Source organism: Haliotis rubra, unplaced genomic scaffold (assembly GCF_003918875.1).
Source record: "Haliotis rubra isolate DU_JTF1 unplaced genomic scaffold, ASM391887v1 Scf99, whole genome shotgun sequence".
NCBI classification, from domain to species: Eukaryota; Metazoa; Mollusca; class Gastropoda; order Lepetellida; family Haliotidae; genus Haliotis; species Haliotis rubra.
Window position 1 is genome coordinate 168,831 of NW_025767734.1, and position 60,948 is coordinate 229,778.

A 60,948-nucleotide genomic window follows, 5' to 3' on the forward strand; every position below is an offset into this window, starting at 1 on the left:
CGGGATTGTACGCTAATCAGACTGCCATTTACAATGCTGAACTGTGTTCTATGAGTTGCTATGCTTCCACCGCCGCTGGTGACATGAAGACGTTCTTCTGGACGCCTGCAGCCCGCTAAACCACCATCAGAACTGTCCCGAGGAAGCCGGGACTCATCTGTGGATCTAATCCGTGCCCATCATGTTGTGCTCGCCAAGCATGCAAACATCGAGCGTATCGCTGGACGTCGGGGTCAGATGTTGTGCTTTTTTAATCTCCTCCTAAAAACTTCAGACTGTGGCACTAGAACGCTTCCGTACGATAGTCTATTGCAACATACTATTGCGATATTCTATTGCGACCAACTGTTTTACTTCTTCAATTGTCTCATTTGAAGTCTTTTCCCAAATGAATTTATAGGTTATATGAAACGAAAACAAGTTGAAGTAGTTTCAGTCTTTTGACAACTGACAATAAATTTGAAACCCCGACCAAGTAAACACTTAAAATATAAACTCAATGAAGCAGCAAATCAAATAAAAAAATACAAAAGAACATAAACATTTGTCAACAGAAGTCAATTTATTACTAAACCTCCGATAGTCAGACATACTATCGATGCATCGATAGTTTTCCGTTTCTACAATCGATTTATTTCTATCGGAGACTCAACAATTGCAATCCATCGATAGTTCGATGTATCGTTACAGCCCCAGATGCCATTGTGGCTATTTAAGACATAGACACGACTGTTTACTGAAAGGTGAGGATCGTCCGTATCCTTAGTGATGAAACTTCTCTGTCAAGCATGTCCAGCTCCGCTCTGTTGATTTTAGGGATAAATATAATTGTGTGAAAACAGCCAAGGACCTTTTCAGTTATGTTAATACTCATTAAATATTACTTTTTTTTAAAGAAATAGATATCATTAAATTTTGTGTACAAAGTTCTGCAGGTTATAAATCGGTTGTGTGATGATTGACTGAGACTGGGGTCTTGCCCCACATTTATATTTATATCATGTTATAGATCGCAGTCTAATACTAGCAATATTTGCTGTTGTACAACTACTTTTAAGTTTGTGATATATACATCTGTGCATATAATAAGCACCACCCTGTATTTTTTACCAATTAATTTTGTCTGAAATTAAATTCTAAACTCTTTCCAAAAATATAACCTTTATAATTTGATAGAGCAAGCATTTAACATTTCCAAAACGAAAACATCATTGAAATTACCATGTATTGTAATTAGGATAATTGCCTATATTTAAAACAGGTGTTTTTCTGTCCTAAAACAAGTTACCTTATTTTGTGAAAGTAATAATTTATTGTTGTGTGGCCTATAAATTCGTTATTTATTGTGGATGGATGAAAGTTTGTAAACTAAGATTTAGGAATCGTTACAGTCAAACAAACTAAAAAAAGAGTAAAATTTCAAAATGCAGTAAAATTTGCTTTACAAACAAAACATACAGATATTAGCTGTAAGTATCAGTATCCGGCAAGGAGAACTGTTTATTCATTACAATAAACTCAAAATCATTTCAGTTTTTGTCAATTAGCAATCTCAATTGTTGGAAAAAAATCTGAATCTTTGACATTCGGGTTCTTCCTGAATTATGCATAATTAAAGCTTACTTGATGTGTAAATGTCATTTGGTTATATAACAGAATTGCTATTTTTAGCCAAAACTGAATTTAATTGTGTAGTTAGAGCAGGAGAGGAATAGTTATTTTGGGTAAAAATCCAGTCCCATCACATTTTCATGTACATATTTTTTCATAAAGAATAGAAAAGGTTAAGGTATTTTTAAAACTGTCAATGGATAATGCTTCTTTAACTACAGGTTGATTAAATTGATGGCTGCACCCTTACTTTTCTGTAGCATCACATCTTATTTTCAAAATAGGGTGGTGCTTAATTAAAGCAAGGGTGTATACATTAACGAAAAATGGTAACTGTGCATAACATAAAATTTAATAAAATAGGAGTTATTTGAAAAGTTAAATAACCCTAAATAAGCATGTATCAAAGCACTTTGCATGACATTTGATGTCACGTATCGCCCGTGGAACGTATATCTGGGCACAATGAACTTATTCACTTTTTGCATGCCTTTTGACACCTGAAGTTCTTACAACTGATATTGAAAACTGAAGACCGATTGATTATTCTCTAACGTTTAAATTTTGTGGAAAACACGTCAATTTCAAACTAAACTGTGTGTACGTCATGTCACGGCTTACAGAAAATCAGCGTCCAGTGGGGATGCTGGAGACTGGAATGGTTCAAAATGAAGTGGCATGACATTTTGGTGTCCATCGAACCACGGTATAATCTCTATAGAGACGTTTTCAACATTATGGCAACACGAGAAATTTTCATCGGACCGACCGTCCACGCGTGACGTCACGTCAGCAAGACAACCACATTCGGCTGACCCATCTAAGGAATCGATTCCAGACTGCGAGTTTGACTGCTCGGACCATTTCTGGCTTACGTCCAATCAGTTCCAGGGCTGTACGGAAGAGACTGAGGGAGCACAATATCCGCAATATGTCCAATTTTGTTCCAACGTCACCGACAGGTACGTCTTGCTGGATGCAGACAGCATCTACGGCACATGAGACAGGATTAGGATGGTGTTTTGTTCACTGACGAGTCGGGTTTTCTTTTGGACAGCTCAAATGGCAGGGCAAAGGGTGTACAGACGGCGATGCTGAACGGTATGCTGAAGCGTGCGTTTTTCAACGTCGACAGTTTGGTATCGAAAGCGCTATGGTATGGGCGTATCACATCACATGGTCCGACACAACTTGTCATTGTCAGTGGTAGTCTGACTGCGATTACAGAGATGTAACTTCACGCTTCAGCAGGATAATACCCGTCCACATGTCGTTTTGTGTTGACAGATTTCCTGAGACAGAAGAAAATTCCTGTATTCCCCTTGCCAGCTATTTCTTCGGATCAGTTTCCTATTGAGCATGTTTGGGATGAACTGGAGCGACGTCAAACCCAGAATCAGCTATTGACTAAGCTGAATTGGAAGAAGCGTTGGTTCAAACATGGAACATCATTCCCCAAGATTTCTCCAATCGCTTAGTGTTGTCTATGCGTCGTTGTTGTAAAACCTGCATCAACACTAATGGTGGGACACACACGATACTGAATTTGTGAACTGACCTTTGACACCACATCTCACGTGTCACGATGCCTAGTGTCAAATCATACAGATTTCGATCTTATCCTGTCAACAGTTAAACAGTGATTAAGGAAAACATCACAAATCATGTTACCGTATACCGTGAACTTTTGAAGGTGATTTAAATTTCGAGGTTTGGGGACCTCTTTGGTATTATCTTTTTGCATTAAAATATGGCATCACATCAAATAATGAACAGTTACTTTATTCCGCTAGTTTATTATTTCTGATTGCACTGTTCTTTAAAATATACATGTACTATTGTATAGCCAGTTCAAATCACAGTACAGCTGAAAATTGCTGACTCGCTCACTTACTCAATTACGTGCAGCACATCGTTATGCATTTTTGGTTAGCACACTTACCAATACCAAACGTGCATCCTATACAAAACGCTGGCACCAGAGATGTTTCTCCTCTCGTCGAATTAAATGTATCCAGTATGTCATTGTAGAGAGCCCCGAAGGCGAACGGAAATCCAAGTGCCACAAATGCGCCATAGTAGGCCCCTGTTAACACAACCAGCTTCTTCCTGTTGCCGCCATCATACTTTGTATCCGAGGGAGGAGCCTTTCTGAAAGATGTAGCCATATTGTTTCAGTCATAATCCGCATTGGTACAAATACAGGAACACGCGTCTGACATCTGCAGTAACAACTAAGCCTCTTGCAAATAATAAATATACAGATGATCAGAAAATACATCAAATATAATCAGATAGTTCATTACAGAACTCTTCAAGTCGATCTGACAATCTATCTATGGGCAATGAACGATGAGACTTCCAAAATCTCGGAACTGGAGTGTTCAGAGCAGCATATCTGATTCCTGTATCTCGAATACGAACCATTACGAGAATATCATCATGCCCTGATCAAATGCAACTGAACATGATGAAGTGAGTGGGGATCTAACAATGAGTTTGGCATATATTGCGGAGAACATACAACCCTACTACAGGCATTGAACAACCAGGGGAACCCAACTCCCGGTAAACCGATATGTCTGTCGACTTAGACATGCAAGTTAAATAAACGTTGTACATATAGATATAAATAAATTGCACACAAACAAATTATACAAAACAGAACAAACCTTGTTTCGTTCACATACCGTTGTGTATCTACACGTACACAAGACAGTGGTGAGTGGTCGTCTGCAGTGGGAACGTCGTCTTTGTTAGTCCCAGATTCAAAGCGCTCTATTTCAATCTTTGGCTGTCTTTTCTCAGTCTCAGAAGCCATTTCGCCCTTGTGGTGATCGTTTCGTATCCGCTAGACAGGTTTTTCGGCGTCAGCCGCTAACAGTTTCAACTGTATGAGCATGTGACCTATCTCACGTCATACGTGTGCCTCCTATTTTTACAAACATAGTTGGCTTGTGTTAAATTTAAAGTCGTGGTAATGCATATCTGTAAAGCTTACGGCGCGATTAAAAAGCTGCGCTTTGTGCAAGCTGAATAGAGCACGGGGGTTACTATACCTGTCGCGATCAAACTGGGTTAAGACTGTGCGTGAATGGATGCAGCGTAGCACAACATGTCTCTGTGTTCGGATGTAAGGTATGTTTACTGGAAGTACATATAGCTGTGGCTCGGGCGCTCATTCGGGACCCTTCGACTGCTAGCTTGACATATGGTGAGCCTGCTGCTAGACTTGCCTCGACATGTGTTTGTGACGAATACAGGATACGCTCGCATTTTGGCAAACACCATTACAACTGTATAGTGATGAAGAATTATGGTTATGATATAGTCACCAACATCAGCATGACCATTCAATCAATCAAAATTTGTTTACAGTACTGAAAAGACCATAGGCCTATAGTATAGTTTTACATACAGTAGCAAAGGGTGCAATAGAAATACATATACTGGACAAAAATAGTTAGGGATATATGTAAATTTTGAAATTATTAATAATGATTTATTAATTCATTGACACACTGAAAAATATCAATCATAAAAATGTAAAGATCCCTAACTTATTTTGTCCTGTATATATCGTAAATAATATCACATCTGTCTTGCAGAGGATCTGATATTCATTGCAGGGTATATATACATTGCAAGATAGTGTGTGACTGTTTGATGTTGAGATGACACGAGGGTATAGAATTTGTCTATTTGGGGGTTCAAATAGAAATATTTCTTTATGTATTCTCTTCTGATATTCGCATACAATGGACAAACAAGCAAGAAAGGGTATTCATCTTCTACTTCCTGATTTACACAATCGGTTTTCCCTTTATACCCCTAAATGCCTACCTTTTTCTATTAGAAGATCATGAGAACTACATCTGAAACGGCATTGTGCTGTTCGGAATTTCGTAACATTAATGTCAAAAGATAGTTTTATCAGTAAGAATGAATGATTTTACCTTTATCAAATCGGCACTAGATCCCATTGTCAGAAACACCTTAAATTTACAAGAGAGTCTCATAATGGTGTAACTAAGAAAACTTCAAACTTTCATACTGATATCTCCAACGGTTCCAGAGATACAGGTATGTTCCCATATGGGAACATTGGCAGGATCATCGTGAAAACGAAACAAAACTATATTTTTGCAACACATCTTTTATTTCTTTGAAATGTAGTGAACAAAACTTTCTTTAACACATAAATCGATGATGCAGGAATGTTCCGGGAACAGCTAGGTAATGAAATGGTTGTTAAACGATCACATAAATTACGATGATGAGTATATAACGCAGCTGGAATGGGTTTTCTTCCCAAAATTTCAGCGACCAGATTCATGTGGCAAGTGTTCCTGAATGTTAGTTCAGCCTTGTCAAAACTGGCCTTGAACCAGGTCATCTGGTTCTAATAGGGGATTTGGGGCGGCGGGGTAGCCTAGTGGTTAAAGCGTTCGTTCGTCACGCCGAAGACCCGGGTTCGATTCCCCACATGGGTACAATGTGTGAAACCCATTTCTGGTGTCCCCCGCCGTGATATTGCTGGAATGTTGCTTAAAACCATATTCACTCACACTCTAATATGGGATTTCAATATCCATGTTGATTCTGTGTCTGACTCCTTTGATAAATCCTTCTGTGACATCAGTCTCCTACAGCACGTGTCTGGTCCAACTCATCGATCAGGCCATACACTAGAACTAGTCATAACCATGGATAGTTGTGATATTCTGGATGCCCTTGATGTTAGTGACAAACAGATAATTGTTTGATCGGCATTCTAGAAGTTGGTGAGTCAACAATGAAACATACAACTTTATGGATGACAACTTCTGGTTTATTTGCGTTGAGCGACGTTTCGATGTAGATTCTTACATCGTTATCAAGCTAAAAGTGAGTACAACCAAATGGTGAGCAGCATATATACATGGTATGTTGTGACAAGCAGCAGATTAACATTAACAACAATGTGTAATAGAAATAACAAGTGGTACATAATTGGAAGAGGCAAGTAGGGAACTAAAAACAACAAATAGCACTAGTGATGAAGCAAATAAACAGGGGGATTAAGTAGTAACAACAAATAGACAGGCTTTGATGGTCTATATTAGTTCTTCATAGGCTGATGGGATGTAGTATCCTTGGTCACGGTTGATCAAAGGTATGTGGCGGCGGATTTCGATGGCTTCCAACAGTTTTCTTTTGTGAAGTCCTGATTATTGGTTGACAGGACTTCGAATTCGTCACACTTGATTTGATGAGTAGGGAACTTTTGCTGGTGATCTGAGAGGGCTGATTTGCTGTCTGCCTTAGCTGTACAGGCCCCGATTTCTCGAATCAAACTTAAGTCTGAGTTTTGACTTAAGTTCAAATTTTTACTCAAATTTGAGAAAATGCATTTCCCAGAATGAATTGAAATAGATATTAAACTCAAACATAGTAGACAACTTGAGTTTGGTGAATAGAATACTTAAGTATTTTGGGCTTTTTTATTAAAAAAATGCAGCTGAGTTCAAAATTCAGTTGTTTCAAATTGTCAAACTCAGTTTGAAATTTGAGTAAGAACTTAAGTTTGTTTCGAGAAATCGGGGCCGGGTTTTATGTTCTCTTATGCGGGCGTCAACGGGACGAGAGGTTTCACCTATATAAGAATCACCACATTCACAGTTAATCTTGTAAATCACTTCTTTGTGGGGTTGCTTAGTGGAGGGTGGATTACGGCCATTGGCCTGGAGAATGGTCCTGAGGGTTGGAGAGTCAGAGAAGATGGTGTCGATACCTGCTTGGTGCTTGAGAAGTCTGCTGATTTGGTGGGAGGTCTTGCCAATATAAGGAAGGGTAATTTTAATGGGGGCGGCTTCATGCTTCGTCATTTTGCGTTTGTCCTGGAGCGTGATGGAGGTGGTCCTCTTGACTAGGTTTGTGGGATACTGGTTGAGGTTGGTAAAGACACGCTGTAGGTGGTTAAGTTTATGCTCTGATCATCGCTGCTGCAGCATACCATGTACATATGCTCCTCACTATTTGGTTGTACTCACTTTTAGCTTGATAACGATGTAAGAATCTACATCGAAACGTCGCTCAACGGTTTCATTTTTTGACAAACAGATATCTGATCATTCACTTATTCAGTGTTCTGTTAAACTTACTAAACCTAAGCAAGTGAGAAAAGAAATTAGCTACAGGAAGACTTGAAATATAAATATTAGACAGTTTTCCAATGACATTGAATCTTCTGAGAAGCTTAAATTCTCTCATCAGTCCATTATCTAATTAAGGGATGCCACGGTTCCCAAAGTTTTCAAACAGGCAGTCGTCACTCCTCTCATTAAAAAGGCCAATTTAAATCCCGATGAGTAAAAAAAACTACCGGCTAGTATCTAAAATGTCACCCTGCTGGTCCTTCCTGATTTATCATCAGCCTTCGACACCCAAGACCACACCCTACTGCTTTCACACTTGGAGGAAAAACTCAGTGTTACAGGAAAGGCTCTTTCTTGGATCTGTCCGCCAGAACAGGTTGTCAAGATTGGCGAGGTCACCTCTTCCGACAGCAGTTAACGTTGGTGTTCCGCTGGGTGCAGTTCTGGGGCCTTTGCTTTTCAGCATATATCCTTCCAATAGGTGATAAAATCAGATAACAGAGTTTGATGTTTAATCTCTATGCTGACAACAATCAGATCTACATATCGACAAAGCCATCTGAATCCACCTACTGGAATCAGTCAAATTGAAGCTTGTGTGAGCAAGGTTAGATCATGGATGACTGTGAATTGTCTCAAATTAAATGACAGTAAAACGGAATGTCTACTACTTGGTTCTAAACAGAAGTTTTTGAAAGTGCCTGCAGGTCTGTTGCTTAACATTGGCTACAGCAATGTCGGAACCACTCCCTCTGCAAGAAATCTTGGAATAATATTTCAATCAAGCATGCCCCTTGAAAAAGTCAAGAACTTAGGCAAAACTAGCTTTTCCACATTCACAACATCAGCAAAATCCGCCATTGTCTTGACCATGAAACGACAAATCTTCTTATGCAGACTCTCATCACATCACGACTGGATTATTGTAACTCACTTTTCTTCCACATTCCTTCATCCCTGATCACAAAGTTACAGCGAATCCAGAATGCAGCAGCAAGGGTTGTAAAGAGCACGCCGTGAACAGAGCATATAACACCTATCATGAAGGCCCTCCAATGGCTGCCCGTGAATTTCATGATTCAGTACAAGATATTTCTTGCAGCCCAAAACTGTGTCTATGATCAATCATCGTGTCACTATCTCAGAAGCCTTGTTGGGATATACCAACCAACCCGTCCTGTCGACCATCTTCGCCTATCAATCCCAATCATGACTGACTGACTGAGTTTAATTTTACGCTGCTTTTAGCAATATTCCAGCAATATCACGGCGGGGGACACCAGACCCAATCATGAAATCACCAATGGGTGATAGAGCTTTGTCTGCCTCAGCTCCTCTACTGTGGAACGATCCACCTCTTGTCTCTTACAAACCTCATTTAAGACTTTCTTAAAGACACACCTCTTCTGAATGACCTTTTCTTATATCTCCTGTACAAATTACCACTGAGCAACCTGTATGGATAGAAGAAGTTAGGTGCTATAGAAATATATTATTATTATGTTTTTCAGATTAAAAATAGTATATAGCAAAGAGGGTTCTGGTGAACCAGTCAGGCTGGTAAGGTTTATCATCAGCTCAGGGACCTTCCCCATCCTACGTGCAGCCCAGACAGCGAATGGGACTTCTGCCAGGAAATGCTGCCTAGTCGAACCCGGGCATTCTCCTGATCTGCACCAAGAGATCAGGAGGTACCAAACCAACCGAGAATAATGGGGAGGCTGATGACAGTATACTTGGGATGCAAGCGAGACATTTCAATGCCGATATCCGCGTATTAAGCATGCTTTTCGTGAATCTTGCCAATCACATTGCTGTCAAAAGGGACAGAAAATATATTCAATAACATAAATAAATTCATTGGTTTTGCCAAGAAGGAAGATATATCATTCGAAATTAAGAATTGAACAGATGATTCGTTGTTTTTCTTATCTATTAATGTCGTTTATGTGAATACATGTATATTGATTTTAACGATGATCCTGCCAATGTTCCCACATGGGAATTCAAAGTATGATTTTGAAATGTTTAAACTTTAGCAATTATCTTAAGATCAACATGGTCCCATAGCCTTAATTTATCTTCGCGTATAAAAAAGTTACAAAGTCTTTTATGACATGTTCCCATATGGAAACATTGACATGAAAAAGGTTAAAACAGGAGTAATGATTAACTCATTGTGTAAACATAGTGAAGTGTACCACTTTTGAAAATACATACCTGTTAACCTTTGCCTTACATCATATATGAAATGGAATGACCCCTCTACAACATCAGCATCCACACCATCAACAGAATGCCCAAACAACTAGAACAGTTGCATCCCTGAATATATACTCAGTGCCACTGCTGAAGGGTCATATAGCAATAAGGTAATATAATGCAAATTCTAAGATGCCTAGCGGTTAGAACAATCGGAAAAAAATACATTATCAGACAATAAAGGTATAGTTTTTTGATGACGTAACAATTGAATGACGTTATCCCGTCACTGCGCCATTCTAGTGTGCCCCCTCGTAATCGAACCATTTTACATTACGTCACAATGTAAGCGACGTCACGATGCATGTCAGTTGTCATCGCCTCGTACGGCCTCCTGCAGTAAACTACACCGTTGCATCCAGTTTCTTGGTTTGCTGTTGCTTCACGCAGCTAACATCACTGGTGGAAACATTACGTTTATGTTTTACGACGGTTAAAATGTGTCATTTCGACTCACAAGTTTTCAGCGACACGGTAACGTTCGTAATGTTTACATTCCCACAATGCAATTGTGGAATGTCGCTTGACTACTCAACTTCCTCTGGATGCACTGATCTAAACTTACGCTGGTAGTAGAAATGCGACGTTCATATTGCCCCATATGGTTTACGTTAATGACAGATGTAATTAAAATAATTCAGAGAAGATATTTAATCCGAACGTAAACCGTCATCAAACTGTTATCATTTGTTTTTTTCTGGTAACGTTCGTCTTAACGTAGGGGGCAGACACATCAATAGAACAGCGCGCCAGTTAGCCCTGTGCGAGGATTCTTAATTTAGGTCACCGACATCGTCGTTTGTTTTCTGCCTTAAATTAATCGTAAATATCTTTAGAAAGTTTTTAATTTTGGCATCTTAGAAAAGAAATACACTTCGCCCTACCACCATGTATAGTGTAATAAAACACACTTTTGCCCTGAACTATTATAGTTAAAGCACGAGGACGCAATATAGCAATAAGGTAATATAATGCAAAATAAAGTATGCTGTGACAAGATTATAGAAAGAAGAGGTAGTTTATTAACTGAGGAGAGTGTTCGGTGCTATGCTGTGAGAAAAGGATCACGACTGTATCTACACGGACATCAAACAAAGGGATACCCCCAAAACGGAAAGTCACAACAATAGAGTCCAGGACCAATCAGTCCCTTATGTAGCCGCCTCTCTGGTCCTGGAAAGAGTTACACCGAGACCTCATGCTTCTGATCAAGTTCATGAAGAATGCCTGTGAAATAGCCTCCCATTCTTGCACAAGAGCTCTCCGAAGACCCTAGATCGTGTGGAGCAGGGTGACGTCTGTAAACACGTCCGCTAAGTTCATCCATGCATGCTCGATTGGATTGAGGTCTGGTGAGCATGCCGGCCAGTCCATCCGTTCCATACCCTGTTGCTGAAGTTAATCAGTGACTATCCTGGCTCTATGAGGTCAGGCATTATGGTCCTGTAGAAGAGGATCACGACCATAACATCCATGCCTAGCTTGCAAAAAGGGAATATCAATGGGGTCAAGATTTCATCTCGATACCGCTGACCAGTCAAATTTCCAACAATAATGTGAAGCTGGGTTCTTCCTGTAGCCATGATACCGGCCTTAACCATGACTGACCAACCACCAAACCTATTAAGTGTGACAACTGTAACATCAGTGAACCGTTCACCTCTTCTGCGGAATATTCTCCGACGACCAACATTGAAAGACAAATTAAACCGGCTTTCATCTGTAAAGAGCACGGTCGACCATTGACGTTGATTCCAACGATCGTGACGTCTGCTCTAGGCTAAACGTGCATGTCTGGGCGTTGCAGATGTGTTGGACGGACTGCTGGTCGCCTTGAATAGAGCCTATTGGCAAATAATCGGCGTCGAATAGTGTTCCTGCTTATCCTGACACCATGAACATTGCAATGTTCAGTCTGAAGGTCACCGGCGGTACGTCACGAATCGGTTACGTAAAGCGACGTTAATCAAGTGCCTCTCTTGCCTTGCAGTGGTAACTCTAGGTCGACCTGGTCTTCTTGCATATCCCATCGATCCCGTGGCTTGAAACCTTTGCCACAGTCTCCAAATGACACTTTGACTCACATTGAAGTGATTTGCAGCTTGTCGTTGACTGTGACCAGTTTCATGAGACCAATTGATTGACCCCCTCTCCGCTGCGGTCAGGAAACGTCTCATTTCGTATGATGTCAGGGTAACAATACAGTTGACATTTATAGCTTAAATCTGTGCATGGGAAGTCGCACTTTCTCATGCAATACAAGACAAAATGCTGTGTTTCCACGATACAGACATTGACAGTGTTCACGGAAACAAAGAAATTATCAAAATGATCATGATTTTGAAACACTGTATATCTTTAACTTCTCAATCACTGAGACATGTGCGTAGCCTGATGTGTTCCATGGTGCCTTATGTCAACAGGGTTTTAACAGTATCGACTTCTCATTACTTATATATTCATAATATGGAATTGATTCCTATCAATGCAAAACATGACCCTTCAATAATGGCGCTGAGTATACATATGATCCATTTACAACTGTTCAAACTTATAATCAAGGGGAGGTGCAATATATTCTTGCAGACCTTTGTCACATCTTAGGTGAGGTGAAATTGGGTTTAACGGCGTGCTTGAGAATATTTCGCTCATATGACGACGTGCATGCGTGTGTATGTGTATGTGCGGCTGCTTGTACTAGCCCAGACTTAAGCTGGTTTTATACTGGTAGCCCACTGAGATACCATGCCGCAGTGAAGCATGAATATCCCACTCAGACACATTATACTGACTCCGAGCCGACCAGTCCTTGGTGTACCCATTAATGCCGAGCGCCAGGCAGGGACCAACAAGTACCATATTTCAACGTCTTTTGGTATGACGCGGTCGGGGATCGAACCCCCGACCTTCCGCTCTCCGGGCGGACGCTCTAACCACTACACCACGGAAGCGGTTGCACATCTTAGGAATGATATGTAATATACTACCCATCAAAAGTTTAGACTCACTAGTGTAAATGTAGCCTCTTATTTCAGTCAACTGTTCTAAACTTGATTTTGCAAAATAGTCAGTTCAGTTTAAAGGTACTGTTTACACATGAACTAATGCATTGTAAAACAAATTCGTAACGTTGAACAGATTATTGTCATGAGTTCAGTAAATAATGAAAATCTGTGAAAATTGGCGAATTCTTCAGAAAACTTTACACCAAAACGCAGCTGTTCACATGAACGATATTTGCACATGCTTTTAAGCAATTTGATGCATGATCCTCTTACAATTCATCTGCATAAAGTTTGCAGTTGGCTCCCCCAAGTTAGTGGAGAAATTCATCTTCGATGTAACCATATGTATATGCATAACATATAGTGAGTGCTTTAGGTGAGTCTAAACTTTTGATGGGTAGTATATAATTGTCACATTCTAACCAAACTGACATCAACATTATAGTATTATACTACAGTATTTCGACAGATATGATATTGTAGGCTGCTCTTGTTACAATGGGCACCCTGTCTTTCACAAAAGAACAACGAAGTTGCTGTTGCTCTAGCAAGTTCTCACGTCTGTGGACATGCGAATTCGACTCACATATAGTTGTATCGTATACAATTCATCACCGCGATGGAATGTGCTTGACCTGGCAGTATCACATCTCGGAATAATCAAAGGAAAGGCGTCAATCTTGTTACATTTATCCAGGGAGACTTTAAGACTATAAGATATAATAAACTTTTAAAAGCAACCGAAGTTGCGCTGGGAACGAACCAAGTCACATTTGTACTAATTAGAGTGTGCCTCGTCATGCTCCTACGCATGACGAGGCACACTCTAATTAGTACAAATGGTAGAGAAAGCAAGCGAGTGACCTATCCCGGTTGTAGATTATCCCTGATTTATCACATAGGATTCTGTCATTTGGGATGAACAAAGACTATTCAGAATAAAGGAGTATGTCAGGGAAGGACCAGTTCCAGGGTGTAAAAGTGTATTTTTGCATTCTTTAATCAAAAGTCTACGTTAAGGCGACGTTCTATTTCTTACACAAAATCACTACTCTTGCACCCCTAAACTGACATTGTCGAATGGTGATATTGTCATAGTCTTAGACGCTACGAAGTTCCCCATTAGTAGTTCTTTATCCTTCCGCTTGTTAACGTTATCAAGCTACATATCTAGACGACGTTGAATGTACCTAAAGAACGACCTTTGTTTTTGTAACTTTGTAATGACAATGACAATACTTTATTACCGATGAGGGAATTATTGTGTAAAGCACAGGGCTCAAACATTGATAAAATGATTAAATTAAATGATTAAATAACACACATATAACACGCTAACAAGGTAAGACAAACACAAGGAATCATTTAAAAGATAAATACTGGCAGGAACAAAGGATTTCATAGCACGATTGGATTTAAAACGGGGTAAATTATAACGGCGCCCAGAAGGCAGTAATTTATTCTCATAGTAGATGGGATGATCTGGATCAGATATAATCTTACGGGCTGACTTGAGAACTCTTTCTTCATATATTTCATTTAGGTTAGCAAAAGAGACACCTGCAATTTTACTGGGTAATAAAACTATTCTGGTGAGATGGTTTCTGTTCTTAAGGGAAAAGGTTCCATACCAGCATTGTACAGAAAAAGCCAGAACGCTCTGTATAAAGCACTGATAGAAAAGACACATAATTGATTGATTAACATTGAAAGATCTCAATTTGCGCAATAAGTGTAACCTTTGTTGACACTTATTGAATATAGCATCTGTGTTTACATTAAAATTCAGTTTGTTATCAATAGTATAGTTATATAAATATGTAAATATAGTTATATAGATATATATATGTTACAGGTATATATATATATATATATATATATATATATATATTATATATAATGTGTGAAACCAGGGATTTCACGTAATCCCTGAAAGAGTCAATGATTTCATGAAATCCCTGTGACCCCCAGGGATTTCATGTATTTCCTAAAATTTCCAGGGATTCCATGAAATTACTGAAATATTGGCTTAGGGATTTCATGAAATCCCTGTAAGCCCTTATTGAAACAGAGAACACCAAATTTATAATGCGAGTACAGAGTATTTCCTGATAAAATTCATTTGTTGGGACAAGATAGAGTGTTATCATTCAAGCTATTACACTTCAGTAGCACTTTAAAACATTTACAACGTATTGATTTACACTGGTTAAGACAACAGTTACATTTCTGGAAACCCTGACCACCACAATTCGACTCGAAAATTACAGCTGTGTGGAGAAACAGTTCTGTGTCCATTGTCACATCATTCGTAGAAAGAAGACGCTGAGGACAAATATGCAATACTAGTATATGGTTTGAAAAATACCTTTTCCTTCCCAAACCCATATCCCAAAGCTCTTCTTCAACAGCCAGATGATGTATATTCCAAGTTATTTCTATGAATGGTCTAGTCTGTTTAAACTTAAACGTCTATTTTCAATAAAGAAAACAAAATGTTTGAAAATGTTAATTTTTAAAATGCTATATCACAGTAAAATGTTGAGCCATTCCGTACGGAATTATGAGAGAGACACTCGTGCCACAATATACAGAGCATAATATATGAATATTAAAAATGCAATAATAAGGGTACAAGTTACATTAAGAAGATATTAAAAATTTGCAGTACGCTTTTAAGAATATTAAGGCAGGTTTGGGCAGATAAAAACGATACACCTGGACAAGCTAGAAGAAAACTAACTATTTCAACATACCCAGATTTTTCAAAAAAAATATCTAAAAGACTTGTACATTTAGATAAAAGTTGTAATCGCTCATCAGCATACAAAGGACAATGCAATAAAACATGACACTCATCTTCAATAAAATCTTTACAGTTTCGATTCTAAGCGGCGCTACCGCACATCTAAACAAAGCTATTGCTTTTCTCAGAGCGAGACATTACAATTAACATAAAAATCACTGCAAAAATCCACCTTTAAAGTACAGTACGTGTGTAACTTATTACCTCCCCTACCAGTTAAACTACCAACTTGTAAAAGGTCCTGTTTCCATTTATAAACGAAATCGCTAAAAACTACGTCTGTAACTTTTGAAACTACAAAAGGAATATTGATTAAATTATTAATCATAACAATAAGATGCACTAGTGTGATGCTGCGATAAAACATTGGGTCTCTCGGGTTGTCAGCTCCAGACTTAGGGGTAGGGGTAATGATCCCCTTGGCCCAGTTGGAGGGTACATGACCAGTCTCATAACATGTAGAAAACAGTTTATGAAGATAATCTATACAGATGTGATGTCATTTGTCAAAACATCAACTGGAATATTATCGAAACCCGGTAATTTCCCTCTCTTAGCTTGACTTCGTGTCATCAGTAAATAGTCAAAGTTTTCAACTCCTAAGACCTGAGGGATGAAATGAGACTAAACAGTAAAGCCGTGAGAAAATTAACTTGTTATCCCGACTCAAGGTAGTAATTAGCCAAAAGTTTAATCGGTAAATTGTCAAAGTTTTCAACTCCAAAGAACTAAGGGATGAAATGAGACTCAACAGTAAGTTTTAAGCTACAAACATTCATTTCACACATTCACTGATATCCTAACAGGGAATGTGTGTAAATGGAACACCATGAAAATCAGTAATTTCATGAAATCCCTGGACATTTTAGGGAATACATGAAATCCCTGAGGGTCACAGTGATTTCGCGAAATCACTGAATCCCTCAGGGATTACGTGAAATCCCTGGTTTCACACACTCCCTGTAACATATATATATTTATTTATATTTATATAAGATGCCTAACGGACAATCGGAAAAAAAATACATTATCAGACAATAAAGCTATAGTTTTTTTATGACGTAACAATTGAATGACGTTATCCCGTCACTGCGCCATTCTAGTGTGCCCCCTCGTAATCGAATTATTTTACATTACGTCACAATGTAAGCGACGTCACGATGCATGTCAGTTGTCATCGCCACGTACGGCCTCCTACAGTAAACTACTCCGTTGCATCCCGTTTCTTGTTTTGCAGTTGCTTCACGCAGCTAACATCACTGGTGGAAACATTACGTTTATGTTTTACGACGGTTAAAATGTGTCAATTCGACTCACAAGTTTTCAGCGTCACGGTAACGTTCGCAATGTTTACATTCCCACAATGCAATTGTGGAATGTCGCTTGGCTACTCAGCTTCATCTGGATGTACTGATCTAAACTTACGTTGGTAGTAGAAATGCGACGTTCATATTGCCCCATATGGTTTACGTTAATGACAGATGTAATTAAAATAATTCAGAGAAGATATTTAATCCGAACGTAAACCATCATCAAACTGTTATCATTTTTTTTTCTGGTAACGTTCGTCTTAACGTAGGAGGGCAGACACATCAAGCGATCTATAGTTTACCATAGGCATGCGAATGCCGTAGCGCTACGAACGCTTGTATTGGAACACAAGGTTCCAGACGTTTGCATATATATTTCAAAGACATGATCCCAGCTCTGTGTTGGACTTACTTCAATTCCGACAACAGAAAAGACATTTTAATGAGAAACTATAGCACAGCTATAGATAAAATATGATGAATCCATGAAAATACATGTAATATTAATAGTAGAAGCATGTTTTCAGTGGATAGAATATTTACAAATATTACACACAGGAGTTACGCTTAGACGGCTACAGTCTTAATAAATCTTTGAATTCCCACAAGACCTATCGCTCACTTTTCACTCCTTAAATTGTCATGACTGTATGGCCAAGTCATTAAGATGCTATCAATATCATTTATTAATTATTTGCCAAGTCTGTCAAAAATTGTAATGTATGAACACACATTGCCAAATCTTTTAACATCAAACAATATAGATGTTGTGACAATAATACCATTAGCTTTTATCTGAAATATGCATTCAATGCCAATAGAAACTTAATACATGTATGTTACTAGCACCACGTGCAAGTAATCAAACTGTAATTGTACTATAGGCCCCAGGGTCAACACTGCTGAATTTAATCGATCTATTACTCGACCTTACTGTTGACAGGAATCTCATGAATAAAACGGTGCAATATCGTCATTATCTGAACGCCTTCACAGACGCATATTCCGGAAAGATGTCTTGAAAAACATGAAGCTGCGTCTAATTTATAGATGAACATAATTTCCTCGATACTCATTAATCAGATGAACCTTCATTTAGTTCAATTCACAAGTGACTGCAGAAAATGCATAATTCTTTTTAATGACTTCAAGGTCGGAAAACATGTATCATATTTCATAAGTGTATTATAGAACGCTGTAGTAGATGAACATAATTTCCTCGATACTCATTGATCAGATGAACCTCCATTTAGTTCAATTCACAAGTGACTATAGAAAATGCATAGATAGTTCTTTTCAATTTCTTCAAGGACGGAAAACATGTATTATATTTCATAAGTGTATTATAGAACGATGCAACGATGCGGCAGAGAAATACTATTGTGCCATTGTATTCCTTATATAAAATACATCAGTGTATAACATTAGCATTCAGATATTGTTATAAAATAAGTTTAAAATTCCAAACATTATCGTGTAAAATGACAAGAGATAGTGTTGTGTTCGCTGTGACAAAAAGGGTTTCGATATTCAAATATAAAATTTAATCAAAGTGACTGACCTCATGAAAGCAGTGTTAGCCATGAACGTCATTTGCGAGTTAACCACACTGTTAGAAAGTTAGCGGCGGTCCTTAGGCGTTTTAACTTTACGTCACGTTAACAACCTGTTTAAAGTTAACAGAGTTTTGAACAACAAGATAACGTTCCCCTCTGTTATTAGTTAACGGTCGGTTAAATGTACTTAACGGCTGGTTAAAAGATAACCGAGTTTTGAACAACCGGGCCCAGCGCGCCAGTTAGCCCTGTGCGAGGATTCTTAACTTAACTCACCGACACCGTCGTTTGTTTTCTGCCTTAAATTAATCGTAATTATCCTTAGAAAGTATTAAATTTAGCATTTTAGAAAAGATGTAAAGTTCGCACTACCCCAATGTGTTTTGTAATAAAGTATAGTTTTGCCCTGAACTATTATAACTAAAGCACGAGGACGGTAGTCATTATCAGACAATAAAGGTATAGTTTTTGATGACGTAACAATTGAATGACGTTATCCCGTCACTGCGCCAGTTTTTTTTAAACTATACTTTATTACACTATACATGGTGGTAGAGCGAACTGTATTTCTTAATTAAAGTGCAAGTGAGCAAAAAAAAACAGAAACGTATGACGTCTGAAAAATCTATGATCCGACAGTATAGGTTCCTTGTTAAAGAAAAAAAAAGGCTGAACAAATAATGATACTAAGATGCCTAACGGTTAGAACAATTGGAAAAAAAATACATTATCAGACAATAAAGGTATAGTTTTTTGATGACGTAACAATTGAATGACGTTATCCCGTGAATGCGCCAGGTTTTTAAAAGTATACTTTATTACAACACACATTGGGGTAGAGCGAACTTTATTTCCTAAATAATTATATATTTATATAAACTGTTATATATTTAGTTATTTGTAGTGTTTATCTGTGTGGCCGAGATCACATACTTCTATCAGTACATAGTAACTTCATCTACCTCTGCTTATGACTTTCATCGTAAACAAATGCCCTATGGGAAATGTGCTAACAAAAAGGTGTACTTGATGGGGGTGTTGCGTTGGATTCGATCCAGTTTCAGGTACACGTCTTCTATTTCGAGATATCACCCTGTGACAGGAGGAGTTACGTCCCCTAGCGGATTACAAACATTTTCGTAGGTTTCAAGAACTGCTGCCGCAGGTTTACAACCATGGGGAAACTGAACATGTTTGTAGTGTCCTTTAGCAACCTGCAAGGTGTATACTACGCAGGCCAGATCGTACAGGGCCATGTCACGGTGGAACTGACGGACACTATGAAAATGAGAGGTATTATCTTACGTATGCGAGTTTTGTAGACGTGACGCGGGAATCTGACATTTACCGTCTGGCATGTCAAACATTATTATGCATAACTCTAGAAAGTCAATACCCGTTGTTCATATATACAGTACTTTTCTGAAATCTGGAAAATCTTACTAGAAAGTCTGTAGTTTTCACTCCAATGGAGATGGTCATAATGCGAATGCGATGCTGGCAGATATTTATTTGCAGTTGCACAACATTCGATGATTCGAAACATTTGTTGTCAGCAAGGCGTGGCACTGTGTGTACACCAAAAGTGCCGCTTCGTGATGCCATACGATACTTGATTTACAAGTTAGCATGATAATTACCGCGATCCACGAATCAAGGTTATCCACGAATTTAGGTTAAGTTATGTTGTAATATGTTGTTGTGCAATACTGCTGATGGTTACACAACTGTCAGAGGATTCAACCTGCACTGAAAAAGGCTCCATACGAAAACTGTTTGTTGCAACGGATTCTGATTGGGTGTTCTGTAACCAGATGCCAAGAAAGATGCAAAGAAAAAATCTTATTTGTTTCACATGTATTGATGAATATGATTAACAAATGCTAAACACAACCCAAATACTAACAATTCTTTATGTTAAAACAAATGGTTGGTATTCCCAATTAGATCTCTATTTGCCTCTCTGAAAGCTGAATACAGTCAGGCCACATTAATCCGAACAGTGCCGTTTTTCATAAAAAATGTTCAGACAGTGAAACGTTCGGTTTGCTGAAAAAAGGCCAGTACACCACACTGCAGTAGAGTTACTTCCCGTTCACTTGATTGATAGAGACAAAAGAATGTATACATGTATCAACTGACTTAATTCACAAAACAACTTGGATGTGTAAATACTAAAACATTAAAATTCATTGCACATAATAAATTCATACTGATGTAAAAAAAATGATTAAGAATAATTTTTTTGAAAGTTCCTTGAAATTGGCTCGCTGATTTCCTCATCCTCTCTACCACGAATCACTGCAATTTTTCCTTATCCTGACTCATGCTTATTTGCTTGTCTTCTTCTTCTTTGCGAACACAGTGGAACACTTGTATCTCCCAATTGAAGTTCCCTTCAATGTAAAATCACTAATTAGTACTCACCACGAGTTATCTTTCCCCTCGCAAAGCGCGTGAACGAGGGGGCCACCTCCCACCATGTGCCTCACTCTCTCCTTCTTCGCCCAGTGAGCAGGACGTGAGAGCGCCTTTGTCTCCCTACACACTATATCCTTTAATTATATTTAGTTTGTTACATCTTATATTCATCTATACAGGTGTAACTAGTATCCTTATTCAACATGCATTGATATTTATTCGTGTTTCTGCTGCTTTATTCACGGTTGGCCGTGTTTGCTCAGCAGTTTGCCTTAATGAAAATCTGCAGTATGTAAATTACCTTACTCTGCTGCCGATCCGCATTTAGTATGCCCTAGTTGTACAACTCCATGCTCTATTGTTTCACGCTGCAAATTATGTATTAATTTGTCTAATTCTGCCTTTGATAAATATTTATATTCCGTCTTGAGACGGGCAGCAGATAGATCTCGGAAACAATCTTCAGTCATCGCTAATAGATCAGAGTCAGATATACCCTGTCAACTGTTTGCGGACGACCCTCTATCGCTGGTGTTCCGCCTGAGTTACCTTCGCTGGAGGCGTGGGGCGCGAGTCCGCTATATCAAGAAGCGACCTGCATCCCAGGACATTCCATCATCACAGTCTAAGACTAGAAGAGCTTCCACCTCGTCACAGCGTCGCTCCGAACCCCCAGGGCTACAGCTTACGTCGAGGGAAATCCACGAAGGCTACTAAAACTTTTCTTCTGACATTCTACCTGTTTCAGAATTGTGTTTATATGATGATGACATTCCGATTATCATTCCAGATGTGCGGCAAGAAGGCGACCAGTATCGGCTACCGTCACTTCAGCGCAGATCAACATGCAACCAGAGATGCCTACGCTGACGCCTGAGATTATAACTGAGGGTCCCGTCACTATCAGAGAGAGAGGACACCCTCAGCGCCAGCGCAGACCGGTCCCAGGCGACCTGGTCAACCAAATCATGTTGTTGATGGAAGACCGATACGGTTTACAGAGGCCTCAGAGCAGCGGGCCCCAGAGCCCAACCCATAATAAGTCATGTAGGGCCCCAGAGCCCGCTATGACTTCGCGTGAGGACCCCAGAGCCCACAAACGCACCTCCACGAAGATGGGCAACCCAGCCCGTGATCGAAGCCTTCGCGAGGGCGTCCCAAGCAGCCTCCGCACGAAGGATCCAGATCCTCACCAGTTCTTGAAGGGCTTGCGCGGAGGAGGAAGTGCTTCACCGAGCTCAGACCCTGTAGAACACAGAGGTCATTCGCGGAGCAGGCTCCCATATAATGATTCCGGACTCTGACTCGATACCTTCCGAAGGCCATCCACGAAGGTTAAATGGCTCCAAGTCATCTTCACCCAGAAGATCTAGAAGGGATTCATCGAGAGCTTCACGAAGCCACCAGCGTTCGCCGAGGAAGTCTCCTCCAAGGTCTCCCTATACTAGCCACTTTCGTCAGTCCGTTCACCACAATCTTCCTCGTCGATCTTCCTACAGATCTAGGACTCCACCTCACTCTATTATATGTGATCCTACGTCAGAAGAGGAAGAAGGTATCGTATTCTCAGATGCAGAAATTAGATACTGGATGGTGAATGGATTGGAACTTGCTTCCCCGTCTAAGAACGAGAACTCAGCTCATACTTATTTGATGAAGGAAGATGATGCGGACACTATCTCCTTACCTCCTATTGACCCGATAGCAGTGGTTCCAGCTAAGCTGGATACAGCCTTTACCAAATCTACGAAATTCCAATCAACACATTTCCCGGTTTTCAAGGCCAAGAAATTTGCAGGTCACAATATGGACTCCTTTTTCAAGGCTCAAGAGATTGATGACAACTTTCAGTTAATCAGTGATGCCAAGTCCAGGAATTACAGAATAGACGATCGCAAACTAGCCCAGTTGGATACCATTTCTAGGAGAATGCAGTGTTTCCGGTGAGTTTCGAATTTACCAGTCCATGGGACTGGTAAGCCTCAAATATACCAGTCCCTTATTATTTTCACCAGTCCACTTCTTTTCCATGTTAAATAAAGATAACAACAAGAATGTGTGTGTGTGTTTGTGTTTCATTTTTAATAACAACAAACGTATCAAACTCATTCGAACATGAAATGTGAAATGACGTCACATGTTACTAGTAAACCGCAAGTTTGTTTGGCAGTACTTGTACAGTTATGAACTGTTAATTACACTTTTCTTTTCTTGGTTTTACGGAATAGTTCGGATGCTCTGAACATCAACAATATCACTGTACCCTTGCCAAGAGTATTTTCACAGTTGTAAGAAGCGATTTTATTGGATAAAGATTGGTTTCTAATGACGCTTTTTCGCCACAGTCTGCTATAAGGGTCGTCATTGGTCAAAATCAGACACGTGACCTAAGGCAGCCAATCATATTACAGCAATGGATACCGTCCTCGTAAACGAAAACTTTTAGATTTTGACAAAAGTTTTGGGTAAAATAATGCTATTCTGAACATATTAAGCAAGAAATCGCTACCTATACGTAAATTATGGAACTTATTGGACGTATCGCGCTTGGTTATGACCTGTGACAAAAATGCTTCATGTATGTATTTTTGCATTAAACATCGTGTCCGGTGAAGATTGGCGGCGAGCGAGATGTCACTTGTCAGTGACTTGACTTGCATTACATGATGCGCGCAAAAAGATGGAAATAGTAATTTTATATGTACGTTTGACAACTTTAATGAATGCTGTTGTTGATTTTATTCATTAGTTTATTCAATTTATTTAATAATTTCCTCGAAACATCGTTACTTTGCTCTTTGACAATGTTATTGTAGACCCGCTGCCGAAGCATGTGTCCGAGAATCGTTGTTTTCAAGAACATTGCGAAAAATAGTTTATAATTTTAATTCTGCTGATAATATATGATAAATTGAAATTTAATAAGTGTTTTCAGACATTGTGAAATGTGATAGATTTGATATATGAATCAAAAGTCAGGTAGGTTCCTAAAATTATGTCTCATTTTGGCGTGACTACTGCCTGGCGATTTATCGGCCTCCGGTGTCTGGGGACTCATAACGTTGTGGCGATTATTCGCCCTGCGGTGTTGAATGGGTTAATATGTCCATTCCCCATCGTAAAGTTGTCTTACTATTGGCCCGATAGAGTATTGAAATCTGATGCATTATAACCTCACGCCAAAATGCCTCTCATCTGGATCGAGGCTAAAAGCGAGGCGATCAGCCAATGACAATAATCGCTTGGGACTGTTACTAAAAAGACCGCGAATTCCTTACGCGTACGCTGTATGGTGCAGATCAATTTACATGGAAGTTTCCTTTATCTAACAGTTGCTGGTAATTTGTATTGCCAATTTGGAGGAAATGATTTAACCGGGTGTATTTATTGCCGGTCCCCAGGACTTGTTTGCCATAAATATGCCGGTCCTTTGATTTTTTTACCGGTAAAATACCGGCATATGCCGGTAGACGGAAACACTGGAATGTTTTTTGGATTGAATAGATCTAGAACTGTCAATGAAACTCTCATCACCAAGTTCAAAGATTCTACAGAGGAGGAAGATAGAATGATCTACTCGGCTCTACTCATGCAGAAAAGAGACCATCAGTTCCTTACAGATCACTTGTCAGCGCTTACTGAAGCTACTACCATGGCTCGTCGTCAGGGTCTACTAGCCTCCTGCAATTGGGATAATCAATTTACGGAATCACTCTACGCTGCCCCATGGTCATCGCCCTTACTCTTTGGTGGTAACATAGACAAGGTCTCCAAAGAGGTGTCTAAGGACTCTAGAGAGGTGCTTATGATCAAGTCCATGGATACGTTAGCGAATGTCATTAAGCAATCATCCTCAACTAGGATGGTTAGTAAATCTACTCAAGTCGGACCTAGAACCAACGCAAGATCTGCAATTTCTAGGTATACGATTTCTAACAGGCCAGAATCGTATAGTAGTCCCGGAGGACAGATGGATCAAGATCCAACAGTTAATCCCACAAGCCTTACTCTCTCCGCTACCACTACGACAGTGGCAGATTCTATTGGGACTACTCACATCAGCTCAAGACTTGACAGTCAGAGGCAGGCTTCAATTACGTCCGTTACAAGTCCTCATCAATGCGCATCTCGAGGACCCTCTACCGTTCAGTCTACCAGATCACGTCAAACCTCATCTACTCTGGTGGACCAAGAGATTGAATGTTTGCGTAGGCATCTCCTTAATAGAGCCGGAATCGGAAACACATCTCTACGTAGACGCGTCACTACAAGGTTGGGGAGCCCACCTCGCCTACAAGACAGCGTCAGGCCTATGGAGCAATCAAGAGAGCAAATGTCACATAAATCTGCTAGAGATGCAAGCAGTCATAAATGCCATAAGTCTCTGGAGCAACCTACTACAGAACGCTCAGTTGATGATTCACACAGACAATTCGACAGTGGCGTTTTATGTGAACAAACAAGGCTCAACAAGGTCACCGAACCTACTGTCTCTATGTTTCCGATTATTCGATCTAATCGACAATCTAAACATACATGTCAGAGCTTGCCACATTCCAGGAGCAAAGAATGTATTAGCAGACGCTCTCTCTCGGCCACACCTACCGTCGCCGACAGAATGGATGCTCCACACAGAGATATTCACTCAAATAATCATGGAAATAGGATCTCCACTAGTAGACCTATTCGACACTCGATTCAACGAACAACTGACAACATTAAGGTATCACCAGTTCCAGACCCACTAGCATGGGCAGCGGGCGCACTAAGCATATCGTGGGAGGGACTCAGCGTCACGCTTTCGCCACCAGCGTTAATCCCACAAGTCTTACGGAAAATCAGTCAAACGCAGAGCCTCCATCTGATTTTGGTGGCCCTACTGGCCAGCGAGCGTGGTTTCAAATCTTATTCAAGAAATCGGACAACCAATTCTACAACTTCCAGAGCGCTCGAATCTATTGATACATCCGCACACCAAACAAGTGCACGGAAACCAGAAGTATTCCAACTTCGCGTATGGATTGTATCAAGGCATGTCTGAATAGAGAGGTTATTCAGCCAGGCGGCAAAAGCAGTCGCAGCTTGCCCTGCGTAACTCAGCTTCATAACTTATCACGATGACAAATGGCACAGTTTTGTCAATTATGCTGCAAAGAAAGGATTTACAGCCAGATATGCTACTCATCCTCAAGTGGCGGACTACTTATGTTATCTCACGACAAACTAAGAATCTAAAAGGCTCAACTTTGTCCACTTATCTTGCAGCATTAAGCTCTGTCATAACTATGAGAGCGGTCAAGTTAACAAAGACCCCAGAGTTACTCGCTTTGCTACGAGCATTCCGATTGGAGGATCACAAACGGAAGTTTCACGCTCCAGCTTGGGATCTAAATATAGTGCTCCAACACCTCACAAGTGAGGCTTATGAACCGTTAGAATCTACATCGTTTAAATCACTGACCCAGAAAACTTTGTCATTGTTATCGCTAGCTACAGCTGCCAGGATGTCAGAGATTCACGCTTTGGATTACGAGAGAACACGCTTTGATGATATTCATAACATCGTTTATCTGGGACTACGCTGGGATTTTATAGCTAAGAACCAATTGCCAGGTCAACCAGACAGATTATTCCACGTCCCAGCTCTCTCATCCATACTTGGACCTCATGATACGATGGATCTATCACTATGCCCAGTAAGAGCACTGAAAATATATCTCCACCGATCCAAACAGAGGAGAGCAAAATTCAAGAGATTATTTATCCCTCTATCTACAGCTTCAGGACGGAAGTCTCACGTACTACTATCTCAATTTGGATCAGAACTGTCATACTACGTGCCTACAAGGCTGCAGGACTCGACCCTCCAAGAGCATCTAATCCTCATGAAATTAGAGCGCTAGCATCAACACTTACTCTACACGGCAACTGCTCTTTGAATACCATAATGGAGGGTTGTTTCTGGAGATTCGATATGGTGTTTGCAAACCACTATCTGAGAGATATCACCACCAAGGACGTCTCAGGTATCCACCATTTAGGTCCCATGGTCCTCAAGCTCAACAGTTGACAGTTCCTGGAGAAAGATAAGTCAATCTTACAGATTTTATACTTATCTGATATCAGTACTAAATAGCTACATGCTATATATATATTTTGCTTAAGTTCAATCTATTATCTTAAGCTCAGTACTATGGTTATTATATCATACAATATATTAGGTAACAACTCGAAGGAGTTTTGCTATTATATTTAGCTTAAGTTTCATCATATCTTAAGCTCAGTAATATGGTCAGATTTTATAAATGTATTAGCTAACAAACTTTACGGAGTTTTTGCTATTATATAGCTTAAGTTAAATTATATCTTAAGCACAGTACTAGACTCATATAGCTTAAGTTTATGAATATCTTAAGCTTAGTACTTTGGTTACTTCATAAAAGTATATTATTGGTAACTATAAACTCAAAGGAGTTTATGCTATCACATTAACAACTTAAGTCTACTAGTCTTAAGCTTTGTATTAATGTTGTATATACTTTATCATAATAAGTATATTGTAATAGTTATATTGTAATAACCCATATATGGCAGCTGATAAGTTAGCAGCAGGAAATCATCAGCTCAGTGCCTTTATGAAGTTCCCATAGGGTTATTACAGTCATTACAATTCAAATCACTAATTATCCAAATCCAAAGTATTATATATTCCCACCTCCATAGCCGTCGGATTCTACAAGCAAATAAACATGAGTCAGGATAAGGAAAAATATGTAATTTTCTGAGTAAAATTGATATTTTATACTTATCCTGACTCATGAGATAAGCCCTCCCGTCCTCCCCACATAACACTTTGGATTTCCCTGTAAATTCAAGTGTTGGGCTTCGCTATAAAAGGAGAGAGTGAGGCACATGGTGGTGGGAGGTGGCCCTCGTTCCCGCGCTTGCGAGGGGAAAGATAACTGGTGGTGAGTACTAATTAGTGATTTTACATTGAAGGGAACTTCAATTGGGAGATACAAGTGTTCCACTGTGTTCGCAAAGAAGAAGAAGACAAGCAAATATGCATGAGTCAGGATAAGTATAAAATATCAATTTTACTCAGAAAATTACATGTTTTGTCAGCACTTGCAATGTATTAATTGCCATTGAAGTTTACCAATAATGAGCCCCGCTAATTGCCAGGGAATACAGCTGGATTAATGAAGCAAAAACAAGTACACTCAGCTAATCCTAGACTAATGCTAAGTCTCTGAATATGTATAATTTTGATAGTAACAAACAAGCCCATTTAAATTGAAAAGGAGCCCTAGGGAGACCAGACCTGAACCGGAGGAAATCTAGACTTGCTTTATTTAGGGCTCTAGCATTGCAGAGAGAGCTTGGCATTAGGGAAAATAATGTGGTTAGGGACTGTGAGACAGACTAAGCTAATCCATTAGTGATAATTGATGTTCGGAGTCTAAAGTCCGGCAGTGAGATAAAGTCAGGTCAAATAGGTACAGTCAACCTTTGAGAAACTGCCTGAACCCGCATCTACTTAAAGGTCACATGCAACGTAAAACACAACTTTGCAGATTCTGATACCTTTCGGTATGGACTTACCGAAACAAATCATCAAAAATGCACATTCAACTTATAAAGTTGAAAAATAACGCGAAAAAAAATAAACGTTTCACTAATTTTCCCCCGACTTTTCGGGGGAAAACTGGTTTCAACAGCTGGGCTGCGCTGATAGTACGTGCGCAGTGAAATAGGTTCGCGCAACTTGGAAGCAGGCTGTCCGGTGAATACTTGGTGAAGGCTTTGGTGTGAGCTATTTTCCTAATGTTTTTGTTGATATCTCACAGGCGCGAGCTTTTTATATGTTACGACTGTAAATAAACTGTTTATATAATTTCATTTGTCTATTTCACCACACGTTCTTCTTACCGAGTCACTTTCTCAGTTCGATACTTAAAAGCAATATCATTATTTAGCGTTGACAGTATTTCTAACTGTGATATAGATATGTCGTTGTCACAGACAAAACTCAATGTCTTGTTTTATTGACACCTGTGTGTCTGCCTGCCTGTCTACTAATGACAATATTCAATACAAAACTGCGATCACTTACCACATGCAATTTGAACTTAACACCAATCAGGCTATACACCATAAACAAAACGCATTGATTTATGGCCCGAGTTCGGTCTCTGTCACATTATGTAATTACACAGACAGGCAGGTGTGATACTTGAACACATGACATGTTATGATGTCTGTTGATTGCATAATGTTATACACAAAAAATGAGCATGTATTTACAAAAACAACATCTGTATATATACACACACAATGAGCCGTGCTTAAATGATCAAGATTGTTTACAGTATTTGAGGATAGTAACACTAGGTCACACACCCAATACAGTGGTACAACATGAGCATACAGGTGTTTCAGTCATTTGCTGCCACTGCATCATAACACTGCAAGTATTAAGAAATAAAGCAGGAAGCAACAATTTTACGTGAAAAAGAATACCATTTTTTTATACCCATAAACATTTTTCAGGAATTCGTCTTCGATTTGAAGGCAAGGCCTATGTACACTGGACAGAGAGGCATACAAGAGGTTCTGGAGACAACCGACGAACAGAGACCCGACACTACTCTGCCCGAGAACAGTACTTCAACCAGGACATACTGCTGGCTGGTAGATGTACGTATCATGTCATTTGTCCATCAAAACTGAGAAATTTGGGCAGCAGTGGGAACCAGAAATCATTAACAGTTCTATGTCTGGTTCATGTAACCATGACAACGTGGCAGCCATCTATAAAGACTGCTTGTATTGTTCTTGAAAAGAAATAGTGACAAATGAAAACAATCTGATTTTGTTCACAACTGCTGCATGTTGTATTGTGTCATGTGCATGACAGAAGTTCCAATATTGATTTTTGTACATGCTCTTTGAAGTCCCATCTTACTGAGCCAAGCTGATTAATGTAGCCATGGCATTTCACAACTGCCACAAGCTTACTTGTATCTCTGTTCCTTGTAGGGAAGCAGCAGTCGGGGGATGACATCCATCTGCCCGCTGGCCGCCACACCTTTCCATTTGCGTTTCAACTCCCCACAGCTTCCATCATCCTTTGAAGGAGAACACGGTCATGTTCGATACACGGCTAAAGGAATCATTGATAAACCATGGAAGTTCGATCACGAAACAAAAAGGCCATTCACAGTGATTTGTTTGCTGGATCTGAACCGGGATCCAAATGCTATGGTAAGCCATTTTAAGCAGGCCAAGATGCTGATTATGTGTTCTGGTCAATCAATCTTAGCTGTATCACATGGGCTGTGATAACACTTTAGCTCAATGCATGGTTCTGAATGTTAAGTATAGGCTGCCCGGATGTAGCTTAAAAATTGTTGAATGCGGCTTAAACAACATTCACACACTTCACCAAAACAGGTCAGCATGTATACATGCAATATAACGAGCCTTATGTCTCTGATTGTCTTTTGAATGCTTCAAACTCCTCTCGTCTGTGAGCATTGTATGATTAACCAAGGCAAGAACATGATGAACAATTCTCTACAGTTAGATAGGATTTTCATCTTCATGAGTTCAAATGGGACATCATAGTATTACACAGAAAAAAAGCTGTTAAAGCTGAGTAAGACACTTAGTATCAAATGAGTTGTAACCATGGGAAGTCATCCTTGTATTTGATTTATGATGAGGAAATGCATTCAATAACTAAGAAAATGTATTATTTGTCCTTAACTTGTCTCATATTGTTTGATCTGCTCTCCCTTAACCCAAAATAAAGGGGAAATGGTCTGTGTTACGTTCCTCAAGAACAGTAAAAACATTTCACCCAAATGCACCCCTCTATCGCAGATGCACACCAGCTAAAGTGACTCACTCTATGTTTCCCCCATCAGGATGGTAGGGAAGATTTTCTGTGTTCTGTTAATCCAAGCCATCCTATAAAAATTATAAAGATATTTTCAAAGTTTTTGGCTTTGTTTATTGTTTTAGGCCTTTGATTTTTCATATCTATTGATGGATTTTCCTAATCTATTAGTGGATTTTTCTAGTTGGCATTTAATTAAGTGTATTTTCAACTTAATTACGTTCCCAATTTCTTCAGAAAAAACTATTCTACATGTGTAAATATTGAGTATGAGGCCGTGATCAGATGATCTTTGAACTCCTTACGTTGTCACAAGCACTAACAGTGAGAAGCAGACTACAAGTAAGACCTATTCAAAGATTCCTGAGATCATTTCTAGATCATCAGGGTCTCAAGTTTTGTCTTCCTTCATATCTGAAGCTGTACATTGTTTGGTGGGCTGTCATGTCAATGTCTGCATTAGAAGACCCAGTTTACATCCTACATCTATATGTGGACACTTCACTTCAAGGCTGGGGGTGGGCTCACTTCAAAATGGAAATAACTGCTGAATTATGGCATGAAGAAGAGAGATCTCTTCATATCTCCATATCAGCACAAACTATATATAGTGAAACCTGCCAACAGTTGCACCTGTCTAATCCAGCACACTGTTAAAACCAGCATAAAAGTTTGGTCCAGCCATTTTACAAAAATATTATGATCATTAAAACATTGTCTAATTCAGCACCTATCTATTCCGTATTCCAGCATGACTTTCCAGGCCCAACAAGCAATTTTAACTGTAATTTACACTGTCTAAACCAGCATGGGTATGAGCTGCCCAATCAAGGACCTGTAATCCAAATACACTAATTAATCCTCTTGGCACGCTAGATAATCAGGAAGTAGTGATTGCGCGATGAATCAAACGCCCTAAGCAGGCATGGGTATGAGCAGTCCAATCAGGGTCCCTTAATCCAATACACTTCTCTCAGCACGCTAGACTGAGAGATTGACGAGTGTAAATGGCTGCCATGTTCGAAAATGATCGTCACTGGGTAAACCAGCATTTTATTTCGGTCACGTGGGATGCCGGTTTAGACAAGTTTCACTGTATTATCAGTTCAACCTACACTCACTTGTTGACAACTAAAGGATGCATGTTGCACCTTTCCTTGATCACGATGATCAAACCATAGCAACACTGCAATGATCAAATAAGTGTTTGGTCAATATGGAGAACAACTTGTTGGTTGATGAATACAGAAGAGTTGATTTCTTGTAGATGCCAGCTCAAGGTGCCAATTCAAAGACATTATGCTGCTGGTGCTGTGCATCAGGACCAATCTCTGCCAACTTCACCATTGACAGACAAGGATACGTTCCCGGAGAAGCCATCATTCTGAAAGCTGAAATTGACAACCAGACAAGCAGGAGAATAAAGTCGTCGTCTGTGAAATTGACAATGGTGAGTTTAATAGTTCTACGATCAAGTGTGATATCTGGACATAATGATATGGAAATAATGTCTCCAGGTTACAAAATACTATGTCAGGTTTAGTTTATTGTTTGCAGTTTTCATTGTCATTGCATATATTTCTGTGTTTTATTTTATTGTGTTAATATATTTGAGATAGCGGTACATTGTCTACTTCTTTGTTAGATGGTGCATGTTTTACATCAGTCTAAGTAAACTTAGGCTCAGTATTATTCGTTACACTGCTATACTGAGTCTTAACAAAACCTAGTAGAAGGTCGCGTCAGCTAACCTTTGAGGGACCTTGACCGTCCAATCAAACGCGAGACGGCCGAACAGATTTAACCAATCAAACAACGACTACCTGTTAGGGTTCGGCGGGACTTACAAAACGTTTTTTGAATTTTCTCTTCCCTGGTCGCTGACACTGATCTATCAACAAATGAAAATCCGCATAAAACACAGATATTTGACCTGTAGTATATACGCTTATGGGTTTCTAATAACATGGTTACTGTTGCTTATATTTTCGCAACTGTTTACTGTTTTCTGGTTATTGCTTATATCACTCGGAAGCGATCGTGCGGAAAATAGCATTCAGAACTGTTCGAGGTTTTTAGGTAAAGCTTCAAACGGTATGTGCAAATGTTACCTTTCGCGATTTGGTAAGCTGTGTTCTGATTGGTCAGTCCAAAAGGTTAGCTGACGCGACCTTCTACAATTTTTGTTAGATTCAGTATAGCAGTGTAACGAATAATACTAAGCCTAAGTTTACTTAGACTGGTTTTACATATAATATGCTGCTGTTTCTTACCACTTGGGCTCCTTTACCCTTGGCTGCAGGTGACTAAGTTCCATGCTACCACCAAAACAAGAACCTCAAGTCGTGTGATTGCCAAACTGAAGCATGGGGAGATCGACGAGGGTGGACATGATTACTGGAATGGTGACCAGTTGGTTATTCCTCCTTTGCCGCCATCGTTTCTTGCTGGCTGCAACATCATTGACATCAGATACGTTGTGCAGGTGAGATGTTTACACGAACATTTCTATATTCACTGAACCATTCCACCTGAGCCTTGATGGTGGGACTAACAGGATCGGGTGGTCAGGCTCACTGACTTGGTGGTACACATGTCATCGTATCCCAATTGCGTAGATGGATGCTCATGCTGTTGATCACAGGTCTGGTCTGGCCCAGACCCCGGTTATTTACAGACCCCCGCCATATAGCTGTAATAATGCTTAGTGCGGCGTTAAACAACAACCAAACCAAACCCAAACAAACCATGAAGTTGCTGAATATTTGCTGACTGCGGCTAAACTACATTGTTACTCATTTTACGTCACTGCCCTCTTTTTGTTTGACAAGGGATGAAACATTTTGTTGTGGATATATCATACAACAATTTCTTTATTACAGTTTCTCCAACAATGATCTTGAACATTACTGTGTACTAGTTTATGTTTGTCTTCCGTATACACTTGTAAATGTAGTTACTTCTTATGCTGACAGAATGAAGGTCACACATGTTTTATAGAGTTGTTGTGGGTTCTCCCATGTCACACACTAACCTCTGTTTTGTTTGTCATAAGAGGCGACTAACAGGATCAGGAGGTCAGGCTCTCTGACTTGGTTGGCACATGTCATCGTATCCAGGTAACGTAGATCGATGCTCATGATGTTGATCACTGGATTGTCTGGTCCAGACGCGATTATTTACAGACTGCTGCCTATATATAACTGGAATATTGCTGAGTGCGGTGTTAAACAATCAAATAACCAACCAACCTCTGTTATGTTTACAGCTTGAAGTGACCCCGTCGGGACCCAGCTTTGATCTTGAGGTCCCTCTACAAGTAATAATTGGCACCATCCCTCTGCAAAGTATTCTAGCTCAGCATCCGCCAATGGCCCCTCCTGTAGGGGCCCCCATGATCATGCCACACCCCGGAATGGCTGGTGGAGCCTACCCCCCACCTGGTGCAGGAGCTTACCCCCAACCAGGGGCAGGAGCATATCCCCCTCCTGGTGCAGGAGCCCCCCAGCCAGGGGCCTACCCACCTCCTACAGGAGCCTACCCCCCAGGAGAGTCTCTACCCCCAGGAGCCCCCCCAGCCTATCCCCCTGGAATGCCGACGAATTTGCCAAATTTACGTGAGTAGAATTACGTCAAACATGTTAAAAAACAGAGGGTTTGAATTATGAGAGAATACTACAGTGTTTTGAAATCTGTGGTCGTCAGACTGTAGATTGGATGCTTCTTATGTTTATCCCCCTGCAACGCGTTTTGCTGGGGGTATTAAAATAGACTCTGTCCGTGCACATTCGTCTATTCCGGAGCAGAACTTTAAAACCATTCACTATTTCTTCACCAAACTTGGCACATATGTAGATTGGTCTGGTGGTGAACTGGTGCCCTTTGGTAGTTTTGGAATTCTCAATACAATATTTTTTGCGTTGCAGGGAATATAGAAATGAGTTCCCTCCGTCCGTCCGTCACACTTTGTCCGAAGCATATCTCCTAAACTATTCGTGATAGCTTAACCAAACTTGGTACACATGTCAACCATGATCCCTATATGTGCCTTTTGGGGGTTAGACCAAGATATGAATTTTATTTTTTGCTGTTTCCATGGAAACATGACTTATGCTGTGACTTTGAGGATGCCACCTTGCCCAGAGCAGATCTCCTAAACTATACATACTAGCTTCATCAAACTTGGTACACATATGAAGCATGATCCCTAGATGTGCCTTTTGAGGGTTAAAACCCCAGATATGAATTTTGTTTTTTGTGGTTTCCATGGAAATGTGACTTAGGCTGTGACTATGAGGATGTCATCTTGTTGCATTTCCATGGCAACAAGTTAGGCTTCAACTGAATTTGGTGGTATTGCTCTTTTCTGGAGCAGATCTTGAAAACTTTTCAATTCTCTCCTTCCACTTTGCTATATACACTCCAAAACATTTGACAGAATCATAAGTAGTAGACATATTCATAAATAGTATTTTGCCAGGGATATTGATGACTTTGTTTTCTTGTTTTATTTTGAATCAGTGGCTTCACCTGAAGGAAGCAATGTACACCGGCACCGGTCTAATCCGGCACACTGTCAAAACCAGCATAAAATTTTGATCCCGTCATGTTACAACAATATTGTGATCATTAAAACAATGTCTAATCCGGCACCTGTCTATTCCGTATTCCGGCACGATAGACTAGGACTGATTGTGGATAAAAGTAATGCAAGAGGCATTTTGTAGTAGGTTTTGGTATCCAGGCTAGTTTACCTATTTAAAGGGTGCTGATCACGAAAAAATAGGATACCAAGCTGAAAAATATCTTAGTTATATGTTATCTTGATGATTGCTGCAACACAAATGCACAGATACTTAATACTGTGTGTCGGAGTTACAGATAACGGTTGGGTCATTGAGTTATGTACTCGCTGGTGTTCATCTCAATTGGGTATCCAAAGTTTCCTTTGAGTAACCAAATAAATTGTACCCACCTCACTCAAATTCAATTGGCTATTTTGCCATTTTCCATTAATTGTAAAAACATAATACAATTTAAATGTTGGTTTACGTGTTTGTTATATATACATGTATATATTTGATCAGTGATATGAGAAATGATAAGAAGGACTGCAAGTTGCCAAGTTAATGTGTTGAAATAGAACCTCTCAATATACCTCAGTTACTCCATCTATCCTCAGTAATGCCCAAGTTAAGATTTGACATTTTTGTGTGTACGCATGTAAGATCAAATTTATTGAGTATTTACACAAATTCAAGCGTGCTTGTACGCAACAGACTTAATATGAATTGAGTTTTCACATAAATGTTTGCGTAATTTATGCAGATGCGCAGCTTACCTGAACCTCTGTGTTTTAGTTTTCATGTCATCCTTGTAAGAGGAGTTGTGATTATCATTGTGAAATGCTGTTTGCTTCAGCCCCACCATCATATGGAGAGTGTGTGTTTGGGAAGGTCGACATCAAGGAGGAAGGGGAGAGTGAGCACCTACAGGGTGACAACAGATATGCCCCCGTCTACACGTACTACGACTGGGGCCACAAGCCCTCCGCCCCTCCTTCAGAGTAGATATGAGGGGTCTGATGTAGATTGTAACCGCTGTCTATACGTACTACGACTGGGGTCACAAGCCCTCTGCCCCTCCTTCAGATTAGATATGAGGGGGGGGGGGCTGATGTAGATTGTAACCCCTGTCCACATGTACTACGACTGGGGTCACAAGCTCTCGGCCCCTCCTTCAGATTAGATATGAGGGGGGCTGAAGTAGATTGTAACCCCTGTCTATACGTACTACGACTGGGGTCACAAGCCCTCTGCCCTCCTTCAGATTAGATTTGAGGGGGGCTGAAGTAGATTGTTACCCCTGTCTAGACATACTACAACTGGGGCCACAAGCCCTCCGCCCCTCCTTCAGATTAGATATCAGGGGGGCTGATGTAGATTGCAACATGACTCTTGCTCTTGCTATGAAATCAATATAGAGGTTATCAGATAGTGAAGGGGTACATTAGTAAATTACATCTGCCTGCATGTACTGTGCCTGTCTTTGAAAATCTGTCTACCCTTGCCCTGTGCCTGTAATGTTTCAGATGGACCTTGATCTTCAAAGTCCCATATCCCACAAATGTTATATTTTCCTCCTTTTCTTTTGCTGACTTTCCATGGTAACCGTATTGCAAGATGAAGTTATTAACCTCCTCTGTGTGATCCACTGTTGTACACTGTTGTACACAGTCTGTGTACCATGTATTGTATTGACATTTATATTCCTGTATTTTTATGGTTTTATTGTTTTGTTATACTGATATATGATCCTTTTAGTTTGTTAAGAATCACTGCTTTGAAAGGCAATAAGTAAAATTGTGCACATTTGTAGAAACAGGTAAAGACACCATTGTGTAAAGACATATTTAATGAACAAAGGTCTGTTTCATCTGCCTACAAACATGTAGCCAATAATCAGTCAGTCAATGAGTCAAAATGGGTGTATCTGACACAAACTGAAGTGCAGTTAAATGGCTAAAACAAATCCATGTCCAAGAAACAACTCTGACTCTTCTCTGGCACCATATGCAGCGTAATGTGGGAAAGCAATCTACAGTTCTGAGGTGTATAGGGAGGTGTATAGGGTTGAGGTAAGCTGACTGGGATGTCTACTCAGTGACAACAAAAGTCACCTGCTCTAAGTATGATGGCATGATGAGGTCATATGTTATCATCCAGGAGGATTAAGTCGGTCTGATGAGGCCAGCATGGTCTCACATACACATCCAGAATGTCGTGGCTGTAGCAAGCACCTGTCAACATTCCTACATGGAGATTGGCTCCTCCAGCTCCACTGATCCCATCCAGAATCATCACTGAGCATTCTCCATGTTTGGCTGCATTGGAATCCTGTAGCCGGTCTCTATTTTCCGGGACAATCTATGAAATCTTGACAGTGTCTCATCAGTGAAAGGTACTAGAGATCATTCTTGGTGTGTCTTCAACAAAAATAATACATGCCTGCCTTTCTTTGTCGGGTCAGTGGGATGTGAATGCATGCCCTCTGTCCTCTGCTGACATCATATTTTGTTGATCATTTGAGTTTAGTATTCATTCACAATAAATTTGGTTATCCTATACTCTGCCGACAGCAGCATTTGTTTAATATCTGGTTTTGTTCATAAACTGTTCTACTTGTCCACTTGCTCTATTTCAATATTTTTACATTTGTTGAACTCCTATTTTCAGTTATTAAAGAACTCAGCAAGTAGCTTAACCAAATATTCAACAGCTATTGCCTGAAAACCAAATATTGTACATTCTTAACCTAAATATAATGCAAATTTGTTTTTGTGTATGTTATACATTTTATGTTATTATTATTACTGTGGTTTCTCTTTTTGTTCTCATGCCAAACATACTTTTGATTTTTGTTTTTAAATTTTACAAAACTATTGCATTTTGCATGTTTTTTATCATCTCTTCAGGTTTGATTTGGATCAGTAGGTGATAAAAAGCAAGTCTTAACCTGGTTTTGGTCCCAATTAAAATCACTGAAAAGAATTTTGTTTTCGTCATATAGAAAATCCCTGGGATTAGTGTTGTCAAGTCAATCTGATTCATATTTTTTTCTATGTTATATATTTTGTATTCCAGTTTTTTAATTTGATTGATCCTCAAGCAAACAAAACAAATTGAAGGCCTCAAATACAGGAACACTTTAATAGTTGCTCATATGAGAGAATTTATGTTTCATTGCCCTTTACAGCTCAGGACGTTTTATGTTGTAGTCATCATGTCTTTGACAAATATGGACATTTTTTTAGCTGATTCTATCATTTTTAGCTATGAACATGGATTTTTCAAACATACATAAATAACAAACAAATATTCAAAAATCAGTTCTTGTAAATGAAATGGTATTTCTAAACATACATTTTGCATTAAGACTGATTTTTTTTTTAAATGTCTTTTGATGAAATCCATTCTTGTCTTTGTATTATCTACATAAAATACAGTAATGTCATGGGGACAATTAAACTACCATAGGAAATGAAAATGAAATTGTGAATCAAAATGTCAGGTCTTTCATTGCAGTATTTACATCAACCAAGTTATTTTCTGTTTGTTCAGCTGAAGCAATGCAATTCTTTTTATTGTGTATTTCAGTGGAGTCTGTCAAAGAACATCCATCAAATCCATCCTCCACAATTCAGCCTGATATTGTGTGACTGTAGGTTTGTCATGCATTTAGTCATCTCGGATCTGGCCACTTTCACGCATCTCACTGTTCAGTACTTGCCTCTTGTCGCCAGTATAATTACAGGGTATAGGCCATAGTTTGATTCCTGTATGCAAGACTATCAAACACATTAGGTTGTTACATTTTACATGAGGTACCAAGTAAGTAACTCTATACTGTGACCTTATTTCTGTTTATAACTTATAAACTTATAACTGTTTTATACAAGACAGCAGTTCTTCCTGACACTTTAACTCAAAGTTTATTTCATGATTTGATGGATTCTGCCTGAAAGGTCAAGTGTGTTGTTGTCAAGTCTGTGTCAGGTGTTGCCAGTTGTAGCTCAGGTTCGTGTTTCTCAGGACTCCACAAGCAATCTCTGTCAGCAGTCTCTGTGCCCCTTCAGCATTTAGGTAATATGAATGCCATACATTTAGAAAATACCTTAGCATTTCATTCTCATTTCATTATTTAATCAACTTATGTGTGTCAGTATGTATATATTTCTATTTAATCAGCCAAAGACATTTTATATATTATATAATCCTAATTGCAGTTACCTTTGACAGTGTTGTGGTATTTGCATGGATACCATGACAACACTGAAATTGCTTTTTAAGGTATTTTTTAACATTTAACCTATTGTGCCTTTTTTCTGATACAGAACTTGTAAGTGCTGCGCTATGAATACTTTAGGAAATGTTTTCTGACTTTATCATAGAAGATGTTTCAGTTTCATGATCATGAATGGGCAATAGATTGTTAAGAAGCTGTTGTCAAAACAAAGGTAATGCCTGACCAAGTGATATTTTGGGGCAGGGGCAATCGGTTGGGTGTATTTCACTACAGAAAATGTTTGCTCAAAAATGTTAGAAAATCATGTGTTCTTCGACTTGACAAAACAAAATATGTGGTTTTCAGTACATTCTGAATGTTCCGGAAGATAATGTTGTGTGGATCCTTTCAGATCAGTTAGCTCAGAAATAATGTTTTAAAAAAAATATTCTGTTTACAATATTTTTTCTGATTTTTGCAGTGGTATGACTGTTTTAAGCCATCATGTGATTTTGCAATGGCAAGCTTTGTGATGAACTGGTACATAAAATGTGTGATTCAAGGCTAGGAAGTGTAAATCAAACTTGTGTATTGCTTGTTTGTGATAGTATTTGTGTATTTTCCCAAGCTGTCCGCAGTAGGTTTTACACAGTTTGTTTGTCACAGGTGCTTGTTTCTGGAGTCCCTTTGCTAATGCTCATTGACATACTTTGGGAAGGAAACGGAATATATTTGAATGGATTATCAGCGATCGTGATATGTTTTACAAGCCATAATAATATTATTATAGCACAGTGCTGTTGGGAAAGCATATATAATCACAATAAACTTACTGTACATAGTTAAAAAGGGACCACTAATTGGTGGGATAGCTGTCTTGCAAAAGCAGCTCTTTTCACTGGAACAATCCACCACTCAGTCTCAGAATTCAACATACTCACTCTCTAATCACATTTGTAAACTCTCGTTCACTGAGGCACAAATGGACTATGTTATGACAAGTCTCATGCAGTCTCCAACAGTGTTTTAGATGCAGTAAATGTCACACCTCATGTAAGAGCCAACTGGACACTGTACACTGTCTTACCGGTGAGCACAAATTGCACTGACCAGTTCAGTGATAGCTTTGACCTTTTATCAATGAAGTAGCCTGAATCACCACTGTGATATCTACAGCTGTATTATGTATGGTATTGCAGCAGATTTGTGCAATAGTAAGTTGGAATTGTTTATAATTGTATGGCTGTTGTTTTGTAACTCCGGTATGGTTTTTGACAATTGTTTTGAGCGTTATGCACGCAAAGGTAGTGGCAACATGTAGTGAGGACCAGTTTTTTACATTCACCTGTTCTCATGAAGACACAATGGTTTTTATTTTCATTTTGTTTTTACTTTTATTGTGTTCAGAAGTATTTCATGATACTCGTTGTTGTGAGGACTATTCAAGGCGTTAGTTTAACTTCTGACAGTGTTGACCTCCCTATGAATGACTCCAACTCATAAGAAAGATTTGGCGAATCTGGGTAGCCCCAGCCGTTTGAAAGTAGGCATGATTCTGTAGTCCATTTGGATTATATTTCATATTTTGTAGATACGTATGTTCTTACTTAAGATAACTTTATTTCTTGAAGCAGCTGTTAGTGTAACTTCCCAGATGCTTGTCACAATGTTGTTTATTGTTATGTACATCAAATGTAATGACCAACCATGGTTTTGGGGTGGGAGATTATTGTTCTTGAGCAATTTTATAATGCCTCCTGTTGTTCCGTAGTGTCATTTGGTGTGTAAATTGTTCATCCGTCGTTGTTTACAGGTAAGAAGAATATGACCACAGTATTTGTGTCGTAATTATAGTTGTGTTCATCATACTCGTCGTTTATACTGTCATGTTTTAAATAATGGTTCATATAAACTTTCAACATATTTTATTTGAAGTTTTAGGTTCAACAATCAGTTCCAGGTTTTCTTGGCGCAGAATACAATGTTTTGTTGAAGTTTACCTTTTTTAACCAACTCTTCATTGTAACAAATAAAGATATTATGCCATATGGTATTTGTTATGTTATTTGAATGATGAGGAGGATGAAACAGTCCTATTTTAATCATCAGCACCCTGCAACATCCTGTGTTGGTCCCAGCGCCCTGCAACCCGTGAAGGTCCAGGTTAGAATGAACCTTCAGTAACCCATGCTTGTCGTAAGAGGCGGCTAATGGGATCGGGTGGTCAGGCTCGCTGGCTTGGTTGACACGTCATCGGTTCCCAATTGCGCAGGTCTATGCTCATGCTGTTGATCACTGGATTGTCTGGTCCAGACTCGATTATTTTCAGACCACCGCCATATAGCTGCAATATTGCTGAGTGCAGCGTATAACTAAATTCACTCACTCACCCCAGCACCATCCTGTGTTGGTCCCCAGCACCCTGCAACACCCCGTGTAGGTTCCAAGCATCCTGCAACATCCTGTGTTGGTCCCCAGCATCCTGCAACATGCTGTGTTGGTCCCCAGCACCCTGCAACATCCTGTGCTTGTCCCAAGCACCCTGCAACATCCTATGTTGGTCCCCAGCACCCTGCAACATCCTGTGTTGGTCCCCAGCATCCTGCAACACCCTGTGTTGGTACCCAGCATCCTGCAACACCCTGTGTTGGTACCCAGCATCCTGCAACATCCTATGTTGGTCCCCAGCACCCTGCACTATCCTGTGTTGGTCCCCAGCACCCTACAACACGCTGTGTTGATCCCCAGCACCCTGCAACTTTCTGTGCTCGTCCCCAGCACCCTGCAACATCCTATGTTGGTCCCCAGCACCCTGCAACATCATGTGCTTGTCCCCAGCACCCTGCAACATCCTGTGTTGATCCCCAGCACCCTGCAACATCCTGTGTTGGTTCCCAGCACCCTGCAACAATCTGTGTTGGTTCTCAGCACCCTTCAACATCCTGTGTTGGTCCCCAGCACCCTGCAACACCCTGTGTTGGTCCCCAGCACTCTGCAACACCCTGCGTTGGTCCCCAGCATCGTGCAACATCCTGCGTTGGTTCCCAGCACCCTGCAACATCCTGTGTTGTCCCCAGCATCGTGCAACACCATTTGTTGGTCCCCTGCAACCTGCAACACCCTGTGTTAGACCCCAGCACCCTGCAACACCCTTTATTGGTCCCCAGTCACCTGCAACACCCTGTGTTGGTCCCCAGCATCCTGCAACATCCTGTGTTGGTCCCCAGCACCCTGCAACACCTGTCCTGGACCCCAGCACCCTGCAAAATCCTCTGTTTGTCCTCAGCACCCTGCAACATCCTGTGTTGGTCCCCAGCATGTCCATTCAGCCTTAATCATCTTTTAAGACGTGTAGGTTGCTGGGGACCAAATCTACTATGGAAACCCCAAGAAGCCTGTGTTTTAAATGAAGCAATGTTGTTTTGTTCATTATGTCATTCCAGCTATGTACAAAAGTTCCCACCTCCATGCAATTAGTGGCCGTGTTATCCAAGTCCATGACTTTATGATGGCAGGTTTTCATATCTGATGTGGATCGTTGCTCGTTATTTCAACCACTGGTTCCTGTAACCTGTTTACAGGTTCCTGTTACATGGACTGAATATTGTTGACTGTGTTCACTTCACATTAACTGTGTATAATCGCAGAGACAGAGTCCATACGTTGCTGGAAGGATGTAGCATTTCTGTCAGTTTTCACATTTTTACGTGTTGCGAAACATGACAATCGCGCCAAGCTACTGTTATATATCGGTGGATACGTGTATAGCCCGAGTTACTTCCCTTGAATTGATTCAATGTTGTTTAGATTGACAACAGTTGTCAGTTTACGACTACCGGTATTCTCATGGGTTGCGACAGTCATGGGGAAGCTGAGCTTATTTGAAGTTTCTTACAGCAAGGAGCGGCCGGTATACTACCCAGGTGAGCCTGTAGAGGGACAGGTCACGGTGGAATTAAACGACACAATGAAAATGAGAGGTGGGTATAGCTATAAATATCTCACGAATGTCCATGACGTGACAGGCTAAATAAGATTTTCGTCGTCAGGAATGACGAGTCAGCATAGCAGACATCTGGAGTCATCGCAATCGTTGTATGTATATTCCTGTACAACAAATAGACAACCTATTTTCGTGTTGCTGTTGATGATCAGCTGCATGTGCATAACGTCCACAAAAACGTAAAACGAAACGCGTCTGCGGACTTGACAGTTCACTCAAGTGTGACGGTAGTCATACCTGCACTATATATAGCTCCGTCATCTTTGCGCTATTTGAATTCAGTGACAGACGGGATTGAAGTAATGGACTAACTGACGGAGTTTGGTTTTACGCCGCTTTTAGCAATATTCCAGCAACATCACGGCGGGGGACACCAGAAATGGGCTTCACACATTGTACCCATGTGGGGATTCGAACCCGGGTCTTCGGCGTGACGAGCCAACGCTTTGACCACTAGGCTGCCCCACCGCCCCTGAAGTAATGGAAACACAGTAACGTATATACCGCTCTTAAACACATTAAGTTCCAATCGTGTATCACATTACAGGGATTACATTTACTAAGTAATGTGTACATACTCGGTGGAATGGTCATCACCAAAAACTAACTTGATGTCGTGTATTTTGTGGTAATTATCCAGTGAATAACCCTTTGAAGCATCTTATCTTTCCTAAGGCAGGGTATAACAGTACTCATGTTAAATGTCAGAAAACGCTAGAATTTTCATCTCTAATCTATAAGAGCGTATAACTGTTAAAACAGACACATTTCAATATAATACGGGTAGGGTATAACACAATACGGATGTTATATCTCAAATAGCCTCAACAAATGTGATTACTAATACAACGGAGACGGAACGGACACATTTCATTTCACATTCTCAAAACTAATCTATAAAAGCGTATAACAGTTAAAACAGACACATTTCAATATAATACGGGTAGGGTATAACACAATGCGGATATTATATCTCCAATAACCCCAACAAATGTGATGACTAAGTTACAACAGACACATTTCGTTATAACACTGGTGGGGTATAACACAATGCGGATATTATATCTCCAATAACCCCAACAAATGTGATGACTAAGTTACAACAGACACATTTCGTTATAACACGGGTAGGGTATAACACAATGCGGATATTATATCTCCAATAACCCCAAGAAATGTGATGACTAGGTTACAACAGACATATTTCGTTATAACACGGGTAGGGTATAACACAATGCGGATATTATATCTCCAAAAACCCCAACATATGTGATGACTAAGTTACAACAGACACATTTCGTTATAACACTGGTGGGGTATAACACAATGCGGATATCATATCTCCAATAACCCCAAGAAATGTGATGACTAAGTTACAACAGACATATTTCGTTATAACACGGGTAGGGTATAACACAATGCGGATATTATATCTCCAATAACCCCAACATATTTGATGACTAAGTTACAACAGACACATTTCGTTATAACACGGGTAGGGTATAACACAATGCGGATATTAGATCTCCAATAACCCCAACAAATGTGATGACTAAGTTACAACAGACATATTTCGTTATAACACGGGTAGGGTATAACACAATGCGGATATTATATCTCCAATAACCCCAACAAATGAGATGACTACGTTATAACAGACACATTTCGTTATAACACTGGTAGGGTATAACACAACGCGGATATTATATCTCGAAGAACTCCAACAAATGTGATGACTAAGTTACAACACACACATTTCGTTATAACACGGGTAGGGTATAACACAATGCGGATATTATATCTCCAATAACCCCAACAAATGTGATGACTAAGTTACAACAGACATATTTCGTTATAACACGGGTAGGGTATAACACAATGCGGATATTATATCTCCAATAACCCCAACAAATGAGATGACTACGTTATAACAGACACATTTCGTTATAACACGGCTAGGGTATAACACAACGCGGATATTATATCTCGAAGAACTCCAACAAATGTGATGACTAAGTTACAACACACACATTTCGTTATAACACTGGTAGGGTATAACACAATGCGGATATTATATCTCCAATAACCCCAACAAATGTGATGACTAGGTTACAACAGACACATTTCGTTATAACACGGGTAGGGTATAAAACAATGCGGATATTATATCTCCAATAACCCCAACAAATGAGATGACTACGTAACAACAGACACATTTCGTTATAACACGGGTAGGGTATAACACAACGCGGATATTATATCTCCAATAACTCCAACAAATGTGATGACTAGGTTACAACAGACACATTTCGTTATAACACGGGTAAGGTATAACACAATGCGGATATTATATCTCCAATAACCCCAACATATGTGATGACTAAGTTACAACAGACACATTTCGTTATAACACTGGTGGGGTATAACACAATGCGGATATTATATCTCCAATAACCCCAACAAATGTGATGACTACGTTACAACAGACTAGGGCTGGGACGGGTAGGAAAAAATGGAATCGAGTACCCGCATGTCCTTACCCGAATCGGAATCGAGTACCCGGAAATGTAAGGAATACAGAGCTTCTGTCAACTTTCTGAAGATTCAATCACTAGTTGAAAGAGATTATTGTAGAAAACTCGAATGGATGGCAATAAGAAATTAAAACAGATCTAAGGCTATTTAATTTACGTCTGTTAAACCAATATATAGAGTAACACCATTACTTACATTCATTGTTAACATTTCGTACCCGCTGTTACTGTAACTTTCACTAGTTGGAGTCATTGTGCCTTTGTATAAGAAGGGTAACAGGCAAAACCCAAACAACTACAGGGGAATTTCTTTATTAAGTGTAATGGGTAAAATATTCACTAGTATTCTAGATTCACGTATTCGAGTTTGGCTGGACTTAAACAAAACTGTACACGAGTCACAGGCAGGTTTTAGAAATGGCTACTCAATATTTGATAATAAACTCTGTCAAAAAAGAAACGCAACCCCTGTATTTTAGAGATTTTGATCTGAAGTTTTAGGACGACACGGCATTTTTATTATTTAAGACAGAAGTCTGAAATTTGGCAGAATAATAACCCAGATGGGCATGTTTAAAATTGTCATTTCAAAAGTCATCTCACAGACACCAGTTTGTCACCAGGGGGGCGTCTTTCTCAGTATCTCGTATGAGCACCACGCGCTGCAATCACTGCACGGCATCTCCTTGGACAAGAACGGATAAGACGCCGGATTCTTTCCTGGGGAATGGCTCTCCACTCCTCCTGCAGTGCAACGGCGAGCTGTTGCAGCGTCTGTGGCGGCGGCTGACGTTGACGTACGCGTCGATCCAGAGTATCCACAGGTGTTCAATAGGGTTGAGGTCTGGTGATTTAGAGGGTCATGGCAAGACATTGACGTTGGAATTCTGCAGAAAGTTCATTGTTGCACGTGCAGTATGAGGCCGGGCGTTGTCCCGTTGAAAAATCTGTGTCTGTTGGTCAATAATCGGGAGAAGGTGAAGCTCTAACACGTGGTTGATGTAACGTTGGGCTGTCAGGTTCCTGGAACGATCACCAAGTCTGATTTCTGGTTGTATGAGATGGTTCCCCAAACCATGACGCTTTCTCCGCCAAATCTGTCCACCTGTCGGACGCAGATGGGCGCAAAACGTTTATGACGTCTCCTATACAGACGCTGTCTTCCGTCGTGACGTTGCAAAAGAAAACGTGATTCATCAGAAAACCAGATTCGCCTCCAGTTTTGTAAAGTCCGTATCCTTACGTTGTTGCACCACCTGAGTCGTCGGCGTCGATGTAGGGGCGTAGTACAGGTCCAACAACTGGTCTACAGGCACGTAACCCCGCTTCTTTCAGACGGTTCCTAATCGTTTGAGCTGACACTCTCCTCAAACCTGGTATTTGTGTGGCAGTCACGGTTGGTAGGGCATGCCGATTACGCAGGTGATGGACCCGGATGTACCGATCTTGAAGAGGGTCGTGATTCTTGGCCTTCCACTTCTCGGGCGATCGTTGGTCAAATTGAAGTTGTTGTAGCGGCTCCAAAGTCGGGATATCGTTGTTTTGTGAACATTTAGGTGCCGTGCAACAGTTCCAAAACTTTCTCCGGCTTGAACACGACCAATGGCGATATTTCGGTCGGCAGCACTCAATCGTGGCATTTTTAACACAGCTTTTCGGCGACAAATGAATGAATATAATACGGAAGCACATGGGCTTTTCTACACCCCTACATTAACTGCCATTTTCATGATTTGCATGTGTTTTTTTTGTGCGAAGTCACCATGAGGGTCATTTCATGCGTTGTGACGGAATAAGCAATAAAATACACTTATGCGTACAAATGCAGTTGTTTGGATGGTAATCTTCATTAATTACGTGTATCATTTCAATACATTCGAATAAAATTTAGTTTGGAAGCAATAACTTCATTCAAACGAATTTTTCATATCTGAGGACAGGGGTTGCGTTTCTTTTTTGACAGAGTTTATTTTCATTCTACAGTCGCTTGTCCAAAATTCCCCTAAGGAAACCTGGTCATAGGTTTTATGCTTCATTTATTGATTTTCGCAAGGCCTTTGACTTAGTAAATAGTGATAAGTTATTGTATGTACTGTTAAGCAAAGGTGTTCATGGTAAGATCTTTAGGCTCTTAACAGACATATATAATAAGGTCAGAGCGTGCGTCCGAGTTGGCAGTAATAGGTCGGATATATTCACAACTTCACATGGCGTCAGACAAGGGTGTATGTTGAGTCCGGTATTGTTTATATATTTTATAAATGAGTTAGTAGAGGAAATGCAAAATAGTGGTATAAGGGGTATATTTGTCAAATCGGAACTGGACGACACTTTACTGCTGCTCTTTTCCGATGATGTCACCATGGTAGATGATTCTGTCGTAGGGCTGCAGCGAAAATTAGATTTCCTACATACACTTTATTTGAAATTGGGTCTGGAGGTGAATTTAGATAAGTCTCAAATTATTGTCTTTAGAAATGGTGGCTATCTTAGAAGTACAGAGAAATGGTTTTATGATGGTAAGGAAATGAGAGTTGTTAGCTATTATAAGTATTTGTGTGTCATATTTTCCTCAAGGCTAGTGTGGTCTAAAGTTTGTGAAACTCTGTCGTTAACAGCAATGAAAGTGAGCATTCCTGTCAAACAAATGCTGATAAAGTATGACGCACCTCATGAAATGGCTAAAAACATATTTGACACGAAAATAGCACCTAATTTGCTTTATGGCGCTGAAATTTGGGGATATACATATAGAGCAGATATTGGAAAGCTTCAGGGCTCGTTCTTCAGGAAGTATGTAGGTTTAGGAATATTTGTGTGTACAAAAACTGTGTTAGGGGAGTTGGGCAGATATCAAATGGCTGTTAAAAATTTTAGTCGTTTTATCAGGTACTGGTGTAGACTCGTGAGAATGAGTAGCCATTGGGGTTTACTCCCATAAGAACTACATCCCATTTGAACTACATCCCAAAATAACTACAGGGATTAATTAGGGATTAATTATTTGAGCAGAGGCACCCCCATGACACGTAATGAGCACAGTCCATCAGCTCTCCCATATGAACTACTATTGACCAGTAATTATGTTGTTGTAAACGTAATAACCAGAAAGTAAAGGACAAGAGAGAAGGGTATTTTGTAGTTAGTTAATGTTCTTGTATTCATATGATAGGAAAAAAAACACAAGCCAAGCCTAGCATATTGGTGTAAAAGGTTTATTGGAGTAAAGGTGAAATATAAACGAAAGAGTTTTGAAGTTAAAATAGTATAATTGTTTATATACTGCAATCCAGTACCACGATGCAGTTGGCTACTTATTGAAGCTGGGCTAAACTAGTTCTACATGGATCAGATTGAACACTGAGGATGAAAGTGACACTAAATTATCACACTAAATATTTAATCCTATCTGTAGATGAACTATCTGTACATCTATATATATAACTCCCAGACTTTATCTGCACAAGATATTTCGCCGTTCAACAGCTCTTCATGTGTACAATGAAAACTAAGTGTCGTCATAAGCGATGCATAACGGTAGTAGCTATGTCGTCATCATGGGTATGACGTTAGTGACAATAGGTAATATGTAATAGATATATAAGACACAATTATCTTCTTAGGTAGTTGAAAATGCTGTTCATAAAGCAGTAAAAGTCCCAAGAGAGACACTTATGAAAACAAAAGAAACAAATACAGACATGGACATTCTTCTATTTGTTTGTACCTACAATCTAAATAACTGTACAATTATGCCCATTATAAAAGCAAATCTTCCAATTTTGTATAGAAGTGATACCATGAAAAAAAGGTTTATCAGTCAGTGTAACAAAATGTCAAACACCACGATGTGGAACTTGTTCACTGAAGACTGCAAATTTACATTTTGTGAAGGCAAACTATTTACTATAAAAACCAACATGAACTGCCGCAGCAAAAATGTTATATATGTTTTGTTTGTTTTCTGTTGGGCAAATCCATTAAGCAGACGCAGGTAACAGCATGAAGTTAATCTGTGCACCGGACCATAACATTTGTTGTTTTAAGCTATAGGGAGGACACCGCAATAGGTATCCTCGAGCTTGTTATGAAATGCTTAAAGTCTTTGACGAAAAGGGAAATGTTAACTGGGTTTCTCATGTTCGTTCACTATTGTTTTAATTTGGATGTTCTTTTGTGTGGATTACACAAAACTCTGGCGACGTAGATGTATTTATGACAACGTTTCAGCAACGCTGCAAGGATGTCTGTTTCCAAACCTGGAGCAGTGATATTGGTAGTAGTTCTTTTCTTAAAGTTTATTTTGGAAACAGAAGTTTATATAACTGCGTTGTACACTAATAGAGACTTGATGCGTATTTTATGTTAATTTCGTTGCTTACCGCACAAATTGGGTGTCCAACAGTTGCATTTCAATAAAGACAATGTCGATAATACTATAGCAATATGTATCAAGTGTCATGTAGATGTCGTAGAAGACGGATACCACTTTTTATTAGTATGTCCTTATTACCATACAAGTCGGATGAAGTTTGTGCCTGGGTATTATCATATACATCCATCTGTCTTTAAGTTTAAGCAGTTGTTATGCACAAAAAAATATGAATGTTATTAAAAGTCTAGCAATCTATCTGAAGAGAAATCTACCTGTTTGACTGCTATTTATTGATGTAGTATATTTATGTATATGTATCGAATGCGCACAAGCAAAGAATTATGTATTTTCTGTACTCTGGGCCATGAGGCCATTATGCGAATAAACTCTCTCACTACTCACTGCGCAGATAAATTACAGTCGTTAATAATAACCTTCATTTATAGGACAATACCAATGATGTAATTGTGTGTTACGTCAATTGTGAAAAAGACAAGTTATTATCTGCCCTAGTCATTACAGAGTTCTCTCCCTTTCCGGGTACTCGATTCCAAGAAATAGGACTCGATTCCAGCTGTACCCGACCCGGCTTCGAGTACCCGAGTACTCGTCCCAGCCCTACAACAGACACATTTCGTTATAACACGGGTAGGGTATAACACAATGCGATATTATATCTCCAATAACCCCAACATATGTGATGGCTAAGTTACAACACACACATTTCGTTATAACACGGGTAGGGTATAACACAATGCGAATATTATATCTCCAAGAACAAGGGTATAACACAATGCGGATATTATATCTCCAATAACCCCAACAAATGTGATGACTAGGTTACAACAGACACATTTCGTTATAACACGGGTAGGGTATAACACAATGCGGATATTATATCTCCAATAACTCCAACAAATGTGATGACTAGGTTACAACAGACACATTTCGTTATAACACGGGTAGGGTATAACACAATGCGGATATTATATCTCCAATTACCCCAAGAAATGTGATGACTAGGTTACAACAGACACATTTCGTTATAACACGGGTAGGGTATAACACAATGCGGATATTATATCTCCAATAACTCCAACAAATGTGATGACTAGGTTACAACAGACACATTTCGTTATAACACGGGTAGGGTATAACACAATGCGGATATAATATCTCCAAAAACCCCAACATATGTGATGACTAAGTTACAACAGACACATTTCGTTATAACCCGGATAGGGTATAACACAACGCGGATATTATATATCCAATAACCCCAACAAATGTGATGACTAGGTTACAACAGACACATTTAACCTAAACCTTCGACGGTGGTTCTTTGGGAAACACCGGGTTACAGTGCTTAACAGGAAATATAGTGAGATGACATACAGAAATAACCAGATATAAAGGTATTTCGTACCACACTATACCTGTGTCAAATGTTATGGATGGACACCATAGTTATCATTCGCTTCAAGAACAGGGTTCTGTTTCAAAAAAGATACCGTACCGCTACGACCTATACTTTAACATAGACCTGAGGCAGTCTGGGACAGTCTGGACGTTCGCAGAATCTCCACTAGCATCTGACGTGTTCCTTCCCTCAGATGCCTTTTATTCACATACAAACAGCCCGGGTAGCGTAATATATACACGAAGGACTTAATTAAGCACCTCCTGCATTTTTGCAATGATAGATTTTATATACTTTGTATACTTCCGGCACAGCAACTCGGTCTTTGGCGATTTAATAAAACCCATCAAATGCATCCCCACGGAAAGCGCATGTATATGCCTCCTACATACATCGGAGATATGGACGAAAGCTTTTGATACTTGTGAGACCTTTAAAATACGAAATATTCATTGACATGTGCGTAATTGTCCGGTTTTCGATCATGTCACCGTATTTCTGTGATGAACCTTTATGTATTATATAGTAGGGGGTGTTGATACTAAACCGGGGCCTAGTTTATCGATTTTCTGACCCGCAGTGGGGGCCTGTGGTATGATCCTTTGACTCATTAAAAACGACAAAATGATTGGAATCCACGTTGATTTTATGATGATAATTGCTCATTTTAAAAAACAAACACTGATTTTCATGCAAAACCATGTCTGTACTAGTATGGCCCTGGAATATTTCATGTTGAATTTATTGGTGAATGTGAACATTCAAAATGTTATTTTTCGTGTCTTACACGATTCAAGGTCATTACCAGGTGTAACCTCCACGTGACTGTATAACAGCCAGCACGCTCCTCATCATACCCCCTGTCAGCCTCCTGATCCTCTGAAGGGGCAGTCCACGCCATTCCTCGTGTAAAGCAGCTTCCAATTGGGCCAGGTTCTGTACAGGAGGATCCCTTTGCACACGACGACCAAGCATGTCCCAGATATGCTCCAAAGGGTTAAGATCGGGGCTCATGCAACCGTGAGATATGTCAGGGGGTGCATAACTAAGTTCTTCGTGTTTATGTAAACCAGTATAATTACGGTCCTGCTCGATATATACACAAAGACAATTTAATGAATTGTGTGGTCAGGATCAGTGACTTGTTTCACAGCGTGTCATATATTCCGAAGGCCTGGGTTGACGCTCGTGGTGTCAATCATTGGATTGTCTAGCCCAGACAATTATCTACTGGTCGCCCTCATTTACCGGAAATAGTGCAGCTGCGGCTTTAAACTACCAACAAACACTATGTATGATAAAGATAACTGTCTCAACTCCTCATCAACTGAGGTTACATGGTACAGTATGATTATTTAAAGTTATAGAAGACCTTTTTGTATCAGGAATGCACCTCCGGTTTAAGGGAATGGCACGTGTCCACTGGACAGAGGAACGGTCATCTGGCTCCAGGACGATACGTACTGACCACTTTTCGGCAGAGGAAGAATACTTCTACATCAGTTTCCTGTTGGCGGGAAGATGTACGTATTAGCAGCTAACCTTTCCAGTTCAGAACAACAGGTACATGTATTCATCCAGTAAAGATAATGTTGCTATGGGTTAAGTTCGAATTCCTGTTGGGATATCACCTTTCCAGTTCTGAGCAATAGGTAGATGTATTTATCCAATAAAGATAATGTTCCTATGGGTTAAGTTCCTATTGGAGGAATATAACCTTTGGCAGTTCAGAACAACAGGTACATGTATTCATCCAGTAAAGATAATGTTGCTATGGGTTAAGTTCGAATTCCTGTTGGGATATCACCTTTCCAGTTCTGAGCAATAGGTAGATGTATTTATCCAATAAAGATAATGTTCCTATGGGTTAAGTTCCTATTGGAGGAATATAACCTTTGGCAGTTCAGAACAACAGGTACATGTATTCATCCAGTAAAGATAATGTTGCTATGGGTTAAGTTCCTGTTTGGGCGTGGGGATGGGGATATCGCCTTTCCAACTCGATATCTTTATATTGTTGTCTTCATAGCACTTGTGGATTGGGGGGAGGTGTTGCTATAGCGTCCGCTCGTCACCAGGGCCTGGGTTCAGGGGTCCTCTGCACTGATATTGTTGGGGTAATCCAAAGCAATGCAGAATCACATCATATAATAGCCACCAGTAGACAGCAACATGATATTGGCTTAAAAATACGGTTTAAGGGTAATTTTAGAGTAAGTAACCTTTAGTGCCGCATTAAGCATTTTGAAGACGACATCTAAATAATCGTGTCTATTCCATGCATGAAGAACGATTACACATCGCACCACCCAGGCCTTTGTTGAGTCTTGTCAGTGAGTAGGTTTGAACAGTATTCGGGTTATTTCACGGCGGGTCAGCTTGGTGGAACGTCCACAGTTAGGCAGGTCTTTACCACGTGCACTTTCATGAAGCCCGAGCACGAAGCCTGGTATGTTGCAGACAAACCAAATACAGTCGAATCGGGATTTGAACCCACTATCCCAGTTGTGGTGTTTTAGACCCCTTGGTCATCACTGCTCCAGGACCTTATATTAAGACAAGCATTGGACACTTGTAAATCTTTTGCCTTATAGCCTTTTCAAGGAAAGATCAACTGTATCCATAGGAATAGGTTGCCAGTAATCGTTACTCATGTGACAAGCGTCTTTAGGGTAGCAACATCATGGTCGATTTGGTCCGTATCTCAGCCACGCTGTATATAAAGGATTCCAACTGACTGTTTTGTGGAAACCAGTGAAAACCAGTGAAAAACCCGAAAAGTGTATTGAAGGTGAAGATTAAATTCAGTTATTGAACCCAGATCACGTTTCATAGCCATTCAAACAAGACCACAGCATGATTCAGTGTACTTACTGATTTCTTTCATTACCGGAAGGAGATGGGAGGAACGTACGGGAATTGGTTTATGGATAATTGCTTCAACATGTTAACTGTCTGTGGACCAAATACAGACTTTAGATGAGATGAGCTATGGGTTCATTTAGGTTTTTGTAAAAAAAAATTAAAAAATGACGGTTTGTGTAACAATGTTCACATAATCTTCACAGCTGCATGTGGTATGTTTTGGTTTCTTTCCAATTTAGGGAAAGATGAGCCAGGGCACGACATCAATCTACCTGCTGGACGACACACTTACCCGTTTTCATACAAACTTCCATCTAGACTCCCGTCTTCATTTGCAGGAGCATATGGATTTGTAGGATATGATGCTAAATGCACCATTGATAAACCATGGAAATTTAACCACGAAGCCGAGACGTCATTTATAGTCCGTAATCGCCTGGATCTAAATCGCGAACCCAGAGCTAAGGTAAGGAGAGCCTTGATACTGCAGAATGTCTCAGGTATTGGTATTGATCTGAATCTCCCCATGCCCACGATGCCAGTTACATCCCCTGACAGTACTGACCGCCTCCGTGGTGTAGTGGTTAGAGCGTCCGCCCGGAGAGAGGAAGGTCGCGGGTTCGATCCCCGACCGCGTCATACCAAAAGACGTTAAAATATGGTACTTGTTGGTCCCTGTCTGGCGTTCGGCATTAATGGGTACAACAAGGACTGGTCGGCTCGGAGTCAGTATACTATGTCTGAGTGGGGTATTCATGCTTCACTGCGGCATGGTATCTCAGTGGGCTAGCACTATAAAACCAGCTTCAGTCTGGGCTAGTACAAGCAGCCGCACATACACATACACACGCATGCACGTCGTCATATGAGCGAAATATTCTCCAGCACGACGTAAAACCCAATTTCACCTCACCTCACCTGACACTACTAGTTTGTATCATGTGTTTCTTGTTTAACGCCGCACTCAGCAATATTCCTGCTGTATGACAGCAGTCTGTAAATAATCAAGTCTGGGTCAGACAATAAAGTGATCAACATCATGGGCATCGATCTACGCAGTTTGGATACGATGACATGTGTCGGCCAAGTCAGCGAGCCTGACCACCGGATCCCGTTAGCCGCCTCTTACTACAAGCATGGGTTGCTGAAGATCAATTCTAACCCGGATCTTCACGGGTCCCTGACAGCATTAACCTCTGCCATCTAAGGCGACTCGCTGCATGTCCATCGCGACATGAGTGACATAATCCTGACCGCAATGTTCAACCCCAGCTCACCCCCGAAATGTTCAACCCCAGCTCACCCATCTCCACCACATCCAAATACACCTCCGTTCATCCATGCTCTTGTTTTGGGTCCTCTACGGTCTCAATGAATGTCTCCACTGTGCGTCCGTTGGGCACGCAAGAATCCTGGTACGCATCGATTATGATTACGTTTGCTAGCCCATAAGTGCTGATGGGCGTCATCATGGTGCTGACCGTCTCGGACCTGCATCACGTCGGGCTTCGCTACCATTGGATTACACGGTGGTATATAACTGGAATACCTCTCAAGGCGTGTTGCAGTTACTCACTCTCATCTACTTCGATTGTAATGATATACATCCTGAAGTGTAATCGTCACCTATTCCTCTTTTCCAAATGTGTGTTTGAACTAGACGGGCTTGTGGACATGTTACTCTTTCAGGAGCAGTATATGATTTCTCAAAGCATATCTTATACATGCACAAAGTAGCTTACGCACAAGATCTGAATGGTGCAGTTGCCACACGAACCCCGTCCGTAACCCAGGTAAGAACTGTGACCATTGATTAAAAGCAACTAGTAACTTCCTAACTTTTCATACATCAGTATACATTTGGATCCGTTCGCGTTGATTCTTCACATGACCTTGGTTCATATTTTGCGGCATGCATTTATTTCATTGTTATATTACTGAACAAAACATTACATGAAAATATGCCGAAGAGAGACATACTGCTGATATATGATGTAAACTCCCCGCCTCAAAGGTTAACCATAACCATTATACAATTAAGAAAGGAAATTACCTGAGACTGGTGGAATAATTACAATGTGAATTCTCTAAAAACTCGAAAGATTTGCTTGAAGATTTGCAATCTCAGAAAAGAAACGTTTTGGTCTATGGAAACATTTGAATATTCAACTTTACACACAACAATCCAACACGACAAACTTAAAGCATAGTTATATTCCGTGATTAATGGCGCATTAGTCACTGCACGTGATAACCATACATAGAGAGACACATCTGTCTTCAGAGGTTCAGTACAATGTGTCAAAAATGAACGCTGGATTTAACGATGAAAGCAATGTAAAATGTTGGTCTTCCCTATATCATTTTTGATATAAGATATAGTTTGGATAAGATATTTAGGCCTTATTGGGGATCTGTTTCTGCCCCGATTGACCAGGGCAATGTTGGTCAAGAGGTTTAACTGCACCTTCAGGGTTGCCAATGGTCTGCTGCTGTTGTATAATGACTGGGAAATTGCTAATACCCTTTGACTTTGTTGATGCACGAACTAGAGTTAGAACATCAGGTGAAACCACCTCGTTTGGTCTATGTCAATGAAGGGGCGGTGGGGTAGCCTACTGGTTAAAGCGTTCGCTCGTCACGCCGAAGACCCGGGTTCGATTCCCCACATGGGTACAATGTGTGAAGCCCATTCCTGGCGTCCCCCGCCGTGATATTGCTGGAATATTGCTAAAAGCGGCATAAAACCATACGCACTCACTATTTCAATGAACAAGGATTCGTAATATAATAAAGATAAGTGATTCATGATCTATAGGGAATCGTACAATAGAGTCTGGTTTTATTTATATATCATAAATTGTTTGGGGCATTGTACCTATAGAAAGTACAAATTTTAGAAATACATTGTATTGTGTTTTCATTGTTTGAAGGATTATGCATTTCGCCATTTGTCACCAGAAAGCAATGGTATACCCAGCTTCATTTATCAAAGAAGGTTTGAACTGACACTCGACCGTGTAAAGACGCCAATATTGACATGGTGTTGATAATCCAAAAGCAGTTCATTACAGTTCTGGTATAAACTTTAGTATTTGTTGTATGGAGATGGGTTTGGGCTTGTTTTCTTGTATGCAGAGGTGCGCCCCTTATTATGCTAAGTATAATCGGTCATGCTGTGTTTTCGATTTGTCTGTACCAACATCGTCATGTGGCTTTCACAAAGTGTTGACTGTCGAAACACTGCATCACTTCTTGAATATATGACACGTTTTATGGATATCAACTTCTTTATATATTTTACAGGACGTTTCAGAGCTAATTCTTGCTCCCCTTCATCACTTGAATACTGAGTCAGTGCGCAGAGTTTACACATGTTTGTCCAACTTGTAAATGCCTTTCAAGAACGGCATCACTTCGTTCTTTTCTCCACACCAAGCTTACTTGTAATGATATATCTGAAATACTGTTCAAAGAGATGTTCAACCAAACTTACTCGCTTACCTACCACCCACCCACATACTCACCCACTAGCCCGTTCACTTACTCAGCTACTCAGCCACTCACTCACTCTCTCACTCACTAGCCCCCTCACTCACTCACGGATTGCTTCAGAAACCTAACCGAAGAAGCAAGTCAAAGACATTATGCTGCCTGTGCTGCACATCAGGACCAATCTCGGCCACGTTTTCCATCGACAGACAAGGATATGTTATCGGGGAGGAAATAATCATCAATGCAGAAATAGAAAATCTGTCCAACAAGAGAGTCAAGAAATCCAAAGTGGTCCTGATGCAGGTATTATGAACGCATGTATATTACAGAGAGGGAACCGTACACTCAACGAGAGAGAGATAGAGAGCTGTTTTATGACTGTGGGTTTATTTATTCAATTGTCGCAGTCGTTCATTAACGATGTCTAACAACACCCACAAACATTAACGGTGAAACAGATTGGCAACACATAAAGGCAGTTGGCCTACATAGACTTGTAGAATACACATGGTAAACACAACCATGATACTTGTAGAATACACATGGTAAACACAACCATGATACTTGTAGAATACACATGGTAAACACAACCATGATACTTGTAGAATACACATGGTAAACACAACCATGATACTTGTAGAATACACATGGTAAACACAACCATGATCAATACAATCGTTTCTGAATTGTTACTTCAAAGTTTTCCATCACAGTATTTGGTCGTTCGGAACAATATTCGAGCGGAAGTGTAAACTGAAGTGAATAGTAAGTTAACCACTGCAAGTGTTCAAAGGTGTGTTGTTTAAAATTGAAAGCACTATATTAAGGCTCCAGTGTCCGCTTGTCCTGTTTCAGGAGGTGTTATATCATGCTACCACCAAGACAAAACCTAAAACACATGATTATGCCAAGCTGAAGCATGGCGAGATCAAACAGGGCGACACTGACTACTGGAATGCCGAGCGGCTGGTGGTTCCACCTTTGACGCCGTCGTTCCTCAGGGGATGCAAAATCATCGATGTCAGATACTTCTTGATGGTAAGTTTTAACTGAAGCAGGTCTTCTATATCTACCACATGTTTTCTTCAGACCCGAGAGCAAGAGAAAGGTGTTGGCATACTTACAATATCAGGAGGGATTCGAACCCACCGCCCAAAACTCTGCTGTGCATTCGATGTGCCGTTACCCTACGGACTATATCGGTAAATCGTAATTTGTTTCCGTTCGTTTTCATGTATTTTCCAGAATTTCTACACCCGTTTGATAAACTTATAGAATGTGAACACGCTTTGTTATGTTCCAGCTTGATGTAACTCCAGCGGGACCTAGCTCCGATCTCGTCCTCTATCTCAACGTAATAATTGGCAACATTCCACGACAAGGCGTTGTCGCCCAACCTTCCGCAGTGGACCAACCGGCAGCTCACCAACCATCGGGTAAAGGAGCTAGCAAAGGCTCTAAGAAAAGATCTCGACCCCGAAGAGGGTCTGCATACATCACAGAGGAGTCACAACCCCTTGCTGAAGAACTATCATTAAAAAATACAGAACTGTGATGGCATTGCCTGTTTCTGATTTGATGGCTGATCTCAGCTAATTTTGTTTAAAAGCTGCGAGTGAGCACATCCACAGCGTGTGAGTGGAGCACCTAATCTAATGGCGACATGGAGCCTGTGTATGGCAGACACTATGGCCATTCGAGATGCGTCATCAAGATCAACTCCACATCACTCGGGGGCTTTGACTGCCAGTATAACGGTCTGCACACAACAGATCTAAATCTGCATGTTGACTTTTTGTGAGCAGAATCGACACTACCTATGGCAGCCAGGAATCGACAGACTAGCGACGTGAAAGACACCAAATTGCCATATGTGATCACGCGATCACAGCTAGTTAAAGTGAGCGTCCCTATAGACGCTATTGGAAACATACTCATCTGTCCTTGAAGTGGTAGATATTTAGGCGAATATAACTTCTGATGTGTTCACGCTCAAGTCACTCATACCGAGGGCCTATTGTCGCTTTGAATAACTCGGGACCCGTGAAGGTCCAGGTTAGAATATTGATCTTCAGCAACCCATGCTTGTCGTAAGAGGCGACTAACGGGATCGGGTGGTCAGGCTCGCTGACTTGGTTGACACATGTCATCGGTTCCCAATTGCGCAGATCGATATTCATGCTGTTGATCACTGGATTGTCTGGCCCAGACTCGATTATTTACAGACCTCCGCCATATAGCTGGAAAATTGTTGAGTGCGGCGAAAAACTAAACTCACTCACTCACATTGAATAACTCGGGTTACATCCAAGAATCATCGTTCACCAAACGTTTTATCTGCCATCTTTTACTACTACGTTTGTTTTAGAACACAGATCTATACTAATGTACAGAAACACGGTTTAAATATGTCAAATGCAACGTGTTTCAACGTTACCAAACCCTCTATTATATTCTATT

At 40.1% G+C, this 60,948-nt stretch overlaps 4 protein-coding genes across 8 annotated transcripts in view; 2 read left to right on the forward strand and 2 right to left on the reverse strand.

Annotated features, from left to right (window-relative positions):
- LOC124265636 (monocarboxylate transporter 3-like) overlaps positions 1–4,647 on the reverse strand; it is a 15,791-nt gene extending 11,144 nt beyond the window's left edge. For 2 of the 4 annotated variants that reach the window (XM_046700426.1, XM_046700424.1), the window contains exons 1-2: positions 4,284–4,644; positions 3,554–3,762 (exon numbers count right to left, since the gene is read on the reverse strand). In XM_046700426.1, the coding sequence (XP_046556382.1) occupies positions 3,554–3,762; positions 4,284–4,432 (358 nt within the window). In that variant the 5' untranslated portion in view covers positions 4,433–4,644. Of the gene's footprint in view, positions 1–3,553; positions 3,763–4,283 lie in introns of all 4 variants that reach the window. The other 2 variants (XM_046700427.1, XM_046700425.1) reach the window with 2 other exon arrangements.
- Positions 4,648–19,827: 15,180 nt separating this feature from the next.
- Positions 19,828–41,840, forward strand: LOC124265633 (arrestin domain-containing protein 3-like). The gene is given in 8 exon segments (XM_046700418.1): positions 19,828–19,980; positions 29,662–29,808; positions 30,151–30,226; positions 30,228–30,375; positions 32,280–32,462; positions 33,315–33,497; positions 34,281–34,629; positions 36,434–41,840. Coding segments are annotated over 8 exon segments (1,353 nt in total). The 5' UTR covers positions 19,828–19,862; the 3' UTR covers positions 36,583–41,840.
- Positions 41,841–42,518: 678 nt separating this feature from the next.
- Positions 42,519–43,121, reverse strand: LOC124265665 (ribosome-binding protein 1-like). Its single transcript, XM_046700464.1, has one exon. It carries the CDS (start codon positions 43,119–43,121, stop codon positions 42,519–42,521), a length of 603 nt encoding a protein of 200 aa, XP_046556420.1.
- A 473-nt stretch (positions 43,122–43,594) lies between these two features.
- On the forward strand, positions 43,595–60,614 carry LOC124265634 (arrestin domain-containing protein 3-like). Of its 2 annotated transcripts, XM_046700419.1 has the most exons (6): positions 43,595–43,776; positions 53,514–53,651; positions 55,233–55,459; positions 58,609–58,791; positions 59,344–59,526; positions 59,792–60,614. In XM_046700419.1, the coding sequence occupies exons 1-6, from the start codon at positions 43,659–43,661 to the stop codon at positions 60,041–60,043; spliced, it is 1,101 nt and encodes a 366-aa protein (XP_046556375.1). In that variant the 5' UTR covers positions 43,595–43,658; the 3' UTR covers positions 60,044–60,614. The 2 variants fall into 2 exon arrangements, with proteins under 2 accessions (XP_046556375.1, XP_046556377.1); XM_046700421.1 differs by lacking the exon at positions 58,609–58,791.
- The last annotated feature ends 334 nt before the right edge of the window (positions 60,615–60,948 follow it).

What these genes read in the sequence shown, in the direction of transcription:
- LOC124265665 (XM_046700464.1), bottom strand. Translation starts at nt 43,121, where the DNA reads ATGGACATGCTGGGGACCAACACAGGATGTTGCAGGGTGCTGAGGACA.
- LOC124265634 (XM_046700419.1), top strand. Translation starts at nt 43,659, where the DNA reads ATGGGGAAGCTGAGCTTATTTGAAGTTTCTTACAGCAAGGAGCGGCCG. An exon ending in CGACACAATGAAAATGAGAG is followed by an intron (nt 43,777 to 53,513) that starts GTGGGTATAGCT and finishes TTTTTGTATCAG; the next exon opens with GAATGCACCTCCGGTTTAAG. An exon ending in TTTCCTGTTGGCGGGAAGAT is followed by an intron (nt 53,652 to 55,232) that starts GTACGTATTAGC and finishes TTTCCAATTTAG; the next exon opens with GGAAAGATGAGCCAGGGCAC.